Source organism: Mauremys reevesii, linkage group 21 (genome assembly GCF_016161935.1).
Source record: "Mauremys reevesii isolate NIE-2019 linkage group 21, ASM1616193v1, whole genome shotgun sequence".
NCBI lineage: Eukaryota > Metazoa > Chordata > Testudines > Geoemydidae > Mauremys > Mauremys reevesii.
Window position 1 is genome coordinate 926,829 of NC_052643.1, and position 71,610 is coordinate 998,438.

Sequence of the window (71,610 nt, forward strand, 5' to 3'; positions counted from 1 at the left end):
AAAGCGTTTGAACAGGAACATCAGTTTGCAATGCAGAAGAAAACGGTCATTGCATTCTTTTACTTATTTCAAAATACTAAATCTATAATAAAGTGGTGACCCACAAGATTCTGGCTGATGCAGTGGCACACTAGGCCATTCCTTTCTGCTTTCAGAAAGGGTGGCCTTCATTCTAAATTATACAAAATACAAACATAAAATCCTCCTACTACATAGGTACTAACATGGGGCAGAGATTTCTGAAAGAAGATGGCTCTTTAATCTATCAGAAAAAGGCAGGAAAGATCAAGCAACGGGAGGCTGAAGCTAGACAAATCCAGACTAGAAATAAGGAGTACATTTCTAGCAGGGAGGGGAATTAACCATTGGGACAACTTACCTAGGGATTAAACAACTTCATAGATTTTAAGGCCAGAAGGAAGCATTGAGATCATCTGGTCTGACCTGTGTACCCCTGGCCACGGGACTGCCCTGAATTAATTCTTGCTTCGAGTCCAATAGCTGTGATTGATTTAGAACATAGAACATCCAATGCCAATTTAAACATTCCCAGCGAGGGAGAATCCCCCACCGCCTTGGTAAACTTGTGGAACGTGTAGCTCCTGCTGTATTTGCGGTCATGCTAGTCCTGTGAGCACAAGGCCAGGAGGGGCTAGAATCGACAGGATCTCCACCAACTTTGGGGAGGGCTGAAGAGTGGGTCTTAGAGCAGCTACAAGCCCCATGATTTTTCCTAGCATGGCATAAACCACCCTTCCACAAGACCTAAGCATGGCTGGGTCCACATCCAACAGAGACCGAGCTATTGCAGCTGACTGAGATACAGTCCTTCCTGGGAACCAGACCACATTGGTGGTGCCCTGGGTGTTGGAAGCTCCACCCAGAGTGTCAGCAGATCTGCTAATGCTCAAAGAGTCACCAGAGAATTCTCCTCAACAGTTGTAGAGTCATGAGCATGACAAACCGTGTGTGTTCCCCACTAAAAGAAAGCCAAGGAAATTCCTTCAGAAAAATTGCAGCCAGCAGAGCTTGGAATCGGGATGGAATTGGTGTGATTCCAGCAGCAGATTTTTATACTAATGCAAAATCTTCAGCTCCCCTCTCTTCCCTGCCCGCTGGAAGATAGAGCATGGTTCGTGTGTAACATCATGTGTGTGGGGAGAGCTAAAACCCTCACCATCTTTATGTCTATATCTTCTCCTGTCAACTAAACAACATGGTGCAAACAGTGAATCCGAGAGTCTAAATAAATCATATCCTCTTCACGTTTACCATTCCTTGTGTGTGCCCCCACCCTCAGCTTCAAATCTGCATTGGACAATGTTAACCAAACAATAGCTATTGGCTACAGAAATGTAAAAATACTCTTTCATATGAAGGGGTCATTCAGAGGGCGAAGCAAAGACAAAAGTTGATGGGGTGCTACTCACCATGTACTTACTGTGTCCTTTCCCAGGGACTCCTCTTTTGCCCCCTTCCTCTGCCCAGAGTGGAAGCTGCCCCCCATTCCCATTCCTTGCTAGCTCCTCTGACCTCCTGCCCCCTGTCATGGTCGCTGCCCCCCCAATCCATTTTCACTCCCATGGTGGCTGACTTGAAGCCATGGGGATGCAGGGAGGAGTCATGGGATGGAATTAAGAAAGAGGACATTTAGATTTGGGAAAACATCAGGGAAAGCTCTACTGGTGAGGAGTTGGTAGAGATGGAGAGGGCTCCCAAGGGAAGGGATGAGTGCCCTATCACTGGAGTCATTTAAAACCAGACTGTGAGAGGTAACAGGCTAAACTCTAGGACCAGGCCTGCACTGGCCAAGGGTAAAGGACTAGATGACCTAGTAGGTCCTTCCCATCTCTAGGGAAACCAGGCACATGAGAGATGCACAAGCCAGTTGTTTCTGTTAAGCTGAGCAGCAGTGAGATAACCAGCTCTGGGTGGGGTTTTCAAAAGGGCCCAAGGACTCTAGAAGCCCAAGTCCTAGTGAAAGTCAGTGAAGTTTGTACACCTGGATCCTCCAAGGGCTTCTGACAATTCCGCACAACGCTGATGTTCCACGCCATGTCCTTATGCCCCAGAGTAAACCCAGCAGGAGGGTGAACGGGCACAGAGTCTGTGCCTGTTTTACTATGAGTTTGCATTGCTAGTGGAACCCTCTGGAGTTGGAATGGAGAGTAGGGAGCCAGTGTGGGGATCAGAGGTGCCAATAACATGATCCGAACAACAAACAGGAAAGATGGTTCCTGAACCATTGCTGAGTATGGACTAGAGGTGGGCAGCGAGTGGGGGGAGAGGCTACAGTAGCCAAAACAGGAGGCCTCAGTGAGAGATTTGTGTTGAGGGCTAGAGTGAAAATGGCAGCTCTGAGTAATGTTCTGGAGGGTGATACTGCATGAAGAGGGGAGAGACAACGGAGAGGAGGATGTCTGCCTAGGGCAGCAGTGACTCACTTGTGTTAACCCAACAGCTGGTGTGGGCACGGCCAGGGCCAGTGAGTTTGTGTGTGTGCAGAAGTGGCCTGCAGAATGAAGGAGCTGGACAATCACTGACACATCCAAGTGGCATTTTGTTTCATTTCATTTATGGAAAATCATGGACAATTTTTCATTCTAAATTCTGTGCCAGGAAAACATGGGTGTATCTCCCAGCTCTTCTATTGATGGACTGTCCAGAGTGATGGAGAACTGCAGAGCTCTGGGGATGCTGCTGGCCGTTGGGTTGCTGCTTTCTGTCCAGAATAAGTTGATTATGCACATAAATGTGAATCAGTGACATCCCCTCACTCACTTTGCGGGGCCTGGGTATGTACACAGCAGGGCAATGTCCAGACTAGAAACCAGCTGGGGTTAACCACGACCAGCTTGCCTTGTCTACATTGGGTGCAAAGTCCTGTTTAAAGTGTTCCCCAACACATTTCAAAGCACGGCCCATTTTCCTAGGCCAAACAAGGCCTAGGAGTGAAGGCACTTGAGAAACCAACTCTGCCAGTTCCTCTAACTCAACAGAGAGAAAAACAGCTGCAGCTTTCCTAGGAATTTTCCTGGGTACTTAGTGCCGAAGGGTGGCAAGAAAGGGTTAAAGTGTTTTCAGTTAGGCAGCGCACAACAAACAAAAGGGATGTGGTAATCCCGGCTGCCAGAGAGTGAAGAGTTCACTTGATATGCTACTTTGCACGGATTCTCACAGACTCTGGGATTAAACCGGACACACTCTGAGGTCCAGATTTTCTAGTGCGGGCTCCAACCCAGACTGCCACATTCACTTCATATTTGGGAGCATTTTCTCTGAAAATCCTACTGACAGATGAAGAGCAGGAAGAGAGCCAGTTTCCCATGGAACAATAACTCCATGCAGACTGCATCGCCCGGTGCCCAACCTGGGCTCGGGTGGGGGTTGGCCAGGATAGCGGCGGGAGTAACATCTCTGGGCCCAAGCCAAGGCCCAGGTGCTGTCAGCCAGGATGCTCCTCCTGGTCAGTGCAGCAGGGATTCACTTTAGACCCTGGCTCCAAGCCAGACTTCAGGGCTCAGCATTTCACTGCATTAACAAGTTATGTGCTAAGGAGTTTCATGGAGCTCAGGAAAGAGGTCTGCTGAGTTCACCAAACAAAATTGCAAAGAACATGGGAGGCAGCCCAGGCCTGGCCCAGAGTGTCGCAGACAAGCCGCCCTACCAGGCAGCGTTAAATCCCCAAATTACCCTGGCGCAAGGCTAAAGTTAACGGACTCATGTAGCCACCCAGATGCCACAAAATGGATGAGTTCAGCCGCTGAGATGTGCACCAAGACCTGAGTTCTGTCCCACAAAACACTCACATCACACTAGCATTGTGGGAGTGCTAGAGGCCAACCAGGCTGGGCAAGGGGCTCTGCAAACACAGAGGGAAGGATAGTCCCTGCCCCAATCAGCTCGCAATCTAGTTCTGATGACTAGCTGGAATGTTAAGTGTAGCCTCATTAAGCACTATTGTGACTTGATTATTAATGATTAATTAACTCACGCACACTTCTAGCACACTGTTGTACTCTGGTGCTCTGGAGGTTGAGGGTTAGTTCCCCCACTCCCTGCTCCTTCGTCCCTTCCATGCAGGGATGAGGTATCAGAATGGCAAGTTACCAGGAGGGCCGTGTCTGAGAAGTGTCTGTTTCAGGAAATTCCTTCTTGAACAGGTGCATCTCGCAATGTGACAAGATTTAAGCTCAGCCTGCTACCTGTGGAAGGGAGTCAAGTTATCGTGGTCACTCCACAGGGAACATCCTATCCCCGGCCTACCCCCCTTCCAGCCTTGGCTCCATCAGCAGACATTGTACAGCAAATAGCAAAGGGAAGGGGAAGCAGCTGAAAGAGCTGGACCAAAGGGAAGCTGGGCATGGGGAGACATGCTGGGGTTTTCAGTGGAGCTTAAAGTGCTCCCACTGATGTTCAAAAGGAGCTGGGCTCCCACTTCCCTGGGCTCTTTGGAAAGACCCAGCCAAAGCTGAGGGACATGCAGTGACATGCAGTTTGAGTGGCAGCCCCTTGCAGGATGTTGCACATGTGATGTGCTCCTGTCTGTGTGCCCTGCACCATCTGCCTCAGTGTACTCTGGGGTCAGGCTCAGACAAGGCCAGCTGCAGTCGCCTGCTGGAGGGGACAAGTCATGAACCGCACTTACCGGGTCCACAGCAGGGACAAGTAGCCACAGTTGCCTGTTGATGATAAAAGGAGGAATTTCTGCCCACCAGAGCATCCAGAAGCAGTGATGACACTAGGCACCACCTTAACCATTGGAGAAGAGTTTTAGATTCATAGATTCCAAGGCCAGAAGGACCTTTGTGATCATCTAGTTTGATGTCCTGCAGAGCCCCTCCCCCAGTAATCCCTGCATCCAGCCCAGAACTGCTGGGTGAGTCCTTCATGCTTTTAAAGGCTCCAAGTGAGGGAAATCCCCCAGGCCTCTAGTCAAGTTGTTCCAGTGGTTAATCACCTTCCCTGTTAAAAATGTGCATCTTGTTTAAAGGATTAGAAAACATGCCTTATAGTGATAAGCTAAAGGAGCTCCATCCATTCAGCTTAAAGAGAAGGTGAATGGGTGACTTGATCATAGTCTGTCAGTACCTACATGGGGAACAAATATTTAATATCGGGCTCTTCAGTCTGGCAGAGAAGGTTTAACACTGCCAACTGCTGGAAGCTGAAGCTGGACAATTCCGACTGGAAATAAGCCATACATTGGACAGAGGGTAATTAGCCATTGGAACAATTTACCCAGGGTCATGGTGGATTCTCCCTCACTGACAATTTTTAAGTCAAGATTGGCTGTTTTTCTAAAAAGATCTACTCTAGGAATAATTTTGGGCAGAACTTTGGCTTGTGTTATACAGGAGGTCACAATGGTCCCTTCTGGCTCTGGAATCTATGACTCTGTATCTATGAGTTGTAACTGCAGTTTCCTCTTGCCCCAGATATTAAAACAGGGTGATGGATTTTCAGAGGATTTTCCTGTGTGTTTGAAGAACGTTAAAACCCCCTCCTCGCTAGCTGCACTACCTGCTAAGCAGGGCAGAAAGCATGTACTACCATTTTCCAATCACTTCTAAACTTATTGTTAAATTCCTCCCTCCCCTCAAATCTTAAGTTAGCAAGCAGTTCTCATTGAGGAATTATTTCCATGCAGATGAGCAGGTTTCTCACTGAAGTTGTTTAGGTGGCAGCCAGGACAAAGTGAGCATGGGGAAAAATGTTTCAGAAATGGAAAATGTGTTTTACACCCTTACAAAGGGCCGAAGTGATTTTACTCAAACTTGCAAAATCAAACCCAGCATCTTTCAGACTGAGCTACCCTTTTGTCCCCAAATCAGGTTTGCAAACCGCTCTGAATATGAGAAACTAGGCAGTTCTAATGGAACCAGTTTTGCAACCGTAGCTGTAGCCTTCAATACCAAGTGAACACCACAATCATAGCAATGACACTGCCATCATCACTGACCATTTTGATCTCCAGAGTGGTGCTTGCTGATTCACAGCAGGAATGGGAAGGTCTGGGTTTTACTGGATCTCTTTTTCTCTAGATTTTTGGAGCATGGGACATAGTCTGGAATTGTGTTGCTCTGTGGTGCCTCCAGACATTGTATATCCCCACAGTGGTCATAGCCAGAAAAAGAGACAGAAGGAGGTGACAAGAACCGCCTTTATATAGAAGAAAAGCTCCCTGGTTTTCTTGGGCTGCCTTCACTCACCCGGCACAAAGGAGATCCTGAAGAAGTACCAAGAAATGCTCGTTTGTGTTCCCCACACGCAGAACCCTGCAAAAACCATAACACATCAAGGCCTTTCTTCCAAAGCAAATCCGCTCTGCACAGAACACGCCTGGCACCAGGGATTAATACAGGGGAACCCTATGGCCTGTGCTGCGCAGGTCAGACTCGACAGTGGCTCCTTCTGGCCCTAAAAATCTATAAAGCTAGACACTGGCTTCCTCATCGAGCATGGAAAGGCCTGAAACTGATACATGAGAAATACAACCTCCACTCCCAAATAAAATTGCTCCCAGGTCCTCGCAGCACCAGCAAGCTGGCCCATGAGACACACAGCCCTCTTGAAACACAAATAGCCCTCCACGCAGCAGAGGAAAGAGGGACTCGGGGTTAAAGTACTATGGCTCATGACAGCTAGATTCAGTTCCCTGCTGTTCCCTGCAGAAAGTCACATAGGAACAGAGGATTAAATGGCCCTTTTGAAAATCCCACCCTATCTGATTCCTTCAGCCTCTGGCCCCCAGTCTCTCGGGGCAGATCTCAACAGGTATTTATGTGCCTGCTATTTCCTCCTGAAGTCAATGGATGTTAGGCACATAAATACCTTGTAAAATCTGGACCTTAATGCCTTAGTTCCCCATCTGTAAACAGGGTAATGGTGCTTCCGTCGCTTCGCCAGGGGAGCTGAGGGTACAGACTAGGGCCAGACCGAAGAAGATAGTTTAGTGCCCGCTATTGGGGGAAACCAAGCAAATTCCCAGCTAGCTTGGTTCAGTTTCCTGAGGAGACAGTTTGGTATCAGAGGGGCTGCTTCAGGCAGATGCCCAAGGGCCTGGCCTCAGCACAGAGCAGGTCAGCCATGAGCTCCATGGCTCAGGCCCATGTCGCCCGTGAACAGAACCACAATGCCCGATGACCGATGGAACCTTCTGCAAATCCCGCTCTGCAATGAATGTGAAAAGGGCGATGCAGAGCGTGGCTGCTGCTGAGGTCGATGGAATGCAGGAGCGGGGCCCTTCCACCCAGCCGCCGCCCCCCGTCCCCTGCAGTGAGCTCTCCCCTCCCAGCAGCCTCCCTCACCATTTGCTGCTCCTCTCTTCATACCAGTCAAACGTGTCTCTGGTTACTGGGTTACCGAAGCAGTGAATTGTAAAATGCAACACACCCCCTGCCCTGCCCCCCTCCCTCCGCCTTGAGCCAGGCCTTCCCCTCTCACGTTTCACTAGTATCACCATTTCTTCCTCCTGTCCTCTGGCAACTTCCCTCTCTTCCCTGAGGCTCCCTTCCTTACCATGTCTTCCCATCCCCCTCTACTCCCCAAGTCTGCTGCTCAGTCTCTCCTCCTGTCCCCTATGGCTGTCTCTCCCCTCCTGCCCTACTGCAGAGCTGGGACTTGGACGGATGAATGGGCAGCAGGGAGGGAAGGAGCAATGGGAGGGCGTCTCTGGTGACTCCTAGCAAAGCACGAGCCCTTTCAATAGGGCCAGCCCCGGGTGCAGCCAGGGAGCACTCCAGGGAGGACTGGAAAAAAGCAGGATTTGAAAGGAAGCCACAAGGACACCAGGGTTTCCCCAGCTCAGAAAGGGCCTAAGGGATTGGATCAGCTCCTAGCAGCAGGGCCACAGACAGGTAGGGATCAGCAATGCCCCCACACAGCGTGTGCCCACGCACATGGCAGGACTCTAGTCATCACATCAGATGCACTGCATGAGCCCAGAGTTGCAGACAGCGCTTCTCGGTGTCCACTGAGGCAGCTGTGGGGCTGTAGGTGGGGATTCACTCCCAGCTGGAGCAGATGTTTTTATATTTTGGATGGACCTCAGCAGCAGCTCCGCTGGCAGAGACTGTCTGGGAGATGCACTTGGTGGGGAGTGCCAGTCAGCTCCAGACCCCTGCAGAGCCACTTGAGCTGCTGCGTGCCGTCCCTGCCAGCCAACCAGGCACCCTGAGCAGGCACGACACCAGCCAGGCTCCACAGCATTGATGCCACAGCCGCAGGCAGGTGAGTGAGCTTGTAACCCCCCCACCCCCATGCCCGCCCGGCATCTCATGTCTGTTTGTGCTCATAGCACAGGCCCTTTGCCCAGCTGTCGCACTGGGGCGAGTGGCGGACACAGGGTAAAGGGCAGGGGGAATTGGTCCCGGCAGAGGGGAGATGCCCTGCCCACCCAGTTAGAGCATTGCCCACATCATCACCAATGACTCTGCTGTGCAGGCACAAGAAAACTTTCTATACCCAGGGCAAAACTCGTCTGTGCAGGGGACAGAGCCCTCTAAGTGGTTGGCCTGATGCTGTGGCACCATCTCAAACGTCCCCACTGTCCACTCTGGCTGCCTGGCACTGCTCTGCCTTTGCTGATACGCGCACAGCGGTGTGGACATGTAAAGAAAACCCTACTAAAACAAACCACTCCACTGCACAGACAAGTCTTCCCCTGGGGAGAGGAGAGAGAATGAACCACCCAGGACAGATACTCATCACAACACGCCTGGGCTATGGAGATGTTGGTGGGTAAGAACCCGAGCAGAACAGATGAGAGCACTGCTGGGTCCCAGCACCAGGGAACAGAGAGCGCAGCACCACCCAGCTTCTGACACCTCTGCTCGGTTTCGGAGGGAGCTGGGAACAGCTGCGGGACAATGGCCTAACAGCTGTGCACGTTTCACGCTGTGTAATGCACCAGAACTAGAGCAGCCCTACTGACTCCAAGGGGCTGTTGTCGTGTTTGCTACCATGGTAACAGTTCAAAGAGAGAGAGACCCACGCAGAGGGAGAGATAAGACCTGGTGCTGGCCGATGGGAGAAGGGGTGCAAGGTGCAGAGGGACTGGGCACGTCTGCCGCCCTCATGCACCCAATGTGCATGGAATGCTGTAGGCCACTGCTGTTCTCTGCAGTAGCCACCATGACCCTAGAGCAGGTGGGCCAGAGCCAATGGCCAGTGGAACTGAGCCAACGGGGCAGAGAGCCTGCAGACGGAGGATGTTCTTCCTGCAGCCGCCTGTGCTCTCTGGAGGGATTCCTGCCGAACTAACTCATTTGTGCTGCACGGCCTCTCCACAACGACCACAACGACCTACTTGGCTGCAGCTCCATGCGTAGCATCTAGGCAAATTATTCAATGAGTTATTTTGCATATTTGTAAATAATTTGCATAGAGCCATAAATGCCCTTTAGGGCTTTGTGGCAGGTGAAAGGAGTTGGCCCGACTGCTCCAGGGAATGAAGTTCTCTAGTTAGCCACAGGGCATCAGCAGCACATCATGGGTGACATCCTCCACTGGGTCCCACGCATGGTCCCTGTGGGCAACAGGAGCACAACTCCCCTTCTCCCAGAGTCGCCATTATGCCCTTGCCACCCTCCATTCCCACATCCTGAGTCAGTCAGTGTCCACCTGCCACAAGGTATTTGACCAGCCTGGCTGGTTTTACCAGTTGCCAGAAAAATAATTTAATCTGCCGGGATTTTTTTACGTAGGTCTAAAGATTTGCATTATCACTGTCATGTGCTGGGATAGCTCATGGTAAAGATTTCTGTGTCCAGCTAAAGACGCTGCAACATTTCTACTTCCACAGTTTAAGCGATAACAGAGCAAAACTGTTGAAAATACAGCAGCTGTCTGGTCACCAACACGCAAGTGCACCGTGCGCATGTGGAAGGGGGTTTGAGGCAAGCAAGGGTGAGGAGACGTGTGAGGCAAATTAAATAATGGATGATGAGGGCGATGGGGCGAGTGATCCTACTACACCCCTGAAAAAAAGGGTCACACCAGAAATGGCACATTCAGTGACAACTGGCTAAATGAAACAGACTACAAAGACTGGCTGGCAAAATGTGCTGACAAAACAAATGCCCGTGTGTTATCAATCTTATCTGTCTGTGTTTTCTCTCTAGATACTATAAGTGGCTGTTGAAGTGGGTGGCAGGGGCGGAGATTGTGGTGGGCTCGCCTTATGGGGTGGGAGGTGCTGGTTTTTTTTGCATTTTGAAAGTAGTAACCAGGGCCGGCTCCGGGCACCAGCGAATGAAGCAGGTGCTTGGGGCGGCCAATGAAAAGGGGCGGCATGTCTGGCTCTTCGGCAGCAATTCGGCGGCGGGTCCCTCAGTCCCTCTCGGATGGAAGGACCTGCTGCCAAATTGCCGCTGAAGAATGAAGCGGCGGTGGTAGTGCTGCTGCCGAAGTGCCGCCGATCATGGCTCCCCCTCCTCACCGCCGCTTGGGGCAGCAAAAACCCTGGAGCCGGCCCTGGTGGTAACCCCACCTTCCACCTCTGCCCCTGCTGCTCCCACGGAGTTCTTGGCTGGGAAGTGAGGGACGGCGTGGAAGTGGGCAGGAGCAGTGCGGGCAGCAGGAGGAGTCCTGGAGACCCCTTGAGAGCCGTGGCGGTAGCCATGCGAGGAACGGGACCCCTAAAGCCGAGAAAAAGTGAAGGGCTTATTCCTCCATTCCTGGGGGAGTGGGGATCATTCCCCCCAATCCGTGGGGCGAGGTGAGGGGCAGTGGGGTTCATTCCCCCCATCCCTGGGGGAGTGGGAGAGGTGGGGGCGGTAGAGCTCACTGCCCCATGTCTGGGGAGGAGAGGAGAGGTGAGGTGGAGCTGAAGACCCTAAGGAAGAGTATCCAGAGTTTCAAGGAGTCCACCTTTGGGCTTCCCATGTGGGCAATCCTGCACTGCTGGGGGTGGGAGCTGGCTGTGCTGGAGGGGAAAGGGCAGGGATCCTTTTCTGAAAGGGGACTCACCCCCTCGGCATGCAAGGGCAGCCCCCAGTGCCCGGTGACAATCTGAATGCAAGACGGAGCACATTCCTCCCCAATTTGTGGACTGAGGTTTGGCATCAGGTGTAGCAGAAGGAGGAGATGGGGATTAAGTCTCATGTTCCCACCTTGCTCCCTCCGCTCAGCCTGGAAGAGAGCTCTCTGTTCCCTGCACTCTGGGGAAAGCAGCAGGCTTTGGCCACCCGTTACAGCAAGAGTCACCCCGCGGCGCCAGAGAAGTTCTTTTCCCAGCCGGTGCGTGCTGGCCAGCCTGTGAAGACGTGCTGCGGGGCTGTCAGCGTGTGATTGTTTCTTTTGGGAGGGCCGTGGCAAGCAGTGGGAGAGTGTGTCGACCCCCACTTGAGAAGAGGTGAGGTGTGTTTCTTTCCCCCACTGCCCTCAGGTTTGATTACATCTCAAATCGCCATCCTATACCCCTAGATGAAGGGGCACCTTTCCCCCCTCTAGCATTTACAGTTCCCCCAGCGGTTGCTTCATATCCAACTGGGGGTTTTACGCTCTTCACCAGGTCGCAGGAATTTGTCAGCACTTTTACTAGCTAGGGCCTCCCCTGACAGCGCACCATGGGGCTGTGCCTAGCTGGGTTCTGGCCCTCAGCATTTCCTCACCGCTCCCAGCAGATTCTGGGTCTCAGCTCCTTTTAGCTTTACCACAGACACATTCGGCACTGACTCAGGTTCCCCAGCCTGGGCAGACAGTGAGCTTGTCCCGTCAGACATCGATCTGATCCTGGGGGGTTTGTTCCTGAGCCCTCGGGGCTTTAACACAGTTACAACAGTACAGAAAACACCACACCATAAAAAACAACCTCCTGTAACCAGAATCCCCAAATGATCTTCGGTGTCCACATTGACTCAGGCTACCAGCAGTGTGAGGGGCCCAACCTACCCACACCTGTTTGCCTGCCAGCGCCTGGTCCGGCACACCTTTACGTCCTTCCTCTTGGGTCCCATGGGTGTGACTTAACCTTCTTCTGCCTGTGTGTGTCCTGGTTAGCCAGCTTCTGTAGCTCCAGCTCTGCCTCCCCACTCTGACACCGGCCTCCAGCTCCATCCCTCTCTCCTCTGCTAGCAGGCTTTGCCACTCCAGCCTCCACCGCTTGGCACCTCTCACCACTGGTACTGGATCATCTGGGGACCCGTCTTCTTGGTTTCCTGCATTCCCAGTAGTGGAAAAGGACCCCTCCCCTGGCCCTTGGTGTGGAGCAGGAGCCCCATCCTGCCTCACGGCACGAGAGCAGCATGGCCACCAGCTCCAATTGCTTCTGCTAAGCAGCCGACAGACCTCGCTGTGCCCACAGCTCTGCTAACTGCTTCTGGGTAAGTTCAGACATTTCTCTGCTCAACCTGCCCTTTCTGCTGCTCAATTCATCTTCTATGTCCCTTAATTCTATTTCCCTTACCCCCAATACACAAACAAAACAACAAGCTGGCCTTCTCTTGGTCTGTTCTCACCCTCCTCCCTTGGGAGTCTCTCAGGATTTCGTGTGTCAATGCTTGAAGGGTGATCCTGAGCTCAACAGCAAACTGGGTGTAACCCAACCACACTGCACCATTGGGAGGGGCCTCCAGGTACTCCAGGCAAGAGAAGACTTGCTGGTGCTTAACTGGCTGCCAGCTCTGACACCACCAGCCCGTTAGCCACTGAAGCACTTGCCTCTGGGCTGTGCCAGCCCTCACTCTGCCAGGCAGGTTACCATAGGTTCATCCCAGTCCCCAAGCCCCTTTGAAGCATCCCCTGTAGTGTCCAGCCCCTTATTCACTGAAATACCAGGGCTGCTGTCCCCAAGGGACCAGTGAACACACCAGCTTGTCTGATTCAACTCAGGATCAGCTTCTTATACAACACCACAGCGCTGAGTGAAACCAATTCCACCACGATTTCAACAGCTTCCACCCCACCATCAACCTCAGCCTGGACCAATCTGCATGGGAGGTCCACTTCCTAGACACCATGGTGCAAATAAGTGATGGTCACATTAACACCACCCTATATCGAAAACCTACTGACTGCTATGCCTACCTTCATGCCTCCAGCTTCCATCCCGGGCACACCACACGATCCATTGTCTACAGCCAAGCACTGAGGTACAACTGCATCTGCTCCAACCCCGCAGATAGAGACCAACACCTAGAAAATCTCCACCAAGCATTCTCAAGACTACAGTACCCACACGAGGAAATAAGGAAACAGATCAACGGAGCCAGACGTGTACCCAGAAGCCTCCTATTGCAAGACAAACCCAAGAAAGAAACCAACAGGACTCCACTGGCCATCACATACAGTCCCCAGCTAAAACCCCTCCAACACATCATCAGGGATCTACAACCCATCCTGGACAATGATCCCACACTTTCACAGGCCTTGGGTGGCAGGCCAGTCCTCGCCCACAGACAACCTGCCAACCTGAAGCATATTCTCACCAGTAACTGCACACCGCACAATAGTAACTCTAACTCAGGAACCAATCCATGCCACAAACCTCGATGCCAACTCTGCCCACATATCTACACCAGTGACACCATCACAGGACCTAACCAGATCAGCCACACCATCACCGGTTCATTCACCTGCACGTCCACCAATGCAATATACACCATCATATGTCAGCAATGCCCCTCTGCTATGTACATCGGCCAAACTGGACAGTCTCTACGGAAAAGGATAAATGGACACAAATCAGATATTAGGAATGGCAATATACAAAAACCTGTAGGAGAACACTTCAACCTCCCTGGCCACACAATAGTAGATCTTAAGGTAGCCATCCTGCAGCAAAAAAACGTCAGGACCAGACTTCAAAGAGAAACTGCTGAGCTTCAGTTCATCTGCAAATTTGACACCATCAGCTCAGGATTAAACAAAGACTGTGACTGGCTAGCCAACTACAAAAGCAGTTTCTCCTCCCTTGGTTTTCACACCTCAACTGCTAGAAGAGGGCCTCATCCTCCCTGATTGAACTAACCGCGTTATGGTTCTTGCTTGCATTTATATACCTGCCCCTGGAAATTTCCACTACATGCATCCGACGAAGTGGGTATTCACCCACGAAAGCTCATGCTCCAAAACGTCTGTTAGTCTATAAGGTGCCACAGGACTCTTTGCTGCTTTTACAATCATAACCATACGTTTATCAGACACCAAGATGTAAGAGATGGTGATTAAGGACAATGGAAATAGAAGGGTTACATCTAAAACAAAATCAGAATACAATTTCTAGAGACTAAACTTAAACTGCTTTACACAGAAGGTTAGTCCCTCTCACCCTAAACATCCTTTGCAGCCTTTCTACCAAGCCTGGTTGAGATCCCATCTTCAGGAATGTAATCACACTGCCTGGTTACTTCCTAGGTGTAGGATAAAGGGATGTCTTCTTGCCTTCTCTCAGGATCCTGGGGTGGGGCGTGAGCCGCTCAAGGTCAGATTTCCAGGCTGAGGTCAGTACCAGAGGACAGTGCCTGTGTCAGAGGTCCAGAGCCAGGTTCAGAATCCACGTCAGAACCAAAGTCAATGCCTGGAGTTCAGGAGCTGTCAGTCCTAGCAGCTCACGAGGAAACCACACTCTTGCCTGGACAATTTCTGGTATTCCCTGTGGGCTTATATGGGTTCCTGGGGCCAACTAGGAGCCTCCAAGTCGGCTGCCAATTGGGTATCTCGGGCAGGGCTTCCCATAGCGTGTGAAGGTGTTTGTTACCTGCTGACATGGGTTCAAGTACTACCAAGCCTTCTGCTTACATCCCCAAAGTTCATCATCTAGCCTCAGAGGCAGCACAACCTCGCTTGCTTGTTTTTCCTGTTGATTTCACATCCTCCTGTTGACTCCTAATGACTTCCATTGCATTGGTTTACAATGCTGAATTTACAGTTTGACAGAGAGATACGTATCTTTGCTCCTGTCTGGAAGAAAATCTGTTTTCCTCCTTGGTTGGTAACAGACTACAAACCATATTCAGTACATATACACACCTCCTTAAATATCATCCGTACGTACATCTCATAATGAGTGTGTACATTAGCATGACATAAGCTTTGATTAGAGACCTCACATGACCTTCTTTGGTGAACTAGAACATACATGCCAAACTCAGGAGATAACTGTAATCTCTGTGCACCCCCATTGTGCCCCTTTGCCTCTTAGCATTAAGAGGTTCTTGGGTCACAGTTCTCTACCTGAACCTCTCCAGCTAGTGTCATTTCTTGGGACCGAGTAGCTCCCTGGGAACCGGGCATTGGTGTCTGACAGAGGTTTGCCTGGGTGCTGTTCATGACACCTCTGTGGCAGGACTGGCGTCTCTAGTGTAAGCAATAAATGAGATACTCTAAGCAAATACCCAGACTTCACAGCATTGATTTATCCTTCAGTGGGAAAACATACCTGCAGGGCCCCAACATCTGCTCCAGCTTAGCAGAGAGTCCCAACTCTGTCCCTCTTGAAATGAGATGAGGGTTGGACGACCTCAGTCCAGGTCCTTCTCACAGCACTGAGGCTTCTGAGCCAGTTTACTCTGCTGCAGCTTTCCTCTATTGAGATGTGATTGGTGCTAGTGGTCCTGTTACTGGTGCCTCAGCAGAAGAGGAACATGGCTGAAGCCTCTGCCTTGCTGCCGGTTGCATCCCACATCTGCCTCTCTAGAAGTAAAGAAACATTCCCTCTTGGTGTCCTGCAATGGGCTCGGGCCACTGGCCAGTAATTCATCTCCCTCTCTCACTTACTCTATGCCCAGGCAGGAAATGTTGCTGGGCAGAGTTAAGGTTATAAACATGACACTTACCAGCTCCTTTGGAGCCCATAGGAGATGCTGTCATGGTAGGGACTCCAAAATAAGGCCATTCGAAGTTCAGGTTGCCCAGACATCCTGCGCTCTGCCCCCTTCCTCTGGCCATTGCCCAGCTATTGGGGAGACGGATATAGGGAGGGTATCAAAATATGACAGAGTCAGAAATGTCTCATCACTGACCACATGGACCAGTGGATGGGCATGTTGGCTGCCATGCCTCCCGGGAGATGCACTCTGGCATTGGCTGCTGCGGTGTGTAGCGGGATGATGTGGTTTGTCTCTGTAGAATGGGACCTCAGAGCCATGGAGAGGGAATGGAGTGAGAGAGAGACAGTTGGGTTTGTAGCTGGCTGGGGTAGGCTGGGTCTTGGGCTCCTAGTGATGTGGTGGATGGGGAGGGGCTGTCTTTGGAGCCCCTGAAGGTGCGGTACAGCAGTAGGCTGGGCCATGGGTCTCCAGGGTACAGAGGGTGAGATATAATATATTGTCACCATATTCCTAGTATACGGCAGCAGGGACGGTGCCCTGTAGGCTTGGCATTAGGGGGACGGGCCTGCAGCATGGCACCTTTAGAGACTGGGAGGCCATGGTGCCCTGGCAGAGAGCAGGATTGAGGGTATGGTGCCCACATGGCGGGGGCCCTCCATGGCACCTTGCAGCAGGATTGGACATGGCCCCTCACTCAGGAGGGGACAGTTTCCGTTGGGTATTTCTGAGCTCCCTAGGTCATGGCGAGCATGTCCAGTGAGGCGTGTGGTGCAGGAAGCCGGGCAGTGGCACATGCCAGCGCGAGGGCCCAGCATTGCTCACTGGTGTCACCGCAGGGCTGTGGTATGGAGATGAGGAGCTGTGTCCCCGCCAAGTGACCCTACTGCGCTGGCCAGGGGTGGGAGGGTGGCAGCACCCAGGCCGCAGGGAACTGCCCTGTGCTGGCAGGTGCTTTGCCATGTGGGACACTTGAGTTTCGCACCAGCACTGGGGGCTCTGCAGGAACCTGGGAGCCCAAAATATCCCCAAGAGGACGAAAATAGCCAAGAAAGGGTCTGTCCTGGGGACAGAGACCAGCCCTGGAAACAGCAGGGAATGAATGGAAGGATCTGGGGTGTCCGTGTGAAGGTAGAGGGTGTGGGGGGGTTATACAGAGAGAGGGGAGTTGGGATGTGTGCGTGCGTGGAGACAACTGCCTCAGGGTGGGAGGGAGTATCTGTGGGGAGGGAGTGGTATCTCTAGCCGCAGGGCTTGTTTGTGGGTGGCGTCGGTCTCAGGGCGGGGCTGTCTGACTGGGAATGTATAAACCTGGTGCCTTTACTGTCCCTCATTCTTGGGCTCTCAAGTTAAGCAGTGCCTCCCCTGTGCCCCCCCACCCCCCAGCCGCCCCAGTGACATTAGTGAGCAAGGTGTGGCACCCAAAGCTGCGCCTTGCAGGTGGAATGCAGGGCTGAGTCGCCTGCCTCCCCCTGCTGAAGCCTGGGCAATTCAATCTGCAGTGCAGCACAAGACCCTGGGGGAAGCTGGCCCCATGGAGCAAGCCTGCCAGGGGAGTGGGAAGGCAGCGCCTGCACTGTGTGCTCTTGCATAGCCAGCTCCCCTGCCTTCTGCATCCTGCCCAGAACAGCTGCTGCAGGAGCAGTGGCATTGCGGGAAGCTTCAAGCAGATCCAGGGAGGAAGTGGGATTTTAACTTGCTCTCTGCCAAAGGAGCTCACTGCAGAGGGTCAGCGGGCAGGACCTGACCGAGCCAAGATCAGCATCGACACAGGATCTCTGAGCCAGCTGGCAGATTCTGGCTGCTGGGAGCTGATTGAGGGGAACCACCCAAGTCACCTCACAGGAAAGATGCCTTCCTTGGAGTGAGAATGGAGATGGCTCTAGGAGATTCCTTCCCCTAGCAATTCCTTTCTGAGATCTCCCCATTCCCAGAGGCCCTAGGTCTCTCTCCCGTCGTACAGTGGTGAGTTGGGAGGCTGCCTACTGAGGGAAGCAAGACCAGTGAAGGTTGGCTCTAGTTTGCAGGTGATGCTGGTGCTGGGCTGCTCCGTAGGGCTTCATCCCCAGTGTGAGTACTGGGCAGGGAGGCAGCTCTTTCCCAAGGGAGACCCAGAGACACTGGTGATTACTGAACGACACACATCGCCCTGTGAATGCATATGGCATTTTAAACAGATCCCACCTGGAAGAGCTTCAAGTGTAAGATCTGCAAGGCAAGAGAAAACAGAGGCCAACACGTGGGGAATTCTCCAGCACTGGCTGGTTTTAAATCAAGATTGGATGTTCTTCTACAAGATGTTCTGTAGTTCCAACAGGAATTGATCCAGGGAAATCTCTGGCCTGACTTATATAGGAGTTCAGATGCGATGATCACAATTGTCCCTTCCAGCCTTAGAATCCATGAACCTCCCCAGCCAGCCTGCCCTGTCCTAACAACAGCATCAATCGGTCACACCTGGGAACCTCTGCCCGGCTAGCAGGATGCAGGAGAATGGCTGGGGGCAGACACTGACCAAGCTCTACAGGTCAGAGGCTGCAGGGCACAAGAGCCAGGTGCCAGGTAGAGGTGACAAAGCAAGGGGACTGAGAACTGCATCTTGGAGCACAAAGGGGACCAAGAGACCCGCGGGACACAGAGCAGGAAGCCGAGCTGTGAGAGCTGATATGAACAGAGAGATCCACAGCAAAGCCTGGGACAAAGGAGTTTCTTCTCTTCTCTTTTGTCCTGGTGTCTGTTACACATCTGGGGGATGCTGCACCACCTTAGAAGGAGCATTCAGATGACCCCAGCCCAGAATGGGCCACCACTCTGCTATTTTGATCCAACCAAGGTCATTTGGCAGAAGGAAAGACCAGCCACACAAGAGTGGTTGAAAAAGCCAGGAAAAAATCAGATCCAGGCTGGCCTGAATAGAAAGGCCTGGATCTGAGTCGAACAGCCATTCAATAGGGGTTGCTGGGGATGAACCTCAGTGAAAACATTCCCTGAACTAGGAAGGCCTCACTCTGGTGTCAGCCTATAAAAGCCATGGGAGAGAACAAGGACAAATGAGCATTCCCAGTTGCCCTGCAGGGCTGTAGGAGGAGAGACTTTAGGGCCTGGCATGTTAGGTACTTTACATAGTACCCAGTCAGACTTGGTGCATGGCCACTACATGCCATGCAGCAGATGGTCTTCAACTGCTGGAGTGTCAAGATTGGCTGCAGTGCAACTCCCCATGGGCGTGAACGGCCGTGAGCTAGGCTGGAGATGGCAACGGGAGGTCCTAGCAAGGCATCTATGTGCTGCAAACTTCATAGCACAGGGAAGCTCATCCATGACTCCCACATTTTACACAAAGGTAGGAATGTCTCAAAGGAGAAGGTGAGAAATATGAAATAACTGATCCTTCCCCGATCCCTCCGCCAAGGCCCCTAGGCTGTAGCTGCAGCTATGTGAAGGCTGGTCTGCGCAGGGACTGGCACTGAAATAACGCATCCATAGTGAATTCACACCGTTAGCTGTCTCGGAGCCAGTCTGTATGTGGATGCTCTTGCATTGGAATTAAATCCTCCTATTTTACTGATATTTACTGGGGGGGAAAACAAACTGGGGGAGGAGTTTAAATTGGTTTGGTGATTTCAGTGCAAGTCTCTGTGCAGATACCACTCAAGGCTTCTGCTCTGGCAGCGTAAAAGGCAAAACAGCCCCCTGTGTGCACTCCTGCCCTAGCTAGCAGAGAGCTGGCGTGAGGTCTCTGCTGGGGCTGCTGCCAGCCTCTGGCATAGCAGGCATGACAGGGTGTGGAGCGGGAGGGAGGGGACCATATCAGATCTAGCCATCAAATGCACTAGCAAGGGTGCACAGCTAGTCCCACCTCCAGCTGCACGGCCAGCTTGTCTTGTGCATTAAACTAATCCCACCTGCACATACCACCGGACACGCTGGCTCTTATACACAGAGCCCAGCTCTTTCTGTAGCACCCGGAAAATGCTGGCACTCAACCCAAAGACAGAGCAACCCAGGGGCCAGGTCCAGCCAGGGAGGGCAGTGCCAGAGTCTGTGCTACCACGAAGGCTCCAGCAGCAGGCGCTCACTGCATGGCCCCGTTGGCCCACAACTGCACAGCACAGGGCAGGCGGGGGCAGAGGGCGGACAGGAGCGAGGGATGAAGGGGTCCACGCCATGTCACCAAATGGCCATGCGGAGGGGATAGCTAGTATAACCCTGGGGTTTCCTGAGACGACCGCTGTCTCAAGTGGTGTGTGCCTTCTCCCCCTCCCCCATGCTGCACCCCCTCCCCCAGCCCCTTCAACTGAGGCGGGGCATGCAGCATCCCCCAGTCGGGGCTGGAACCCAGCTCAAAGCACAGCACTGCCGAGACCCTCTGCCCCTAGGGATTGTGGGGCAGCCAGTGTGGTGAGGGGCTGCCAGAAAGACAAGCCCCCGCCATCCCCAGGCTGCTCTGCAGAGAAGAGGCAGAGCGCCCACCCGTACCTGCTGGCTGGGCCTGCCCAGGCTCTGAGAGGCGAGGTGGATGTGCTGGCTGAGCGGCTCAGCTCGCTGACTCTCCCTGGCTCCCCTAGTAACTCCCCTTCCAACAGAGCGGCTGCGTGGAGCAGGCCCAGTGCATCTTCAGGCCAGGTCACAAGCCAGCCAGCACCTGCTCAAAGCAGAGACCTCCCCTCACACTGACCCTGGGGAGGGCGATGTGCTGCCTGTGGGGCATGTCTCTCACCCCTTGCTCCTGGCACAGGAGGGCCCATCTGCAGCCAAGGAAAACGTCCCAAACAAGCTCCATTAACCAAATCCCAGGCCCTGCCTGGGGCAATGACTCCAGGCAGCTACGCACAGAGGGGCAGATTGAATCAGGCCTGTTAGAGATGGAGAGGCCCCCCTACATCCCATCTGATGCCTCAACCAGGACATGCTTGCTCCATATGCTCCCCAGGGCTCTCTGTATAGCCCCTCGTCCAGCCTAGGAGTCACAGCGAAGTGGTGGGATGCCCAGCCCTGCCCTTGGAGACTCTTTGTCTGGGGACAGTCAGGCCTTGTCTACACTCAAATCGTGACAGTCCAGTTAAACTGGTTTCATTAGACTAGTGCAAACCCCTATGGAGCATTTTGATTTTTTTTTTAATCTGGTCCGGTCTCCTTTGAGTTAGAGAGACCTCAAACAACTGGAAACAAAAACTGTGGCGTTCACACTCTCACCTTGCGCCAGGCTAACTACATGGGTTTATACCATCCCTTGGCTAACTGGTGCCGCTCATGCTTGGACTCCCCCTACAGCCCTTCCCTCACCCCCACATGCTCCCTCGTCACAGGGCGCATCACTCACTGCCAGACTAGCGCCTCCTCCTGGTCACTCTGGGGATTAGCTTGAGGCCAACCTCCCCCCCCCAGCAGCTGTCTGCATGCACTCCCTCTTGCAGCATCCTCATGGCTCAGCCCTCTGGCCGTGTCACTATCCGTGTTCCTCCTCAATAGTCCTAGGCAGCCTTCCGGCTCACTGCCTCGGTGCCACTTGCCCAGCAGCTGGTGGGGAACCTGGGTGCACCCACTTCTCCCGGTGCCTGCCCAGGTACCCCCAGGTCAGCTCAGCAGTCCGGGCCTTCTCTCTGGGGCCTCACAGCTCTGTCCCTGGGCTGCTTCCTGCTACTGGTCCCCTTTTCTTCCGGGGCCTGCCAGGTCCCAAAGCCGCCTCTCTCTTCTCAGGAGTGACACAGTCTCCACTCACGCCTCCCTTTCACCTGGGAGCATTTGCTTTTTCCCAGCAGCCCCTTCACCTTTCAGCTCTTGCCCAGCTGAGCCTCCTTAATTAGCACCCTGATCGGTAAATAGGCCCATCTCAGCTGGATTGAACTCTACATGGTGAGTGTGGGGGAAACATCCCATCACCCACCCCCCACAGGCTGTACCACCCCTGCAACCCCCGGATGAGTCCCCCCCGAGGCAGTATGGAGTTACCAGCTTTGAAATGCAAAAAAACGGCACCCAACCCCTCCACAAGGTGAGCCCACCTCAACCCCAAGGCAACTCCGTAACCCCCCCTTCAACAGCCACTTATAGCATCTAGAGAGAGCGCACCTATAGATAAGCTAGCATCGCACATCTCCTCAGGCTCGCGTGACTCAAACCCTCTCTTGCACACTTGTGCAGTGCACTCGTGGGTTGGTGGGCAGACAGCTGCTGTATTTTCAACAGTTTAGATCTGTTATTGCTTAAACTTCAGAAGTGGGGATGGCACAGCATCTTTAGCGGGATACAGAACCTATTAACACTAGATATCCTAGTGTATTGCAATAATAATACACTAGATATCCTAGTGTATTGCAATAATAATGCAAATCTTTAGACCCAGCGGATTAAATTATTTTTCTGGCAACTGGCAAATCCATAAAAAACCAGCCAGGCTGGTCAAACACCAACCAGGTGGTAACCCTAAGGCAGTATCACCCCTGCCCCTCCAGGACGAGTCCCCGTCCCAAGCAGGCCCACACCTGCCTCCTGGGCTGAGTGCCTTGGGATCTATCACACCAGGACTCAGATTACCAGTCAGCCTCGCTCTACAGTGCATGCAGGAATGGGCTGGGGGAAAGTGGCCTTTGCACTCTCCAAGTTCCAGGGCTGTGGCCCCAACCACAGCACCAGAGCAGCCTCAGGGCTGCTGAAATTTATGGGCAGCTTCCTACGGCCCTCTCTGGGCTCTGGGAATGAGAGAATGGCCACAACGCCATGCCCTCCTCCCTTCCACTCCCCACCCAATAAGTCCCCTGTGCCAAGGGCTGGGAGTGTGGTCAGTGCTGGGCTGCTCCAGCAGCTCTATGCTGGGGTAACCCCTAGGCAGGGGATATTGGGGGCAGGGAATGGCATAAGAGGGCTTCAGTGGAATGGAGAATCAGCACCATGGAGTCACCTGCTGCTCACAACACAGCGCTGTTGAATGGCTCTAGGCACAGGCGTCCTGAGAGGCGGCCAATTCCTGTCTGCCAGGGAGATCTTGTTAATAAAGCTAGACAAAGAGCTGAGAGGGTGAGAGGCAGGGGAGAGGGAGTGAGAGCGCGGGTGGGGCGGGGGAAGGAGCCTTTCGATCAAGATTCAGCAGGTTTTGGAAAGTGCTGTGTTTGCAGAATTCAAATGGCGAGTGAAACAAGCAGTGAAAGGAGGGGAGGCAGCAGCTGCCAGGGGAGTGAATGTCCCACTCCCTTCCCCTTAGTCTGCCTTTGTCACCTGCCCACAATTAGCCACAATTTATCACCCCAGGATCCTGCAATAAGTCACTCAGCAGCCTGAGACTGGCCAGCCCCTACATTTCCAGTGCCTGGAAGCCAAGCAGGCAGACAGGGAGTCTCTTCTTTCCCAGGGAAAGGCAATTACCCAAACTCAGACACACTGGTGTGTTTGCTGGGTGGAGAAACTGCTCCCTCCCAATGGGCTGGGCCTCCCATGCCAGCAAAGAGCTACCGTTGTCGTCACCCTCATTGCAGAACAGCGAGCACGCTCCAGGAGGGATGGACAAGAACTAGCCCCAAAGGCCACTTGAGGGCAAGGAGTGGCCCAAATAGCCACTCAAGGGCAAGAACCAGTCCAAGCCGCTAGCTGGGGGCAAGAACTGGCCCAAGTGGCCGTCGGAGGCCCGAGCAGATCCCTCATCCTTGTTTGAAGTTTGACAATGCTCATTCAAGTTGTTGCCACACTCCTCCATGGTTCTGGCCCTGCAGGGTCTCCCGGGGCTAGACGTGCTGAAGCAGCGTGAGGGCAGCTCCCATGAGTTCTCCAGCCAACTCCATTTGCCTTCACCCCCCTCCCAGGTTTCTGAACATCCCAAGGTGTTTTGTGACCACAGGAACTGCCAGACCCCATGAGACCCAGGGCCCATCCTGCTCAGTATCCTGTCTCTGACATTGGCCAGGACCAGCTGCTCCCAGAGAAGGGCAAGAGAGCCTTGAGTGGCTATTTGGGCCACTCCTTGCCCTCAAGTGGCCTTTGGGGCTAGTTCTTGTCCATCCCTCCTGGAGCGCGCTCTCTGTTCTGCAATGAGGGTGACGACAACGGTAGCTCTTTGCTGGCAGGGGAGGCCCGGCCCATTCCATGCCCGAGCCTACTCTTCCCCTCCCCCTCTACCCCCCGCTGCCCAGGGGCTTCACAGAGTCACTGACTGTGGATTTGGAAGGTTGTATCTGACTGTAATGTGTGCAATTCATGCTCTGTCCATTGGGTCCATAAGGGAACAGAAACAACCTTCATGTGCCGTATGTAAACACCCACCCTGGGGAGGATTGGTGAGGCACAGACTTCACCCATTTCCACCAAACCCTCCCTGAGCTTCTCCAGCAGGCAAACACCTTCGCAAGTGGAACATTTCAAATTACAGACCAATCCAGGAATTTTGCCCTATGCTCACAAACATCTGATGGGCAGGGTTGAACTCCAGTGGATACAAGGTTCCTTTAAATCATTTCTAGGTCTCAGTGAGGAAGCAGAGAGGCCTGGAGGATATACCTTCCTTCCTGTCTTATTCAATGAGTCTTCTGAACATGGTCATTTCTATAGGCAGGTAATAGCAGAAAGAGAACCTGGGGACAAGGAAGAGTTATTGGTTGGACTGGGTGAAGAAGTTGCAACAAATCATCATTTTAGAGAAAGTATCCTCTGTGTTGGCCCACGGATTCTCTGTGTAGATGGGCATTCTCTCTGCATTTCTCGTTCTATAGATTGAAAGTAATTATTCTAGAATCAGGCTGTGTTCCTTAGCTGTCGCTGGCCAAAGCCACATGGCATCTTTTCTGATTCCTAATTGGATGGGTTCTCAGACACAGCTGGCATGCATGCTTGCATATGCAAATGTAGAATTTGGTTCCTGCTAGTACTCAAGCAGGGGACTTCAAAATTTGCTTTCTATGAATGTTTATGCCAGTAAAACTGGATTGCTCCTGAGTTCCTGAAAACTGAGCTCATATGGGGCACAGCCGGGCCAAAGCAAACACTTTTAAAAGTAGGAGCCAATAGTCACAGAAAATGTGCATTGTTTGCCTGGCTCTGCGGCCCCAATCCAGCTTCCATGGAGCCAACTGGAGCAGAATCAGACCCCGCACTGTCAGGATGCATTATCTACCCGTCTCCCTGTTGGTGCAGAATTGCTCCCGGGGGTATGCAGTGGCAGGTATGCCTGCTTGGAAATGGTTCAGGCAATGGGGATTGCGTCACTTCCCTTGGAAGGGGCAGGAAATGATCCCTGATATTCACCTTTGTTCTGTCTCTGCTCAGCTTTGTCCCATTACCATTAATAATGGCCCCTTGAATTCCCTAACGAAGTCCACTCCTACCTTGCTATTATTACACCCTTCAAATGCTTCTCATGCTTCCCCTCTTCATTGTTGAACCAAGATCCATGCTTAGGGCCAAATGTTGTTCTCAGTTACACCAGTATAAATGTAAAGTAACTCCACTGACTTCCCTGGGGTTCCTCTAGATTTGCACTCACATCACCATGGGATGAGTTTGGCTCTTGACTCTTCATACCGATCCCTCCAGGCCTGGCTCTTCTCTCCGTATTTCCCTGGTTGGTTGGTGTCTCTCTCTGGCCTCTTTACCATGTCATCAGAGCACCTGAGTTCATGTCGTTCCTGAGCTGATGTGCCAGAGCTGAACGCAGGGCTTCAGGGCAGGGCTTCCCTCACCAGAGCTACAGAGAGGGACTCTTGTCTCCTTGTTCTGCACATACAGCCTTTCCCCCCTCATAATCTCTCATCCACTCTCACGCCATAGCCCCTCTCCTCTCTGAGCTTCCCTGGTTCCCCCTCAGCTGAGGAGCTGGGCTTTAGATGATCTTCAGGTGCATTAGCTGCATCTTCCCTGGCTTTTATTCATTTGCCACCTGATCCAGCATCCACTGACATTAGCAGCAAGATTCCTGTTGACTTCGCTGGGCCATGGAGCTGGTAATTTCCTGTATAGATTTCTCCTACAAATGACAAAGCAGGGATGGCTGATCTCACAGGATCTGACATCCTCAGGCTGGGCTCAGCATGACCTCCCTCTTTGCACACCTGTCATTCTGCTCCTACCAAATAGGAGCACCCGCCTGCCAACAACCTGGTCTGTGCTGCAGCTGGAAAGTTCCCAGGCACAAGGACTCCAATTGGTGGACACTGGCCTTGGGAAAACATTCTCCTTGATGTCCCCACAGAACGGAAAGCACTTCGGCTTCTGAGATTGTGCCTGAAACTCCCCCACGCAGTTTGTGGCACTGGGGACTGTGCCTTCAGGGGCTGAGTTTCCCAGACAGGGAGTCTGGGAGGGGTGCTGTGAAACTCTTGTTGTTATGTACAGCTAGTCAGAACCAGACACCAAATAAAACAAAGGTCTGGCAAGCACGTAACCACTGTGTGATCACTGAGCAGAACGCGGGACCAGGAGTAAAATGAACTCAGAAATACCCTCAATAGAAGAATGGGGCAGTTAAAAGCTCTACCAGAGTTGAAACTCTCTGGAAATGCGGAAGGTTTAAACAGCTCTTGACTCTGTATCAGCAAGCAAGCAATGTGTCTCAGGAAAAAGGAAGTCAGTCAGAAGACAGCTTTATTCCTGACAATAGCTGATTTCAAAGCACCTGATGTGTTTAACAATTCTCAGTTCACTCAGTCAGAGAAGGCTAAATATGATACAGAAATGTGAGGAGTACTGCATGCCATGTACAAATGAAACACGACAGATAGATTTTTAAATAGCAAGTACAAGAAGAAGGTGAAACGATGCATGAGTTTGTTACTGATCTGAGGCTGAAGAACCAATCTTGCAATGTTGGGGGGCTAGCTGAGGCTTGGGCTACAGTTAAAATTGAAAGCTACCTAGCTACATCACTCAGGAGCGTGAAAAACTCACTCATAGGAGCACCATTGTTAAGCCAGTTTAGATGTGGCTTGGTCAACCTAGCTACCGCCACTGGTAGAGGTGGATTAGCTACATACAATAGGGTTGGAAGGACGCTAGCTCTGCACAATTTCATTGTAGTGTGTAGATGTATCTTCTCGCTCCTCCAGATTTTTGACAAAATAGAAAATGATCCACCGGCTTTACTGAATCTTGCCTTCACTTCTTTAGTGAGCTGGCCATTAGAAGATATTGCACTTCCAAGATAAAGGAAGTCATCCACTCTTTCGTAATCTTCTCCATCAATCAGACCTCCACGACTGTTGACAACATTCTCCCCTCTCTCCCCGGTCTTGCTTTTCTGACCAAACAATACCACTGTCCTTGGCAGCAGCCATCACTCGTCTCATCACAAAGTCTAGAACAATACAGAAGAAAAGTGGGGATAATACGCTACCTTGCCTTATGCCAGTAGCAATCTTAAATAATCTCTGCTGTCTGCCCTGACACAGCATGCAGACTCTTCGTACAAAACTTTTATCAAATTAACAAACCTTGCTGGAATTTCATATTGTCTCGGGAGCTTTCAGCGGGTTTATCTGCGGACACTATGAAACACTTTGATAAAATCGTGGAAGTTAACAAACATCTGCTGGTATTCTAAGCCTTGCTCAATAAGTCTTCTCAAGGTGAAAAACTGGTCTGAAGACAATCAGCTGGCCAAAATCCAGCCTGTTCTTTCTTGTGAACTTTATCGACAGCAGTTTTCATCCCATTCAAAATGATAATGTATTAAGATGAATCTGGTATTTTGGTCTATTTTTTGTATTTGGAAAAATTATTAAAAATATAAATATGAAAAAGTGATCATGCAAAACACATTTCCAGCTATAGACAGGAGTGTCACCCCTGTCCAGATATCACAGATAAGGTGATCTCTCATTTTAGAGATTTTATAGATGACACCTCTTCTCCAATCTTCAGGACAGATCTCTTTTCCCCAAACCATTCTGCACCACCTGCACAGGTAATTCACCATCACTTCCTCTCCAGCTTTTAACATTTTGGCACCTATCTTATCATAGCCTGGTCCTTTGCAACACTTCATTTGGTTTATGGCCTCAGTTTCTTCCTCAAAGGTGATTAGTTCTAGTGATATAGCTAAGTCCACTATTTCTTCACATCTCTCAATGCACATTAGTGGCTATAGCTGGCTGAAGACAGCCTGGTAATATTCCATCCAATAGGCTATTTATCCTTTCTCCATGGTTAAAATTGTACCATCTCAAGCCTTCACAATGCCACGGTTCAAAAATCGTGATGTCAGTAGTTTAAATACTAGAAAAATCTTTTTAGACTTCCCTCTCTTGTATGCCTCCTCAGCTTTGCTTGCTTTGTTTTCCAGCCATTCTCTCTTCTGGCTGACCTTTTAACTTCCTTGTCTTTGTCCACATATTCTTGTTGCAGAACAGTTGTTTTACTGCTGTCTCTCTTCTTTAATTCTTTCCTCTCTTCAACAAGACTCCATGTATTTGATTGGACCCATTCTTCTTTCTTAGGTCTTCTCACCCCCACTGCAGTCGTGGCTACATCCACATGTGCTTCTTTGAAAAACTGCCATTGTTCTTCTACGTCATCCATCAGGGTCTTTAACTCTTCAGATCTATTGCAAAGCTGTTTTGGGAAATGCACCTTCATTGCTGGATCTACTACCTTAACCCTCTGCCTTGCATGGTGCTATCTTCTTTAGTTTTATTTTGATTATCCTAATAGCTAACAAGAATAACTAATAACACTTCTAACATCAGCATTTGCATACACCCTGGCATCCAAGAGTGATCTTATCCAGCACCAACTACTGGCAACATGATCAAGCTGTTTTTGTGTGAAGTCATCATGTGATCTCCATGTCACTTTATCCCACTTCTTCATCCTTCTACAGAACCAGACTAACACGGCTACCCCTCTGATACATGTCACTTTATGTCTTTCACAGTGTGGAAATAGTGTATCCTTGCGGCAGAGACTGCACAGGCCACAGAGTTCAACAAAACATTCTTCATGGTCAGTCTCAGAAGTGTGGCAGATGGTGGAATTGCACATAGATTCATAGATTCCAAGGCCAGAAGGGACCAATGTATCATAGAAACATTGACTATCAGGGTTGGGAGAGACCTCAGGAGGTATCTAGTTCAACCCCCTGCTCAAAGCAGGACCAAACCCAACTAAATCATCCCAGTCAGGGATTTGTCTATAATGTAATAATCCAGTCTGACCTCCTGTGTAACACAGGCCAGAGAACTGCCCCAAAATAATTCCTAGAGCAGAGCTTTTAGAAGAACACCCACTGTTGACAGGACGCTGACTGCATCCCACCCCTGTTGTTGAAGAAGACTCTTGGGAATTCTTTGGAGAGATTGTGTAAGGATCAGGCCTTTTCCTGTAGCCATATTGTAAAGCCCAAGGCCTTTGTCTGCCACCATATTAGGAGAGCAGCCGCCATGAGCTAAGAAGCGGGAAGTCACAGCCTCACATTAAAACGATGTCATATCGGGCTGAGAAGAAGCAGGGCCGGCTTTAGGCCAGTTCGCCCGATTCCCCAGAATCGGGCCCTGCGCCTAAGACGGCCCCGCGCCTTAGGTGCCTTTTAAATTTTTTTTACTCACCCCGGCGGCGGTCCGCTCCGGGGTCTTCGGCGGCCCCGCTCCCTGGCCAAAGCGCCGGCCAGAGTGTGGCAAGCCCCATGGCCCTGCTCTCTCGGCTGGAGCTCCGGCCGGAGCGCGGCAGCCCCGCGGCCCCGCGACCCCGGCCATCGTGCGGCAAGCCCCGTGGCCCTGCGACCCCGGCTGGAGCTCCGGCTGGAGTGCGGCGGCCCCGTGACCTCGGCTGGAGCACGGCAAGCCCCTCGGCCCCCCTCCCCCGGCCGGCAATCGGAAGTGCTGCCGAAGACTGGGAGTGCCGCCCGGTGAGTACAAGCCCTGCCCCCAGGAATCGGGCCCCGCACTTGCTAAAGCCGGAGACCCTGTCCTAATAGCACCCACCATCACCAGATAAAGAAACAGATCTTAAGATGGTTAAAGAAAACTTAGTTTGACAGCATCTGTCTGGCAAGAAACCACTTCTCAATAGCTGTGGTTGTGAAATCCTCATTTCTTATTAGTTTATCTTTATGGTCTCCACTTCTCTATTGTTTGGCTGTATGGTCGCTGTCTGGTTCTTTGATGTTTCTGTCTGTTACATAATTAATTTTGCAGGTGTAAATTAATTAAGGTGGTGGGGTAGGATTGGTTAGAGAATTTTGTTACAATATGTTAGGATCGGTTAGTAAAATTTGAGTAAAATGATTGGTTAAGGTAGAGCTAGGCAGGACTCAAGTTTCACTATCTAAACTGGGGTCCAAAAGGAAGTTATTTGGGAATCAACTCCAGGGCACAGTCCCAAGAGCAGAGCTGCCAGACCTCAATACTATGCCAATGACACCGTGCAGAAACTGGAGTCTCCCAGATAACCTGATCCTCACTGGCCATCAAGAAAAGTTCATCTGTCTTACTGGGAGTGGTGAGCACTGTATGCGTAGTGTGTGCATTCTGTTTTGGTGATTGTTAATGAATAGAGGTTAAGTAGGATATTACTGTGTATAAGACCCTGTAAACCCGCAAAAGATGAAGTCCGGAGTCCACAGGGAATGAGTGTTTACCTGGAGCCCGGAGGAGTAGAGCTCAGAGTCCAAAGTAGAGCCTGGAGCCTATGGAGGGGTAAAGTTAGGTGCCTTTTGCCTGGAGCCCTAGGAACTGGGAAAAGATGGGAGTGCCTAAATTAACCGCATTACACCTTGAGCCCTGGGAACTAGGTAGAGGTTGGTGCCCTAGAGTGTGCAAGTGACAGAGAATTTTGAGCAGGTAACAATTGTGTAACCAACGTGGAAGTGCTGTCCTGCATGGGTCAGCAGATTGTAGACTCAGTAATTAAATAGAGACATTTGTGGTAGTTTGGCCATATCACCAGGCTCTCCAGTGACAGAAACACAAGTATCAGAGGGGTAGCCGTGTTAGTCTGGATCTGTAAAAGCAGCAAAGAATCCTGTGGCACCTTATAGACTAACAGACGTTTTGCAGCATGAGCTTTTGTGAGTGAATACCTACTTCGTCGGATGCATGTCACAAGGTATATCTTAGATTGAACTGGAACAGAAGTCATGGAGGACAAAGCAAGACAATGGAAGAGGGTGCTGCCGTCATGGAGACAATGTATGATGGAGTCTTGCTCTGCACAGCAAGCTTGTGGGGGGAACAGGCAGCCTCATTGCCACCAGCCACAGGAGATGCTAAGTCTGAGCCTAAATTACCTACAGTGATGGAAATACTGTTGGGAGCATCACCACTGGAGCATCCAAGGGGTAAACATGACCTGAGTCTCCAATAAGGGACCAGATTAGGATTGGGGTCTGGAACAAACAACTCAGACAGCAATGACTGAAAGACCCAGAATTCACCCTTGACCAAACAAACAGAATCTGCCAAGCAAAGGAAGTCACCCAGTCCAGAGTAAAACTTAAGGAGGGTGGACAGTGCTAGAGAATCCAGAATATCATCAGAAAAGACTTGAGGCAGAAAGGCATGCTGAGCTCAGTGTTGGAATTCAGCAAAAACATCGCACACACTGTGACAACCAGCACAGGCCAACACACTGCCCAGCATGTGGGAAAAGATGCAAGAAATGCAGTGGATGACATCACTTTGCAAGAATCTAGAAGCCGAGGCACAGCGTGCACAGTCTGGACAAAGAGGCCGCCAGAGCACCCCTGGTGAAATGAAGTCTCTGTCAGAGCAACGGACAGCGTTGCAGCAGAAGATGAGTGGGTTGTCACCTTGAAAGCAAATGGGACATTTATTAATTTTAAGTTGGTCGCTGGTGCACAAGCCAATGTGTTGCCAAAAACACTGTTAGTAACCCTAAAGGAAAAGCCACAGGTAGTAAAAGGTAAACAGGTGAAACTCAGGGCTTAGAGTGCTGAGTTTATCCCCATTATGTATGGCTAATTAACAGCTTGGAAAAGATACAATTTGTAATATACCAGGGAAAAGAGCACCCATGATTGGGTTAGAAGTGTGTCAAGCCCTTGGTGTCCTCAAGAGAGTGCACACATTAGAGAGGCAGGAGACCAAAGCTATTGAGGAAGAGTTTGAGGACATCTTCTAGGAGATAAGGAAAGCTCTCAACAGAGTAGAAGATAGAGCTGAATGAGTCCAACCACCCCACAATTTATGTCCCTAGGAAAGTCCCCCTGTCCCTAAGGCAGAGGCTAAAGAGGAGCTGTATAGGATCATTGCTCTGGGAATCATAGGGCCAGTAGAAGAACCAACAGATGGATACACTTTTTGGTCATTGTCAGAAAAAAGACAGACCCCTCACTTGTGCATAGACTCAAATGAAATAAATATGTTAAAGGGGAACATTCACCATTCCTACAAGGGGGGAGGTTTGGGGGGCATTTGGCTGATGCCATGCACAGAGATACACAGAGATACACATATACATCGACACACACACGGGGGTGCACACACATGCACAGAATAGTGGAGCGGCAGCTCTGTTACACTTAAGGTGGAGTGTTGCTTTCTGCTTAAAGTAGGACTAGTCTAAGTTCTCTATAATCCACAGGCTGATGTGGATTGTCTTGAAATTTGCTGGGCCGCATGGGAGTGGTGGGTGCTGTTCGCATCTACATTTACAAAATCTGCAATTTACAAAATCATCTCATGCGTCTAATATTTTTGATGTGCACCTGGCTCGGATCCTGCCCAGACTGCACTCAGTCGTTCAGGATTCATTTCAGCTAGTGCACGGCACCCAAGGCATTAGTCAGACTGATACTAGAATGCTGCATCCAGTCCTGGGATCCACGGTTCTTAAAGGATGTGGAAAAACTGGAGAGGGTGCAGAAAAGAGCCACAACCATTATTCAAGTGCTGGAGAAAATGCCTTACAGTGAGTGACTTTACTAGCTCAATCTGTTTAGCCAAACGAAAAGAAGGTTAAGAGATGACTTGATTACAAAATATAAGAACCTTCCTGGGGAGAAATTACCAGCTTGATCTGCTACATGACCGGAGGGTCTGAAAGATCTGTATTTTTGGCCACATGCCTTAACAACTGCCTCAGTGCTGCTGTTCAGTTGAGGCCAGTATAAAACATCTCTTGCCCTTCCCTTAGATTTTTCAGTCTCTAAATTAGCATCTTCTATGCTTGTTAAAGAGTTATTCTGTAGCACCATATGGATCACCTTCCTGGTTCCTTTAAACAAAATCCTGACTAGTACTGAGCACTCCCCCCTTAACTTGATAATAGGGGCTGGGCACATGGTGTCCCAGCTGCACTGTGATAACAGCATTAATTACGTTCTGCAGGGTCTCTTCCCGAGCAGTATCCCCAGCAATCACAGTCCACATTTGGTCTGAGACTAGGCAGCTTTTTTAAATCAAATTGACGTGCAAAATCTAGCTGTGGACTTTACTCCACTGCACTTTTGTCAAATGCTCTGGAGAGTGTGTCTGCAACCACCACATCTCTCCCAGGTTTTATGCAATTTGCAAATCATACATTTGTAACTGAACAAATTCTGTGTTCTCAGCGGTCCGGGTGGGGGGCAGGGTGTTTGCCAGGTCCCTTTTGGCAAAGGCAGTGTGCGTTTTATGGTCAGTTTCAGCTAATGCTGGCATCCCATAAATAAAGACATGAAACTTTTTACACCCATGGACTAAGGCCAAAGCCGTCTTCTCTGTCTGAGCGCATTGGCACTGAGGAGGCGGGAGGCCAGACCCCACTCAGTCCTTCCTGCCCTCCTCAGAACCACTCCCTGTCCTCCCTGTCAGTGCCCTCCCTGAGCCCATCTCTCTGCTCCCCCCTCCCTTGGTTACGAAGCCCAGAGAGATGTGCATGAGTTCAATCTCCACACTGGAGCTGAACTGCTCTCAAGTCTGGGGGCATGATCCAGGCCTCCTTTCAGAGGCCTCCCCTTTCATTGCATCAAAGGCTCCTCCTTCCCTGCCCTGTAATGGGCTTTGTCATCCCCAGGAGCTGAGGAGAGAGGTTGGTTGAGGACCTGTTTCTCCTTCTCATTTCCAAGCCTGCTCTATCAGAGGAAAGTTGCCCTGGGTTAGCTAGATGGATTTTAAATTGATCTAGTGACAGCAGCACAAACCCCTTAGAGAGGGGCTCTTAAGCTTGTTTAACCCTTTCCTGGCATCACTTTTGTTATGTTCACAGCATACACACAGGAAAATTAGCTAAAAACATTGCATGGAAGCCTGCCACATAACATGACTATATCTTAGAATTCAGAACGATAACACACAAGAACCCCAAAACAGAGAGATAGAAACCAGGCTGCTCCCTAAGGCCCCAAAACACCACTCACTTCACCTTGCCAGAAGCTGGGTCTTTCCAGACTGACTCTGTTCACACACTTTGCTCCAGAGCCTCCTAGCCTGTAAGCAGGACCAGGGAAGGAAACATCCCCCCTTCTTATCGTGATAGCTTGCGATTCCAACACAGCCAACACCGTGGTGCTGTCTCTGGATTCTCAGAGCCCCTGGGGCATTTGGCTCTGCTTAAAAGGGTTGGTGGTCCTGACTGTCTGACTGTGGAGCTGGAGCTAAACCATCACAAGCAGAAGTGAGATGATTGCTTTCCGGTCATATCTGAGCATCAGATGATATTGGCATCAGCAGCTGGTGCTGCTACTGGCACCTGTTTGGGCTCTCTGAAGCCCCTCCTTGCGCCTAGGCTGCAGAACCTGAGCCACAATGTCTCCACAGCTAGTTTGAGTGCTGCAATGTGGGCCCCACAAGTCTGAATCTGCTAACCCGGGTTCAGCTGTGTGGAGGAGCCCTTTGTGACTTGTCTACGTCACACAGGAAGTCTGGGATGAAGTGGAGAATTGTCAGCACAGAGATCTGAATCTTCCCTTCCCCATGGGATGGGGCTCGGCACATGGCTGCCCAGTGCCACATATTATTCAGCAGATGTGACAATGTCCAACCCCCTCGCTTACTGGTTAGGCCTCTGCGAGGGGAACCCTAGTGAGAACGGGGCTATGGAGAGATCTCAGCACAGACAGTAGGGATCCCAGACATTCCTGGAGGCATGGGAGCTTCCCCTTCCTTCCCCTTTCTGCCCTGCCCTCCTGGGGAAGTCAGGCCTGGCTGTGCCTTCCCGGTGGGTGCAGAACTAGGGGTTGCCTTGGGAAGCAGGCGAGCAAGGCCAGGCCAGACCAGGCAAGAAGGGTGTTGGCAGCTCATTCTCTCAGCCCTTGCTCCACCTGCCTCATTCACATGCCCTGATTGTGTGAGAGGCCTGTGGGGTGGGCTGGCTCCGTTCAGCCCTTTCTCTCAGGGAGCGCGAGGGGCATTGTCTGCCGTGCGGAAGCTGGACAGCTTTGGCTGGTCCCTTGCAGGGGGTTGGGCTGTCCTCCCTGAGATTAGACACCAGAGAACCGGGAGGCCAGCTTCCCTCTCCAGCTCCTGCACAGGGAGCTGATTATCACGACCTGCCAGGGTGGTTTCCCAACACCTGCCTCTGACAGCCGGCACCAAAGAGAGCAGTCGGCCTATTGTTCGCGCTGCCATTCGAGCTAAGAGCCAGCGCAGATACAAAGGCTGCCAGCACCGCAGCCCATCCTCCCCGGCAGCGACTCCGGTTACTGGCATTGCCCGCTTTGAAATGATACAAGCCTCCTCGGGCCTGGGCGCTGGCGGGTGGAGGCCAGGGGTGGGTCTGGCGGTCACAGCTCCCAGAGTCCTGGGTTAAGGGTCAGGCTGGTACTCAGGTGTGCTCCAGCAACTTGGCTAGTGGGGTCCCTGCTTCCCCCCAGGGGGTCCAAGGAACATGTCTCCCAAGGAGGGGGGCTGTCACTCCTGCTGGGGAGCCCTGGGCCTCAGCATAAGCTCCTGCGGGTTAGAATGTCTCCCTTGCTCTTACCCTGCCTTGCTCTCTATGGCCAGTCACTGAGCCCCCGGTTCCCAGCACCCCACAACGCCTGCTGCCTCCAGTTGCCAGCCTGAGACTGCTGCCATGGGGAGAGGTTCCCATAGAGAGGTGCAGGTGCCTGGCATGCTTCCTGCCCTCTCCTTCAGGCAGCGCAGGGGGCTGCCTACACACAGATCCTTGTTGGCACTTGCTTTTGGGAGGAGCATCTGGCACCCTGCATCCTGGATTCCTGCCAAGCTGTCTCCCTTCACGGACGGGATGAGTAACCAGTTCTGTGCTGCTGGAGACTGCTAGGAGGCCCCTGTCCCCGCCTTGCATCGTGAGAGGGGATCCCTCCCTTGACCCTGAGCTGAGGGGGATTGTGTGGGCATGCTGCCACCCTGTCCATTACCATATGAGAGTGACAGGGGGCAGGGAGTTGGGGGATCCTGGAAAGCGCTGTCTCACCAGTTGTGAGGTAGGCAGGGCATGTCTTCTCTGCACCGGCTCTGCACAGCTGCCCCGGGCTATTGCTGCTGTCAAAGCGACTGGGCGGGTCAGAGATTAAGAAGCAGCCTGTGTGTGTGAAACCTCAGGTGAGATCTGAGAGCCAGGCCCTGTCAGATCAGCCCTGCAGGAAGCAGACATCAATGTCTGGCTGCACAGACAGCTGTGAGGGGCACACTCGGGGGACGGTGGGTGGGCTGGGGTGCTCTGCCCTGGCAGTAGAATGTCTCTGGGAAGGTCCCGGATGGTTGAGATGCATGAGGGATTTTTTCTCCAGAATGAGGCCTTCCTGCCCTGAGCCCTCCTGTCCTTCTGCTCTCCTGCCCTGGGTCTGCTCCACCTGATGTTCTGGGTTTTCACCTACCTGTCATCTTCTGCCTGATGCCTGTCTCCTCCCCTCCTGCAAAGTAGTGAACTTTGAATTACTCCATATTGACAAGAAAGTCTAGAGAGTTTTAAAACTTCCCTTTGGCGCTGGTGACAGGACCAGGTCTGAGCAGCAAACATTGGCATGGCAGGACTGTGACATCAGAGATAACCTGGGTAGGAGAGTAGGGCCTAGTGGTTAGAGTCAGGGCTCCTGGGCTCTGTTATGGGTTCTGTTAGGGGATTGGTTGTGGGTTATGGAGCCTTTCATTGTAGGTTGGACTAGATGATGCCTTTTTTGACCTTAAAATATATGAATCTATGAATAATTCTGCTAATAACCAGACAGTTGACTCTAGGGTATTTGCATATTATAATCCTACTGGAGGAGAAGCTATACAAGCTGTATTTGAAAAACACCATTTCCTGCCAGTGGCATCCCATGTATGAGATCTCAGCCTCCCATGTCATAGCAGCAAGTGGTTTTCCCCCTGCTCTAACTAACAAGTCACACAAGGCACAATGACACCAATGCAACATTAAGGACACAGCATGAAAATTCGTGTTAGGTGGTGCAAGACTGAAGGTTGCAACAGTAACATTCATCTGGCTGCATTGCACCTCCTTGGTATCTTATGGTGTACATGTAACAGCATGAACACTAACGCCCCAGCCCTACTTTGCACTGGTAGAACCTTACACCTGGGCAGAGTGTCTCTGAAAGGAACAAAAAAGACATTGGACAGGAAAACATGAAAGAGAAAATACCGTCCACTGTGTGGGCAAATTCCTGTACACTGCATGTGCAAAATACCATGCATAGAGAGAGCAACATGGGCAAGGCCATGTTTCTATAGGAGTCTTAACTTTTGCATTTCCTGACTTTCCCCCTCACTATCTCCAAATTAGAAGCAATTTCAGGAGAATCTGTTCTTCAGGCTGGACTAATTAGGCCAATGAGATGATGTTATAAAGGAAGAGAAGAAAAGGGGAGTGGCCTCTTTCACCTTGGAGATTCTTCCAAATGAAAACAAACAAAGTGTCTGATAAAAGGCTGTGTTGCAGCTAATCGAATATAACAACTCAACACTTCCCCTAGCAGTGCCATAGTGCGAAGGCTGAGAAATCAAATGCTCAACAGCTAGGAGCTGGCACAAGCAAAGGGTCTGAGGAACGTCTGTTCTTATTTTCGATCATCGTTTTAATGTATTCCCTTTACCTTGGTTAATCTGTGCACAAAATATACAGGATGTGCCAACAACCTGAATTACTCTTGCAGCAGATACCTTGGCTTGGGGAATTTCCTGGGGTCCTTCTTGTACATTTCTGGAACTTAATGAGGCCTATATTTTAATCTTTATGTTAAGTCTCTCTCCCTATATATCTATATATCTATATCTATATATCTATATAAACAGGGTTAAAAGCAAGGGTCATGAAAGCAATTGAGTATCTTTCATTCATACCTACAAAGACCAGAAAACCCCTTCCTATTCATGTCAAGCAATCTTCCTGAGAAATCCATCCTGCATTGTTTCTTGCTGACATCTGTACAGCCCCAGGTATGATTAATTCCTCTGCTCACAATAAAATGCTTCTCCTTGACTTTGGAGCAGCCTGTAATTTCACAATGAGCTGGTAAAACACACTGCACATTCACCTTAAGAAGCAACGTGAACCTGACCGGCTTTGCTTTCGACAGCAAGGAGAGAGATTTGCCCGCAAGGGAAATTTCTTGGCACTTGAAGCTCTCTGATGAGGGATGTTCCTGACAGAGTTCATAGGTGTTGGAGAAAGTGGTTTAAGGTTCTCAAAAGGCTGGTTGTTTTCCCACTCCTTTGCACTGGGCTCAGTGCGGGGCTTGGTGCTGGGGAAGGGAAGGTGGCTGCATTCAGGAAATCACCGTGGGCTCAGGTTAGGACCAAAATAATCTCAGCTCAGGCATCTCTTTGCCACCTCCCCCGCCCTTCATTTTAAAACATGCCTTTCATTCTTCCAGCTTCACTCCCTTTCTGCCTGCAGCCGTCCCTCCCTGCAGGGCCCCAAGGTCACAGACACACCTGCGGGTAATGACTAGGCTGCGCTGGAGTCTCCAGCCCCTGGAGAAGCTAAAGGGCCTTGCTAGACCCCCCAGCTCTCTTGTCCCAACCATGCGACTCTTACAGATCCTTCCCCATCTCCTGGTTCTCCCAGGGAGTGGGTGCAGCACAGGGGTGAGTTGCGCTCACCCACAGTCTCAGCACTGACGAGGCAGGACCAGCTCTAGGACTCAGAGGCTCCATGGGCCAGTCGGTCCTTGGCCTCTGCTGAGTCTGCACACAAGGGGCCCAGGTAGAGTCAACGCTGATTCCTGCCCATTGGGCACCGGACCCATCGATTCCCTTCGCTCGCATGGCCACCAAACAGCCAGCTGCTGGGAATGGCTCGGGCGTGTCTCCACCTGAGCCTAGATCATGGTCACCAGAGTCCCGAGGCAGCGACCCCGCTTGCCCTGGGGGGCAGGGGTGGTCGTGTTGTACTGCCCAGCCCAGCTCCGTCCCTAGCAACAGCCTTCCCTCGCCTCAGCGAAATCCAGGCAAGGACCAAGGGCAGCATTGCCCATTGGGCAGCAGTGATATTCCCGCTAAATAAACCCAACAGGCCATGGAAAGGTCTCTGATCCATGGCTCCTTGCCAAGCAGGAGCATCCCCAGAATGCCAATTCCTGATGTTTCCTCCCAGCATCCCTGCTGATTCCCAGCTCCACAGGAAACTCCAAGACTGGGATTTCTGCATCCAGAATCTGCAACTTCTCGGGGAGACTGAGCCTGCCCCTACGGTTTGGCTTTGCTTTCTGCAGCGTTTAGGGCTGGAGGTAGCAAGGAAGCTCCTGAGATTATTGCCCATGTTCTCCTCTGGCTGTGAAGCTGGACTCAGTCGCATTGCAGCGTGTTTGTCCAGGGTTGGTTTGATTCCACTCCATCAGCCTCTTCTCCAGCATCCCCTGACATTCCCCACTCTGCTCCATTGCTCCGTACCTGTTCAGCAGGGGAGCTACCACGGAGTGTGACCAGAGGCCTTGGTGCTCTTTGGACTGGGCAGGAGATGCATTGGTGCAGCTCCAGATTTGTGCAAGAAAACAGGGCCCTGGGCTGAAGAGTTTATCTTACAACTGACCTGGTCCTAGGGCAGGTCAGTGCTGGGGCAGGTCAGTAGGGAAGAAAGCGTGAGAGGCCTGGTAGTTCCATGGCTTTTGTGTTCATTTGTTTGGCTCTGGCTCCAACTCTTGCTAAGGCCTTGCTTTGCTGATGCTCCCCTGTGCGTGAGGGGCGGGGTGTGTGCATGTGCACGTGCTAGGCCTTGTGAAGGAAGTGGCTTTGGAGGAGGGATTTGAAGGCCAGGCCATGCAGAGGGGACTGCGCTAAGAAGGCAGGAGTGGGGCAGGTGAGGAAGGGAGCAGGAAGCCATGCAATTGTGGGGAGTAAAGGGCAAGGAGCTTTCATCTGGTGCAGAGGGGATCTGGGCAGGGCTGGAGCCAGCAGCTAACGGGCAATTGCACTCTGAAGGGAAGGGCAGAAAGGGGGCAAGGGTCAGGGCATTTCGAGAGGAGGCCAGCGATGCTGTGGGCATTGGTGGCAGAGAGAGGGGAGGGGGATAGCAGGGAGATGCTGTAGGAAGACCCAGTGGGAACGTGCAGGAGCATCAATGTGCAGGGATGAGGGGAGGGAGGGACATGGCCTAAGGCCACTGCTCAAACCTGAGAGTCAGGGGTGGTGGGGGAGCCAGACCAGGGGGGAAGAGATGGCAGGAGCTCGGCTTTCACCCAGCTGCAGCGGGGGTGGGGAAGGCTGGAGCTCAGCAGGGAGTGATTCCCACTGGATTCCAGCCTGGCATCACCGATATTTTACTGTGAGCTCAGGATTGACAATTATTCAGCACATTTCCATCCAAACAAACCTCAGCCCAGAAGCTGCCGGTTTCATCCCACACTCCTTGTCACTGACTGGGAGCCTCACTCCCATGGGATCCGTTCCCCTCCTGGGCTGGATGCGTATGACTGTAGGAAAGTAGTGGAGAGGGGGATCCGCTCACTGGGCCCAGAGTGCTCGCCCTGGGGCTCGGGAGTGGGCTGCTGGAGAGCGAAGGCTTTCCCGCTGCCGTGGACGGACGCACACCTAATGGTGGGAAGTGTAACAAGGATTCCCAGGGGAGGAGATGGCTGGACTGCATGCCAGCCAGGTCTATCAGATCTCTGCCAGGGTATCCTGTGCGCTCTGTGTGGGGTTTGGGCCCTTCTCCCTGAGGGCCATGGCAGGTTTCTGCCCCTCCAGCTGTGCCCCCTGGGTGCGGGAAGGTCTGTGTCCCATGGGCTCTCTAGCTGGGAGGGAAGTTGCTTCTGTAAATCCTGCTGGAGTGAACTCTTGTTCCTCAGGAGGTTTTTCTTGGGTGGAGCTCCTGCTTGCTGATAAAAGGCTCTTGTGATTGGGGGCTGGGTGAATATTGCCCAGGTACTTCTGGGACTGGAGCATGTGTCCGGGGCAAATCCATCTGGCGGTCTCCCTGTGCAGCGCCGGGGGGCGGGTTGGAGGGGAGTTCGTTGGGTTAACGCTGGGAAGTTTCGCTGCAGGGCTGTGGTTTGGCCCGGCTTTGCAGCTTTGCTCTTGGTTGATAATTTATCACCTTTGCTGACTGCCGAGAGCAGGGCTGAGGAGGGAGCGAGAGCACAGAGCTGGCAGGGAAGCCCAGGCGCTCACTGACTGGGGCTCAGTGTAAAGCTCCCTTATGAAGCCCGACACTCGTGTAAAATGTTAGGACTCGCCCTTTCTCCTCCAGCCGCCGTGTCGGAGAACGCAGCCCGCTCCCAGGAGCAGTCTGAGCTGAGAGCCAGCAATCCCAGTCGTGCTGCACCAGCTGCAGCTGAGCTCCAGCGAGCTGGCGACCTGCTAGGGACCTGCTAGGGGCTGGCCACAGGCTATCCTGGGGAACGCTTGGCAGTGAGGTGGTGGGTGGCAGCAGTGCCTCTCCCAGCAACGCCACCAGTCACTGCTGGCTGCAGAATTGTGCTCCAGCATCTCAGCTGCCATCAAAGAATCTTAATAACGTTCCTGGCCACGCGGTTGTGGGGAAAACCTGCAGAAAACAAATGGCAGCGTTGCCTGCCAGACTCTGCGGGCAGCCCGACACAACTGCTCCGAGAGCTGTGAGCTGCCCCATTCAGCACCCCGTGGAGGCTGCGATACAACAGCTGTGCAAAGGGGCATTTTCCTGAGTTGCCATTTTGCTGCAGCCAGCTTTCCGCAGCAGGGGGAGACCCTGATTTATGGTGCCTACTCCTCGCATGGGGCCATGGAGCCAGAGCTGGAGTCCAGGGCACTGAGGAGTCAGACACTAGCTCCTCCCTCTTCTGTGCACTGGAGTTATTTTTAATGTCAGTCTCCGTCACACGTAGCCATGGGATCCCCCTGGCCGCAGGGGATCCCCTCCGATGAGGGGTGTGTGGCCCTCATGGTGTGACCTCACCCATGACCCCAGGGGAGTCCCTTGGTTGTTTTCCATCTAAAGACCTCAAAGTGCTTCCCTTACCAGGGAGATGAGCAATTTTCTCCTCCTTGTCTAGATGGGGAAACTGAGGCCCAAAGCTGGTGGGAGTAACATGTACCAGGCCCCAGTAACAGTCCTCGCCAGAGGGCCGCTCCGCCCAAGTCACAACAGGCTTCTGCTCCTTTGGGAAAGAAGAGCCGAAGGCGCAAGACACGGCTAATGTGACCTTGTGCGTGGCTCCGCTGAGGGCAAAACACAGCCTGTCCTGTACCTAGAAAGACCAGGCAACCCAAGAGCAATACTCAGGATGGTGGGGGGGGGGGGGAAGGGGACGGCAGCCAACACACTGGTTGAGCAAGTGCTGCCAAGGGATAGGGAGGCCTTTAACAATCAGAAACCCCCAGGAGAAGGAGGCCAAAGGAGAAGGGATGAGGGTGAAATGACTGACACAGACAATTCTATTTAACCAGAGGTGAGAACGCAGCGAGTAACGAAGACCTTGTAAAGGCACCTGTGGGTTTTAACAGTAAAGGGATCCTGGGGAAAGGTGGAGAGGTGCAAATCACATGGCACAGGCCCTATTTGTGCCCAAGCTGATGGAACAACTGACAATTCTTTGGGACAGTCCTGGCAGAGGGGAGGCCTGTCTGAACGTGGTGCTGACCTTCAAAAAGGGAAGAAGAGGGATCCTGGTGATCACTGTCCAATGCATCTAACCCCTGAGATTCCAGCAAGAGAATGGTGCAAATATCTACAGATAAAGCCGGTGATAGAGAGAGGGGAGCAACAGCAGCACGAGCTTATAAAGCACCAGTCGTGCCAGCGCAATGTGACAGAATGAGCATCCAAGGGGAATACAGTACAAGGAACCTCCCGGGAGTTAATAGTGATAACAATGGGTGCAGTGTCTCACGAAATCTTACTCAAAAACTAATTCCAATTCCCTGACTCTCAGCACTGTTGTATGGACTGACTATTACCTTACCGGAGACTAATGATGCTCGCCAAACTCTGGAGCTGGGAGAGTGGCAAGGGGGGTCAGTAGGGGCTGGTTTTAGGTCTGCTCTTATTCGTAAACTTCCTAATGATCTGGAAGCGGGAGTGAACCACTCAGCTCCAGCTGTTGAGGATGCTGATTGGGAGGGTTTTGCAAACCCCAGTGAGAGCAGAGAGGACAGAAGGACCGATGGGGGTTAGAAATGCAGCGAGTTGAAGTCCAGCCTGAAGACGAGGGAGGCTCAGGTAGTCAGTGGGGAAAGCCGAGTGAAAGATCTGCATGGACGCGGAGGGCTGTAGCTCTAGATGCGCAATGTGATATGGCAACAACAATGCGTTTGGGGCTGCAGACGCAGAAGCAAACACCCTGGAACAGGGAAATCATAGACCCTCACTGTGCAACCCTGGCATGGCCATGCCTGAAATTCGGGCTTCCTTTCTGGGCACCTCATTGCAGAAAGAGATTGTCCAGCTGGAGACAAGTCAGAGGAAAGAAGGCAAGAATGAAGGATGCCCAAAGTTGGGACCCCCAAATTAGACACTTAAATAAAAAAATTGTTAAAGGCAACCTGCAAAAGGAAAAAAAAGTTGGGGCTTTTGCCCTCTTTTGGTTCTTTATGGTGGATACAGATGGTCTGAAAGCTGCTGTTTTCTTGGCATTCTGCTCTGATGGCTTTTTTCCCCTGCTTGGTTTTTGCATTAGGAACACAAGACACAGGCCTGGAAGGGACCTCCTGGCTTTGTATAGTGGGGGTGCTGAGAGTGGAAACCATGTATTTGGTTGCTATTACTACTTCAAGCAAAGGGGTGCTGCTGCACCCCCAGCACCCCTAGTTCCAGCACCCCTGCCTAGTCCAATCTTCTGCTATCGCAGAAACCCCATCATGCTTCAGGGTTTCAGCCAGCCACTGGCAGGGGTCAGGAAGGGATGCCCCCCCTCCCAATGTATTCAGGGGAGGTTTTATTATCTCCCTCTGAATAATGAGGGACGTCCATGGCTGGAGATGGGACATTGGACGGGGTGGGCCAGGGCTCTGAGGTGACCCCCAGCATGCTCTCTCTAGCTCTCTCTGGTGCTTGGTTGGTTGGCTCTTGCTCACATGCTTAGGCTCTAACTGATCCCAATATGTGGGGCCAGGAGGAAATTTCCTCCCAGGGCAGATTGGCAGTGACTTTGGGGACTTTTCACCTCCCTTGGCAGCATATGGCCACTTGCCAGCTGGGGCTTGGTCTACACTAGAAAATTAACCATAACTACGTCATTCAGAGATTTGAAAAATGCACATCCCAGAGCGGGGTAGGTAAGCTGACGTAAGGCCTGGTGTTGACAGTGCTAGGTCAATGGAAGAATTCTTCTGTCAACCCAGCTGCTGCCTCTCACGGGGGTGGATTACCTACCCTGACAGGAGAACCTCTGCCAGGCATAGTAGTGTCTACACTGAAGCAGTACAGTGGTGCAGCTCCCTGGGTATATCTCAATCAGTTCCCTGCCCCTGCAGAGGCCTTAGGCACTGGTGCCCCTCAGTCCCTCCTAGTCTCTGCCTGTGGCACATGACAGTTGAATCTCCTGTGGCCTTCTTCCCTGGTTAAGGAAAAGTTGCTAACTTATTCCCCATGTGATGACATCAACAGTGGAGAACTGCTCCAATTCTAGCACTGTTGGGTTTCTCACTCAGGCCTGCCAGGGCATAGCCCTTTCCCTTAATTCAGAGTGAATTTTAATTTCCCTGAGTTTCTTGCATTGTCAGGAAATAAAGAAAAGGGGACAATATGGGAAAAAACTTTTTGCCAAAGGGCACTCACTGCCCTGGGTCCAATCCGGGTGAAGAATCTACCATTACTGCTCCCAAGCAGCATTTATCTGAGCAGCTTGGTAGCTCCTCACTGACTGTGCGTCATGGAAGGGAGGTAGGCCCCAGTTCCTTACTGATGTAAGCAGAGTCAGGATGAGCTCTACCCTAACACCTGGTGGTGAATTATGGCGAGTGTGGAAAAGAATTTCAGGGGCTGATCTTGTTTGCATAGGCACACCCACCCCGCCTAGCATAGCCGACGGCAGCCTAAAATGGTCACTTTGACAGTTGTGGGATCCTCAATATCTCTGTTATTGGGGGAGGAGGAATAAAGTGTTGTTACCCTGATTATGTGAATCAAAGCCAGTGGAACTGTTTTATGACAGAGGACTTCACCATCAACTAGATAGCACTCACTAGACAAGGGACATGGGTTCCAATTCCCAGTGAATGGAGAGATGTTGGTGGTGGGTGTGTGTACCTGATGGTATGGGCCCCTTTTGAGGGCCTGGAGCACCAATTGTACTGCCTCTTCTCTCCACTGTTGAAGAGCAAAGCTAATTTATGATTCCATTATGAATCCATCTAGAGACTGCTGAGCTGAATTCAGTTTGGACCAATGGTGCACCAGCACTGGGGCGCCCCTACTGCAAGTTGAAATCACTAAGGCCTGGTCTACACTAGGGTGGGGGGTTGAACTAAGGTACGCGACTTCAGCTACGCGAATAGCATAGCTGAAGTTGAAGTACCTTAGTTCGGGCTACTCACCTGTCCAGACGCCGCGGGATCGAAGTCCACGGCTCCAAGGTTGACTCCGCCACTGCTGTTTGCGGTGGTGGAGTTCCGGAGTCGACCGGAGCGCGTGGGGAGTTCGAACTATCGCGTCTTGATTAGACGCGATAGTTCGAACTCCGAGAAGTCGAACTCTTCGTGTTGACCCGCGCGGTAAGTATAGACCTACCCTAAAAGAGCTAAACGTACTGAGCTGAGTGCTGTGTTAACTAGTCGGGGAGCCTGAAGTTCTATCGCCAAGCAGCTGGCAGGACATAGCAGTTTGCAGCATGGTTGGAGCAGCCCATGGAACAGTGAGCAGAGTGGAACGGTTTGCAGGGCTGGCTGGAGCTGCTCATGGGTCGGCTGGAGGAGCAGTGCAGCTGGTGGAGTGGAGCCGTTTGTGGTGAAGGCTGCAGCAGAACTCCACAGAGAGGCAGGGCAGTTGGCCCCGGCCCATGTAAGGTGCCCCCTTAACACCCTGTGTGCCCCCCACCCATTTCCACCCAGGCTGGGGGCGCGTAAAACTCTGCAGATAAACTTTTGAACTCTGGGGCGGCACTGACCAGGGACAGAGACTTTTGGGTTGTTGGACTTTGGGGTGATTGGACTTAAGACCCCAAGGGGAAAAGGACATTGCCAAAACTTACTTGGTGGGTCTTTTGCTCATAGTTTATATTATGAATCCTGTTTGTGGTGTTTCCCCAATATGATGCCACATTGTTTCCCTCCTTTATTAAAAGGATTTTGCTACACTCAGCCTCTGTGCTTGCGAGAGGGGAAGTATTGCCTCCTAGAGGTGCCCGGGGGGGCGGTATGTAATTGTCCCAGGTCACTGGGTGGAGGCTTGAGCCGGTTTTGCATTGCATTATTGAAATGGAACCCTGGGTACTGAACCCGGCCCTTGTTGCTGCCAACTCAGAGGGGCAGAAGGGTTACACTCCATTCCTTCTAAGCAAAGCCCATGCTCAATCCCATTGACTTCAATACAAGTCAAGTTCAGCTCACGTTTAAGTGTTTTGCTGAACACGGATGGACTTATGCGTGGGAGACAGCTGAGCAGTGCAGCGCAGAGGAGCACTGTTATGTCTGTCTAGCTCTGCTGAGCAGGTCTACGGGCTCTCCCTGCTGCATCCCCGGCCAGGTTCCCACTGCCCGCTGTCTCCCATGCTGGGAGTTTATCTAATGCTGCTTGCTCTAACTCTGCCCTCTCTGGATTCTGACACAGATTAGAAATGGCTTGAAACAGAATTCCCGGCTCCCTTTGACTGGCAGTCTGGGGTGGGTCATTGGTTCCTGACTTCCCAGCACCATTTAACCCTGTCATTGACTGAACCTTTCAGCTCCTCTGGCATTTCTCATTGGCTTGGAGCAGCAAGGCCACATCTTTAGGCATGGGGGGCACTCAGATTGAGGTGTGGGCTGCCGTTCTCTTGTGGATCCTTCTCCCAGGAGCACCAGGAGGGGTGATCTCATGTTCCTCTGTCCCCATCTGATGCTCATTCTCCCCTGGCCAGGTCATTTCCAGCACTCAGCATCAGATGGAGCAAAGCTGGTGACTGAATAGCTGGGAGCAGGGGAGGGGGACTGCAGGCAGAGATAGATTGGAGACACCAGTCTGGAGAGGCCTGTGCTGCTGCTTTCAAAGTCCATCCCCCTCCCCTCTAGTTCAGATGGGTTTGTGGCTGGCAGCTGCAAGCCAGGGCTGGTCAGGTCTTCCTGAGTGAGGATTCTGGCCTGGCACCTCTCCCTCCATTCTTGGGCTTCCCAGCTTTGTACTCTGGATCCGTTTCACTGTGGGCCTGGGCAGGGAAGGGAGCATTGCGCGGCTCCAAGGCAGCCCATACCGCTGGCTGCTCTCAGCACTAAGCAGCACGCACACGGGCTGTGCTAAGCAGTGTCCCTGGCCTGCCCCTTCCCCCCACTCCCAGTCGCTGGGCTTGCTGTGGGAGCTTCCTTAGCAATGGGTCTGGCCACTGGAGGCCTGATGGGGAGACCTCACAATAGAGCGATGCCCCGACCCGAGGAGATTTAGAGCAGCTTCCCACCCATCTCCTCCAGCCCAGCCCGACTCTCTCTGCTCCCCTCCCGCACCCCATAGTGACACTCATCAGCTGCTTCCTCTTTAGGAAGGTGGTGAGCATTGCCATGGGAGTCACAGAAGATTCAGCAGGGCTGTGGCTCGCCAGGAAGCCTGATACCAGGCCCCACTCCCCTTCCCAGACCCTCCCAGAGCCCAGTGCTGCCTCAGCCACTATTTATAGCTCCAGAGCAGGCCAGCTTGTTTGGTTTGGGATAAAGCGCAGTGAGGCGGGGCCCCTCCCTGGCACCATGGGGCACGTGGCTCTCTTATCTCCCGGGACAGACACTTTCCAAGAGCCCGGGGAGCCAGGCTGCTCTCTCCGGCCCCACAGGGTGTGGGTCTGGGATGGGAGTGGGAGCAAGATTGCACAGGGCTGGATTAATCATCCAGGATGTGCTGAGCGGCTTTGGGGCGGAGGTACAGCCACAGAGATAGACAGACATCTGGACTGGAGTGGGCTGGGGGGACATGGGGCGCGGGGCTCCCTGATCTCACAGGACGCAGAGGGAGTTAGGGAAGAGCCAGGACTGGGAGGTATGTTGGTATCGGTGCTGAGGGGGAGAAGTGAAGAGAGGAGAGGTCATGGGAGCTATTGTAGCCTCTGCAATGGCTGTGCCCAGAAGTGTGGTAGAGGAAAGCTAAGGAGGCTCAGTGCACGACTGAGAAGGCAGCACAGTCAGGACCAGTCCAGCTCCGCATGGGAAGGGCTGCAGGCAGGGGCGGCTCTACAAAGTAGGCTGCCCCAAGTAGCGCGGAGCGCTGCGCCGCCCTTCCCCAGTCCCGCGGCGGGTCCCCTCTTCCCGCGGCTCCGGCATCCTGGGGAGGGCGTCATTTGGCTCCGGTGGAGCTCCCGCTGGCATGCCTGCGGCAGATCCACCGGAGCCCGGGACGAGCGGACCTGCCGCAGTCATGCCTGCGGGAGCTCAACCGCGGGAAGACGGGACCCGCCGCAGGCATGACTGCGGCAGGTCCGCTCGTCCCGGGCTCCGGTGGACCTGCCGCAGGCATGCCGGCGGGAGCTCCACCGGAGCCAAATGACGCCCTCCCCAGGATGCCGCCCCAAGCGGGCGCTTGGCCCGCTGGTGCCTAGAGCCGCCCCTGGCTGCAGGAACGAGCCCCGCTTCAGCCATCCAGGAGCTGAGCTGCTGGCACCTAGACCGTCCGGGGTGTCAGTGCTAGGGGCTGGGAGTGTCCCTCGGGTTAGCACTGCACATGCTGGAGGGGCAGGAGAAGGGACCTGCCAATGCTGGGGGGGAGAGCGGCACCGGGCCAAGGGGTGGGGATTGCAGCTGAATGGCCTGAGGCTAGCCGGGATGCTGAGGTCGGCAGGAGCCACAGCACAAGTGCAGGAGTTTGACCTCTGCACTGGCCTGGCTGGGCTGCTTGAGGAAGCGGGAGGAGCTTACAGGCACATCCGAGATGAGGTGGGGGACAGAAATCGCTAGGATACGGGGATTCTTAGTGCTAGGTGACCAGGGTGACATGAGGTGGGATTGCATTCAGGCGGACATGAGGCACAGCTTTTTAACAGTGCAGGTGATTGTCCATCGGAACAACTCACCTAGGGATTCTCCTGCCCTTGGAGTCTTTCCAGCTTGACCAGCAGATCTGGTCTGGATGCAGGGGTCACTGGAGGAGGATCTCTGGCCTGGGCTAGACTGGACGGTCAGAATGGTGCCTTCTAGCTTTGAAATCTATGAATTATTTCTAAGGGAGCTGCTGGGGCAGGGTCTGTCTCTTAGTATGCATATGTACAGCACCTTGCACCATGGGGCCTCTTGGTGAGAATGTGATAGAAATACAAATTACACATACAAAAATTATCTTCAGAGAATGTTACTAAGGTTTCAAATTCAAGTCCTCAAAAGTTAGGAAATGTCAGAATTAAGGCTGCCCATGCAACCTTTATTTGACTCCCTGGTGCGGCTGTATTATGATTAGGTCCCAATCAAATTCACAGCCATGAAAAACGCATCACGGACCATGAAATCTGGTCCCCGCCCCCCATGAAATCTGGTCTTCTGTGTGCTTTTCCCCTATACTGTACAAATTTCACGGGGGAGACCAGCGTTTCTCAAATTGGGGGTCCTGACCCAAAAGGGAGTTTCAGGGGAGTTAAAAGGTTATTTTAAGGGGGTCGCAGTATTGCCACTCTTACTTCTCCTCTGCCTTCAAAGCTGGGCGACCGGAAAGCGGCAGCTGTTAACCGGGCTCCCAGCTCTGAAGGCAGCACCCTGCCAGCAGCAGCGCAGAAGTAAGGGTAGCATTATCACAGCCCCCCTACAATAACCTGGCAACCCCCACCACTCCTTTTTGGGTCAGGACCCCTACAATTACAACACCATGACATTTATGAAACATTCCTTTCTCTTCCTGCAATCCCCTGCCTCATTCACTACACACCTTCCAATTTCTGCAGCAAATGAGGCAGGGACCCTCCAGTCAGCAGCCTCTCTCACTACACAGACCTGCCCCACAGCCGGAGCAATGCCTTCCTGAGCAGTGAATGAGGCAGGGGACCAGTGTAAGCAGGCTACCCCAAGTGACCCTGCATAGTGAATCCCATTCCCCGTTGGTGCAACAAATTCAGACTCTGATCCTGAGAGGTGCTAAGGGTCTGGATTCTCACTGGACAGTGGAAGCAGCAGGCCTGCACCATCCGGAGGTTCCCTCCTGGGGAGTCCACAGGCTATGCCACATGCAGCTGCACTGCAAGGAGGGAACAGCCCAAAGCAACCACAGTGGGCCCAAGAGCTGGTCCTGCTAGTATAAGGTGATGGGTGCATGTTCCTGCTCTGCCTGTGCCTGGCCTGCACTCGCTCCAGTGTCAGAGCGGGGGCCTGGCAAGGGGTGCTGGTGGGGGAGTGTAGTGATCAGCCCTGGAACAGGGAGCGTGTGAGTGCTGCACAGCCTGACAGTGAAGGTCGGGGTGGGGGGTGCCTGGTGGTGGAGAGCCCTGCCAACATGCTGAGTGCTGCAGGCTGTGTCTGCACAGAGGGGAGCAGCGTAGCAGGCAGTGGGGAGGGTTATCTCCAGGATAAACCTGCACCTGTGCTTCCCCTGGGAACAGAGTGGGAAGGGCCAGTCTCACGGCTGCACGCAGTTCCATTGGGCGTTTGCTGATAGCAGCCGAGAGGGAGCCAGCCAGGTGCCCTGACAGTTCTACTGAGTCAGCACCTCCAGCTTGGCCTCTCAGCAGGAAAAGCCTCACAACTCGCCAGCTGTGTCCCTGAGCTCAGGGAGCCTTCCAGGCCCTCCCAGGGTGAGGGGCAGCTGGCGAGGCATAGTGGCCAGCATAGGGGCCTTCAGCCTAGAGGAGCGGGCAGCAGAGCTAGTGAGGGGAGCCTCTGGATTCTGCTCGACTCGTCTCTGCACCAGGCAGTCGGCCTCAGCGGGGAGGAGAGCCAGCGGCTAGGCAGCTTGCCCCCTGGCCTCCCGCCCCCTGGATCAGCACCGCAGCGAGTGGTGAAGTGTCATGAACTATTCCCTGGCCAAAGCTCGCTAAGCCAGGGAAGGAAGGAGAGCAGAGGTGCCACCAGCCCTCCAGGGAGCTCCCCAGGCAGAGCTCCCTTCCCCTGCAGGGATCCGTGCACTCTGGGGCCCTGTGGTAAGAGAGCAGAGAGGCTGCCTTCCACAGTGACATCAGCAAAGTCCCGGGAGCATTTTGGGGGCCACAGGGCCTGTTTGTGCCCGGGGTGGGGGTCAGAGAGCGGTGGCTGGGGGAGGAGAAGGATGGCACCGGCGAGAGAGGAGGAGCTGACAGGGACACTGAAGGAAGGCGGGAGAAGCGAGGTCAGGGGCAGGCAGGAGACGCCAAGCGGCCTGGCCCAAGGTTCCACCATTCGGAGTGACCAGGCTGTGAGGCCGTAACAGGCTTTGATAACTGGGCCTCTTAGCGCTGCCGAGGAGGGCTCTGCTAGAGCTACAGCCGCCCCCCACCCCCGGGTGGATGCCGGTGCCTGCTCCCGTGCCTGGCTAGGTCAGTTGCACAGCTCGTGAGTGTGCAGGGATGGAGTCTTGTTGGCAGATTTGGCCTGGCTCTGTGGGGTTTGCATCCCCTGCCTAGCAGGTGTTGTTTGCTTCACAGTGTTATTCGACGCCTGGGCCAAGCTGCTCCACTGTCTCCTTTGGAGCAGGCGGCTGCTTCTAGGTGTTCCCCTGGGTGCGTGGCTGGGGAATGGGGCATTAAAGGTATGTGGGGGGAAGGGGTGAGACAGGAGGGTGGCTCCCACACATGCTGCCTCCATGAGTGGGGCTGATGGGGGAGCTCATCCCCATCTCCCTCCCCTGCCAATAAATGCCCCTCTCCCATCCCTGGGGGATGGACGAGACCCCGTGGCGGGCAAGTGAAAGGCTTATTGCCAACGCCCAGGATGCTGTGAGCAGTCCTGGTTAGGCCAGACAGCCTGCCGCCCCCTCCAGCCCTGAGCGGCTGCGTTCACAGTCCCCTAGGCTGGGTTTCCAGCTGGCGATGTGGCCTTGTTCTTCCCTCCTTTCCCAGGCTGGCAGAGCTGTGGCTGCTGCCGCCTTCCCCATTATCAGCACAGGGCGATAACACCAGCTTCCTGTTTTAGAAGAACTTTTATCATCTCCCACATGAGGCTGTGGACAATATTCAGGACTAAACAACGGTTAACCCCCAGCTCCCTGGCTCCCCCTCCAGCCTGCTAGTGTCTCCATCCCCTGCAGTTCCCACCCGGCACTCCCCACTAGCTGCCCTCCCGCGAAGTTTGGGCTCATGTGGTGTTCTGGGTGCACTTGGAGGGGCTGGGCCAGCGCCCACTGGGCTTGCTCGCTGAATGATAAACACAATGACTCTAGGAATCAGGATCCCAGGGCCAGCGGGACTCTGTGTGGGCAATGATAAGTGACCGCTGGTATTTCACTCAGCCCCAGTGTGAGAGGTGGACTAGCCTTTTCTGATGCACTGTCTATTATTCACAGGTTATTACACTGTGACTGAGCCAGCTAATTGTGCTCACTGCTGCTCAGTCATCTGCAAACGCCTTACAGTCACGTGCCGCCCATCAGAGGGGATCCCTGTCTCTTTGTCCATCAGGCCATGAGACTGTACTGTCTCAAACAGCCCCAATAGGCTAAAACCCAGTTAAACCCAACTTTCTCATGAGGAGCCTTCTAGACTAGCGGTCACTCTAGTACATAGAATCATAGACTCACAGGGTTGGAAGGGACCTCAGGAGGTCATCTAGTCCAACCCCCTGCTCAAAGCAGGACCAAACCCAACTAAATCATCCCAGCCAGGGCTTTGTCAAGCCTGACCTTAAAAACCTCTAAGGAAGGAGATCCCACCACCTCCTGAGGTAACCCACTCCAGTTCTTCACCACCCTCCTAGTGAAAAAGTTTTTCCCTTGTCCAACCTAAACCTCCCCCTCTGCAACTTGAGACCATTACTCCTTGTTCTGTCATCTTCTACCACTGAGAACAGTCTAGATCCATCCTCTTTGGAACCCCCTTTCAGGTAGTTGAAAGCAGCTATCAAATCCCCCCTCATTCTTCTCTTCTTCAGGCTAAACAATCCCAGTTCCCTCAGCCGCTCCTCATAAGTCATGTGCTCCATCCCCATAATCATTTTTGTTGCCCTCCGCTGGACTCTCTCCAATTTATCCACATCCTTCTTGTAGTGTGGGGTCCAAAACTGGACACAGTACTCCAAATGAGGCCTCACCAGTGCTGAATAGAGGGGAATGATCACATCCCTCGATCTGCTGGAAATGGCCCTACTTATACAGCCCAAAATGCCATTAGGCTTCTTGGCAACAAGGGCACACTGTTGACTCATATCCAACTTTTCGTCCACTGTAACCCCTAGGTCCCTTTCTGCAGAACTGCTGCCCAGCCATTCAGTCCCTAGTCTATAGCAGTACATGGGATTCTTCCGTCCTAAATGCAGGACTCTGCACTTGTCCTTGTTGAACCTCATCATATTTCTTTTGGCCCAATCCTCTAATTTGTCTAGGTCCCTCTGTATCCTATCCCTACCCTCCAGCGTATCAACCACTCCTCCCAGTTTAGTGTCATCTGCAAACTTGCTAAGGGTGCAGTCCATGTCATCCTCCAGATCGTTAATGAAGATATTGAATAAAACCGGCCCCAGCACCGACCCTTGGGGCACTCCACTTGATACCGGCTGCCAACTAGATATGTAACCATTGATCACTACCCGTTGAGCCTGACCATCTAGCCAGTTTTCTATCCACCTTACTGTCCATTCATCCAGCCCAGACTTGTTTAACTTGCTGGCAAGAATACTGTGGGAGACTGTATCAAAAGCTTTGCTAAAGTCCAGAAATAGCACATCCACTGCTTTCCCCTCATCCACAGAGCCGGTTATCTCATCATAGAAGGCAATTAGGTTAGTCAGGCATGACTTGCCCTTGGTGAATCCATGCTGACTGTTCCTGATCACTTTCCCCTCCTTTAAGTGGTTCAGGATTGATTCCTTGAGGACCTGTTCCATGATTTTTCCAGGGACTGAGGTGAGACTGACTGGCCTGTAGTTCCCTGGATCTTCCTTCTTCCCTTTTTTAAAGATGGGCACTACATTAGCTTTTTTCCAGTCGTCCGGGACCTCCCCCGATCGCCATGATTTTTCAAAGATAATGGCCAATGGCTCTGCAATCTCATCGGCCAACTCCTTTAGCTCCCTCGGATGCAGCGCATCCGTCCCCATGGACTTGTGCTCGTCCAGCTTTTCTAAATAGTCCTGAACTACTTCTTTCTCCACAGAGAGCTGGCCACCTCCTCCCCATACCGTGCTGCAGAGTGCAGCTGTCTGGGAGCTGACCTTGTCTGTGAAGACAGAGGCAAAAAAAGCATTGAGTACACTAGCTTTCTCCACATCCTCCGTCACTAGGTTCCCTCCCTCATTCAGCAAGGGGCCCACACTTTCCTTGACTTTCTTCCTGTTGCTAACATACCTGAAGAAACCCTTCTTGTTACTCCTAACATCTCCGGCTAGCTGCAACTCCAAGTGTGATTTGGCCTTCCTAATTTCACTCCTGAATGCCTGAGCAATACTTTTATACTCCTCCCTGGTTATTTGTCCAATCTTCCATTTCTTGTAAGCTGTTTTTTTGTGTTTAAGACGAGCAAGGATTTCACTGTTAAGCCAAGCTGGTCGCCTGCCATATTTACTTTTCTTCCTACACATCGGGATGGTTTGTTCCTGCAACCTCAATAAGGATTCTTTAAAATACAGCCAGCTTTCCTCGACTCCTTTCCCCATCATGTTATTCTCCCAGGGGACCTTGCCCATCAGTTCCCTGAGGGAGTCGAAGTCTGCTTTTCTGAAGTCCAGGGTATCTGTTCTACTGCTCTCCTTTCTTCCTTGTATCAGGATCCTGAACTCGACCATCTCATGGTCACTGCCTCCCAGATTCCCATCCACTATTGCTTCCTCTACTATTTCTTCCTTGTTTGTGAGCAGCAGGTCAAGAAGAGCTTTTCCCCTAGTTGGTTCCTGCAGCACTTGCACCAGGAAATTGTCCCCTACACTTTCCAGAAAATCCCTGGATTGTCTGTGCACTGCTGTATTGCTCTCCCAGCAGATATCAGGGTGATTAAAGTCATGCAGGGCTTCTGAACTGAAATGGCATTCTGGTGGGTTCCTTTGCAAACTGGATCCCAGCAGGTTTTTCTGACATACATCACGTCTATGGGCTTGGACTGGGCTGGTGGGCTGAGCTCTTGGGCTTATTTTGCAATCCTAGAAATGTAATTGCTGGGATTTCCCAGGCCCACAGATTTTCAGAGCACTCAGCATGTTTCATGCACATTGGGTGCTGAGCTGCCTTGAGAATTTGGCCACAAATGTCACCAGAGGAGCTGCTGGACAATCTGTGGTTGCTGAGCCCTTGAAACTCTGGCGCTGAGTTGTCGAGGGATCTGGCCCCACATGTTTGCAAGAAATAAACTTCATCCTGTGTTTGTGCTTTGGATTCTGTACAGGGCACGGGGATGAGCAACGTGCTGGGCTGAACCAGGCCTCTCTTCAGGCTGCTGAGCAGAGCTTCCATGAGGCCTTGGTAGTATCCCCAGAACGTGCGATCCAATTCACAGCACCTGTCCTTTTAATGCTAGTGTCACATCCCCTGCAGTTCCTGTGACGGAGCTCTCCTGTGGATACCCCTTCAAGTTCTGGCCCTAACACCAGCTCATCCCGAACTATGGGCTCTCGCAGAACGAGTCGTGAAGATGTTTGCCTATGGTTTGCACCCAATTCTTTCACTGACATTAGCAAATCAGTTGCAAAGCATTTCCTTGCAGCTTCAGGATGCACTGGACAAGCCTAGCAGGTCAGTGCCCGCTCGTGTCACTTCATAGCAATTGCCAGCTGTTAGAGATGAAGCAGGAGAGACCAGCAAGAGGCGTAAGAGCCCCAGACATGGGAATGGAGAAGTCGAGGCGGCTGTGGCAGGAAGGCAGGTCTGAGGAACGTAAGGTGAAGCAGGGCTGGGAGGTCCTGCTGTAGCTGGTCTCACAGACACACAGTGACCTGAAAACCTTGAGTGGATGTTATCAGAGCTAGATTGGAGTTGGTTTATGGAACAAACAATACAGGCAAGACTAAAAACACATCCAAGCAGACAAGGGGTTGGGACAAATGTGATTATCAGTGACTCAGGCAGGACAGCGTGAGGCAAACAGAATATTAAACACCACAACTAACACCTGTCCTGATGGACAGATGGGATCAGCTATTCATGGGCATAACAGAAAAACTAGGGTCAATGCATTCCCCTCTGACCTTCCCCGATAATGCCCAAACTAATTCTCTCTGAGCTTTACTGGACAGAATAAATGCCCAGTGTGCCCTGAACAGAAAACCCTGGGAGGGTGAGAGATGCTGTTAACCACAGTTAGCAATGAGGAGTGGGTGCACTGAGGACAGCAGTGCTGAAAAGGCAGCCGGGTGTCGCTTAGAGTAAAACCAGCTCAGAATGGCTCACTGGGGGGCAGTTAGGGATAAAAATGGAACTAACAAGCCATGTTCCACCCATTCCCCTGATGTCTTCTGTTCTGTCTCCTCTCCCTCGTCTGTTGTGTGTTGCTTGTCTGGGTAGGGTGTAAGCTGTTCAGGGCAGGGACCATCTCTCCAGGTGTTTGTGCAGTGTCCAGCCTGTCCATAAATATGACAAAATTATAAAAACACCATGGTCACCCCCTCCCCTACTGCATCAGTCACCGATGCAGTCATCTTCTTGCCTTTACTGTCCCAGCTTCACTCACCCTGCTCACCCCAGATGTTATCACAAGATTGACTCCTGCCCTTGTGCCACCATCCACTTCTCTCACAATCTCCTTCGCACTCTCTCCCAGGCTGCCCCTTACCCACAGGGAAAGCTTCCAGGCAAAACCCATGAAGTCCCCATCTTGTCCTCTTTCAAGCCCCTCCTCCAAACTTGTCCAGTCTATAAAGCAGACAGGAAACTGCAACCTGAGAGTGGTTCAGGCAGCAGAGCTGGTCAGAATGTTTTGACTGAAAAATGGTCTTGCTAAAAACTGATCGTGGTGGGTGGGAGGCACTGGGGCGGGGAGCCACTAAGCACCACGCCCCCCACAGCATGGCTTGAGGCAGAAACCTGAATTTGGCTCTATGCCTTTCGTTTCTAGCCATATGGGGAGGAAAGATCCTGCCCTGAGCCCAAGCACTGTTCTGCACTCAGTTCCTGCCCCACACCTCCTGCACACCACTGAACAGCTGATCACAGTGGGTGGGAGGCCTTAGGGGGGAGGGGGAGGAGCTGATCCGCAGGGCTGCTGGTGGGTGCTCAGCACCCACTATTTTTTTTCCATGGATGCTCCAGCCCCAGAGCACCCATGGAGTCAGTGCCTATGGGTTATCTAGTCCATCCCCCAGCACTGAAGCAGGATTAAGTAAACCTTCACTGACAGGTGTTTGTCCAACCTGTTCTTAAAACCTTCCAGTGATGGAGAGTCCACAACCTCCCTAGGGAACCTGCCCCAGTGCTCACCTAGAGCTTAGAGTTCGAAAGTTTTCTGTAAAATCTAACCTAAATTTCCCTTGCTGCAAACTACGCTGCTTACTTCTTGTCCTACCCTTGATGGGCTTGAAGAACAACTGATTGTGCTTCTCTCTTGATATGAGCCCCTAACATATTTGAAGGCAGCTATCAGTCCCTCCTCAGCCTAACTTCTCTTTTCTAGACAAAACATACCTAACTCTTTCAACCTTCCCTTAAAGATCATGTTTTTTAAACCTCTTATAATTTTTGTTGCTCTCTTCTGGACTCTGTCTAATCTGTCCATGTCTTTCTGATAGTGTGGTGCCCAGAACTGGACACAGGACTCCAGCTGAGGCCTCACCAGTGCTGACTAGAGTGGAACAATTACCTCCCATGTCTTACATATGACACTGCTGTTAATACATCCAAGAATGGCATGTGCCCTTTTTTGCAGCAGCATCATCCTGTTGACTCATATTCAGTTTCTGGTCCACTATAACCTCCAGATTCGTTTCTGCAGTACATCTGCCTAGTCAGTTAGTCCCCATTTTTTATTTGTGCATTTGGTTTTTCCTCCTTAAATTGTAATACTTTGCATTTGTCTCTATTAAATTTCATCTTATTGATTTCAGACCAATTCTCCAATTTATTGAGATCATTTTGAATTCTGATCCTGCCCTCTGAAGTGCTTAAACCCCTCCCAGCTTGGTGTCATCATTCACAAATTTGATAAGCGTATTCTGTACTCCATAATCTGAGTTATTAATGAAAATATTGAATAGTACCAGACCCAAGACAGGCTCCTGCAGAGCCCCACTAGATGCATCCTTCCAGTTTGACAACAAATCATTAAGTGCCAGCTGGGCACCCACTTTATAGTAATTTCATCTAGACCATATTTCCTTAGCTTGCTTATGAGAATGTCATGTGGGAGCATGTCAAAGCCTTACTAAAATCAAGATATATTATGTCTTCTACTTCTCCCCTATCCACTACACCAGTAACTGTGTCAAAGAAGGAAATTAGATTGGGATGGCATGATTTGTTCTTGACAAATCCATGCTGGCTATTAACTATCACCCTATTTTCCTCTAGATGCCTATAAACTGATTAATAATTTGTTCTAGTATCTTTCTGGGTATCAAAGTTAGGCTGATTGGTCTATAATGTTTAAAGATGGTTACTATGTTTGCCCTTCTGAAGACCTCCGGGACCTCACCATTCTCCATAAATTCTTGTAGATAATTTCTAAAGGTTCAGAGATTGCTTCAGCTTAAGTACTCTAGGATGAATTGCATCAGGCCTTGCCGACTTGAATACATCAAACTTATCTAAGTATTCTTGAGGAACCACAGAGCAAGCAAAAGTGGAAACTTCCTAAACGTTTCTTTTGAAGTTTATTGAACCTCACCCCCTAGTAAAGACAATGGAGGAACACGTTGTTTTATGGCAGTAACCCATCCCTGTGCCAATATAATAATTGCATCTATGGCAGTAACTCATCTCCATGGCGGCATGATAACTGTATCTATGGCAGTAACTTGTCTCCATGGCAGTGTGGCAATTGTATGTATAGCTGTAAATAGTGCATATCCCTTCTGATTTCCCCCAGGCTGGGATAAAGGGAGCCAGGAATCTTGGTGTGAGAGGATAATTTCCATGCATCAATGCTTTCAGCAGCCCTGACCCTACATTTCGAAAGGTCACTCATTCTACGAAATGGGCTATCTGTGACCCTGGCCTGGAGTCTGCTAGATACTGATCCACACAGAGGCTAGAGGGAAAGTCACCTGGAGGCACAAGGACATAGGGACTCAGCTCACACTGTTCCACCTCATAGAGATCTCGGCTGGCCAGCAGGAATGGCTAACAGTTATAAGAGAGGGAGCCTGATTTCCAACCAGAGTAGCGATAGTGCTCCAGCAATGGAGAGGTGGGGAATGGTTTAAAGATGTTGGAATGTGTAGCAGGGTGACTACCCGCTGCAGCCCAGAAGGGGTTGGAAAAGCCCTGCAGAGGGCTGGGGCTGGGCAAGGTAAAACCCTGGCTGATTGGGGGAATTGGCTGCACCTAGGGCCACGCCCCAAACTGAGCAACAGGGCCTTTTAAGAAGGCCAGGGAAGCCAGGAGCAGCAGTCTCCCTCAGCCTGTAGATGAAGAAAGGCCTGGCTGTAGGGAGCAAGAGACGGTACCTGAGTGAAGCAGGGCTGGGGAAAGGCAGAGGAGCTGGGGAGCTCCAGCCTGGAAAGCCCCAGGCTGCGGCCTAGCATAAAGCCAACAGGTACTGGGGGTTGCAGAGGGCAGCCCAGGGGTAGGCAAAGGCAGCAGGTCCAAACCCAACCTTGCCAGTGATGAGTGGCTAATATTGCAGTCTGCCCCAGGGCGTGGGGGCTAGACAATGGCTGGCAGTAGCCTGATACTGAGGCAAGGTGGGAATAGTCGGTGGGGGGTTCCCCTGGAAGGGGGAGATCCTGAGAGAAAGGGGTTACTGCCAGGGGGCAGCGCCCCAGATAAAGGGGCACCGGGTCCAGAGGACAGGCGCGTCACTGGCCTGCAGAGGGTTCTCTGGAGCTGGAATGAGCTAATTCCCAGAAGTCACCAGCAGGAGGCACCGCAGGGGTGAGTCCACATGCCTACAGCATGCAAGAGGATTTACCAGTTAGGATGCTGTAGGGAAATGACCCCAAACACCTGCAAGCAGCTATTTGTCTTCTGCAGTTGGGCTTACGAAGGAGTCACAGACACAGATCCTGAGGCTTCTCTGCCATCTGGTAGTGAAATGGTTAATGCTGAAATTCTGTGCTTCCCTGCATGGAGGCTGTTGCTGGAATACAATGAATTAAGGACCTGGGAAGCCTTCTCTAGCCTTCACTGCAGAAGGTGGGAGGAGACCAGTGGCAGCTGGCATACTTAACAGAACAATAGAAGCAGGGCTTGGGTTGGGCAGGGCTGGAGCAGTATCCGGATGGGAGATCTTCAGGGTAGGTGCCTAGGTGGTTCAGCAGGAGACACTCTTCCCTCCAAGTCAGAATGAAATCAGTGCCCCGGTATGGTGCTGGGGGAGGTGCTGTCTTACAGATCAGACATGAACCCACAGTCCTGAAAATGTGTGCCCATTCAATACCAGGGTAGTTTTCATCAAAGGAGTGTTAGTCCAGCGTTTTGGCCAAATTCCAACTTGGATAATTAAATTCTCCCTGTAGCTTCAGCTGGACACAGTATTCTTCACTAACTGCCTTGCAGCATTGATGTGTGTTTTAAAGTACCTGCTACATTCCACCCCAAAGGTAGCTGCATTTCTGGAATGTGGTGATTTCTGTCTGTCTCCGATGACTATTCAAAAATCAATTGCTTGATGGTGATAGCCTTTCAACACAGGTGAAGTTGAGCATCTTTCACCAGCACTACATCCACTTACACAAACTTTACAAAGGGTTTTGGGTTTTTTTTAGTGAGAACCTGTCTGAATCTTTTCAAGCTGGAACCAAAGTGAGCCCTAAACCTGAGCAGATGTTCAGGTTGAAAAAGGGGAGATTAAGTTGTACTTCTAAAGCCCTTCATTATTGTAAGCCTCTGGATTCAGGCAGGATCAGACACGAGACCCCAAATGCTCTTCCTGTGACATGTCTGACCTGGCCGAAATCAAGATCTATAAATGTGAAGAGAGATTAATTTAATTTGATAGAAATCTCAGCAGAGAGCCTACACTTGGGACATTTCCAGACCAAGGTTTGTGGACAACCTTCTCAACTATGGGCACCTAAAATAAGCACCAACATCTATATTCAGGTGCTTGAACTCAGAGTCCTGACTTTCAGAAGTGCTGAGCACCTGCCAAAGTCAATGGGAGTGGTGGTGCTTAGCACCTTGGAGAATCAGGCCCTTTAATAAGTAACCAAATAAGGACTCAGGAGCCTTAACCTAGCGACCCTCATTTGAAGCACTTGACCAAAGGATTTCCCACAGGACAGCTTTGCTTGTTGTTGCTGATTTATTTGTCTGAATCTTTTTGCTTCGCGTGGGCTTCCTTAACTGGCGCATTGTGCAGAAACCCTTGGGCACAGAGTTGCCCCCTATCCCCTGCAGGCAGGTATCCTAGGAGTGTCACATGCCATTGCATGGTGCAACTGCTGCAGGAATCTCCAGTCCATAGGTTCTCACCTGCTTGTCCTCATACACCTGAAGTGACATTGCCTGATCTAATGACTGCTTCTTGGAGAAACTCGTTCTGGACGCCATGAGGGGAGAGGCAATTCTTGATTTAGTCCTCAGAGGCACACAGGATATGGTCCAAGAGGTGACTATAGCTGAACTGCCCAGTAATAGCAACTATAATGTAATTACATATTACATCCTTGTAGGGAGGAAAATACCAAATAAACCCACCTCATTAGCATTTAACTTCCAAAAGGGGAACTCCAAAAAAACAAGGAGGGTAGTTCAATGGAAATTGAAAGGAACAGGCACATGAGTGAAACGCCTGCAAGCTGCATGGAAACTATTTAAAAACACCATAATAGATGCTCAAACTAAAGGTAAAGCCACAATAATAATAATAATTAATAATTAATAAATAATAAATAATAACAGTAAAAGGAAAAAAAAGCCACCAGGACTAAACAGTAAAAGAGGTGGTTAGAGATAAAAACTCATCCTTCCCAAATTGGAAGTCAAATCTTACTGAGGAAAATAGAAAGCAGCATAAACTGGCAAGTCAAGTGTAATAGCATAATTAGGCAGGCCGAAAAAAGAAGTTGAAGAGCAACTAGCAAAAGCCCCAAAATTAACAGAAAATATTTAACTACATCAGAAGCTGAAAGCCTCCAAACAGTCAGTGAGGCCACTGGCTGATCAAGGTGTGAAAGGGGCACTCAGGAAAGACAAGGCTGTTGCAGACAAGCTAAATGAATTCTTTTCATAAGTCTTCATTGAAGAGGCTGTGAGGGAGATTTCTGCACCTGAGCCATTCTTTTTAGGTGACAGGCCTGAGGAACTGTCCCAGATCAAGGTGTCGCTTATGAAGGTTTTTGAACAAATTAATAAATTAAACAGTAATAAATCACCCAGAACCAGATGATATTCACCCAAGAGCGCTGAAGGAACTCCAATATGAATTTTCAGAACTACTAACTGTGGTATGTAACCTATTGTTTAGATCAGCCTCTGTACCAGATGACTGGAGGATAGCTAATGTAATGCTGATTTTTAGAAAAGGGTTTCAGAGCTGATCATGGCAACTACAGGCTGTTAAGCCTAACCTCAGTATCAGGCAAATTGGCTGAAACAATTATAAAGACCAGAATTATCAGACACATAGATGAACATGATATGTTGGGGAAGAGTCAACATGGCTTTTGTAAAGGAAAATCATGCCTCTCCAATCTATTCAGATGCTTTGACAGTTGCATTAGGGTTGTCAGCTTTCTAGTTGCAGAAAACCCAAACAATCTTGGTCCACCCTAGCCTACCCCTTCCTGGAGGGTCTTGCTCCTTCTCCAAGGCCCCACCCCCACTCACTCCATCCCCCCTTCCTCTGTCACTCGCCCCCACCCTCACTCGCTCAGTCATTTTCACCAGGCTGGGGCAGAGGTTGGGGTACAGGAGGGGGTGAGGGCTCTGGGGTGGGGCTGGGGATAAGGGGTTTGGGGTGCAGGAGCGGGCTCCAGACTGGGGCCAAGGGGTTTGGAGTGTGGGAGGGGGCTCAGGGCTGGGGCAGGGGGTTGGAGTGCGGGGGGGGGGGTTCGGGGTGCAGGCTCTGGGCAGAGCTGACCTCAGGTGGCTCTCGGGAAGCTGTGACATGATGCTCCAGCTCCTAGGCGGAGGGGTGGCCAGGTGGAAGTGCTGACCAGAGCCATCAGTGTTGAAAACCGGACATCTGGCAACCCTAGTTTGCATGTAGACAAGGGTGATCCAGTGAATATAGTATACTTGGACTTTCAGAAAGCCTTTGACGTGGGCCAGCACCAAAGGCTCTTAATTTGCTTAAGCAGTCATGGGAGAGGAGGGCAGGTCCTCTCATGGATAGTAACTGGTTAAAAGACAGGAAACAAAGGATAGGAATAAACAGCCAGTTTTCACAATGGAAGGAGGTAAATAGCAGGGTCCCCCAAAGAGCAGTACTGGGACCAGTGCTGTTCAACATATTCATAAATGGTCTGGGAAAAGGAGTAAACTGTGAAATGGCGAAGTTTACAGACAATACTAAATTACTCCAGATAGTTAAGTCCAAAGCTCACTGCAAAGAGTTACAAAGGGATTGTGACATATTCTTCATAGAAATATGGTTATGATATGAATATGGCAAACTAAGATATGTTTAATGCAAGATGGGTCATGTGAGATATCATTGGAAAGGTTATGAGTTACTGAATATGATTATCCAATTTGTATGCCTGTATCATTTCTGTATCTGATGTTAGAAATATTAACTATGTAATAATTACAACTGTGTTTTCGTCTGGGGAACGCCCACCAGACGGTATGCAAACAGCCTGGATGGGCAGGAAGGACAATAGGACTTTGAAGATACTAATCTCCCTCCTTCCTGAGAAGTTTCCTGGGATGCTGCTTTAACACTGCAGGGTCAGGTGACCATGTCACCTGGTACTGGACATCAGTTTGGACTTCTGGTATTTTTCCACTGGAAGGGGGTTAGGGTCAAACTAGGAAACAAAGGATTCCCGCCATATGTAAATCCTATTTTTAAGGCTGGAGAGTCAGTTAAGCTAGGCTCTTCTCCACTGCCTCCCCGCCCAAGAAGGAAGACTGCTGAAAACACCTGAAGAAACAAAGGAACTAAGCTGGGGGCAGGGGCTGAGTCCAGGTGGGAAAGGGCAGCCTGTGAAGGGTATACCTGGAGATTTAAATGGCAAGAAGTATAGTTTACCTTCAAGAAACTCTGCAACCTGCATAAAACAACATTTATGGTGAGAAATTACTACACCTCTACCCCGATATAACGCTGTCCTTGGGAGCCAAAAAATCTTACCGCGTTATAGGTGAAACCGCATTATATTGAACTTGCTTTGATCCTCCAGAGTGCGCAGCCCCGCCCCCTTGAGTGCTGCTTTACTGCATTATATCCAAATTCATGTTATATCGAGTCATGTTATATCAGGGTAGAGGTGTATTTGTAGCCATTTTCTTTAATGTATTAAGCTAGTTTGTGTGTTTTATTTGCTCAGTAATCTGCTTCGTTCTGTTTGCTGTCCCTTATAATCACTTAAAATCTACCTTTTGTAGTTAATAAACTTAGTTTTTGTTTATCTTAAAACCCAGTTTGTGCGATTCATAATGGGGGGAGGGAGGGGATCTGTGCACGTCTATCTCCACATTGAGGGAGGCAATTTTCATGAGTTTATGCTGTATAGATCTCTATACAGCGCAAGGCAATATAATTTTGGGTTTACATTCCAGAGGGTCTGTGCACCAGAGTCCTGGGCAATTCCCCGAGCTGAGTCTTCCCACACAGAGCTGATTGCAGACTGTGTGTGATTCTACAGTTGGCTGTGTCCCTACCTGTGTGTGTGTGTGTGTGCGCAGCAGGACAGCGTGAGGGAGCCCAGGCTGGTGGAACAGGCAGGCTCAGTGAGACCCCAATACATTAAGTGGCACCCCGGAAGTGTCACAGGGATCTCACAAAACTGATTGGGCAACAAAATGGAAGATGAAATTCAGTGTTCATAAGTGCAAAGTAATGCACATTGGAAAAAAATAATCCCAACTATCGATACAAAATGATGGGATCTAAATTAGCTGTTACCACTTGGGAAAGAGATCTTGTGGTCATGTGGGATAGGTCTCTGAAAGCATCTGCTCAATGTGCAGTGGCAGTCAAAAAAGCTAACAGAATATTATGAGCCATTAGGAAAGTGATAGAAAATATCATAATGCTACTAATATAAATCCATGGTATGCACACACCTGGAATACTGCATGCGGTTCTGGTCACCCCATCTCTAAAAAGATATATTAAAATTGGAAAAGGTACAGAGAAAGGCTATGAAAATGATTAGGGTGTGGAACAGCTTCCATATGAGGAGAGATTAAAAAGACCAGGACTGCTCAGTTTAGAAAAGAAACCACTGAGTGGAGGTCTATAAAATCATGACTGGTGTGGAGAAAGTGAACAGAGAAGTGTTATTTTCCCTTCACATAACACAAGGACTAGGGGTCACTCTATAAAATTAATAGGCAGAAGGTTTAAAACAAGCATAAGGATGTACTACTTCATGCAATGCACAGTCAACCTGTGGAACTCGTCACCAGGGAATGTGGTGAAGGTCAAAAGTATACCTGGGCTCAAAAAAGAATGGGAAGTTCACAGAGGCTAGGTCCATCAATGGCGATTAGTCAAGATGGTCAGGGATACAACCCCATGCTATGTGTGTCCCTAAACCTCTGACTGCCAGAAGCTGGAACTGGACAACAGGAGATGGATCACTCAATAATTGGCCTGTTCTGTTCATTCCCTCTGAAGCATCTGGTATTGGCCACTGTTGGAAGACATGATACTGGACTAGATGGATCATTGGTCTGACCCAGCATGGCCACTCTTATGTTCTTATAGACAGTGAGGAAATGATGGTGTATTTTCCAGAGCATGGAGACTCCATAGGATAACATGGCTTCCCAAGACATGGCACTGGAATCTGGTGTTTTCTGAATTACTTGGACATTCCGGGGGGATTATTGCAAGGGATGAAGGTGGTAAATGTCCCCTGAAGTACAGAGCAGAGGTTCTCAAATTGAGCATGGCAGATCACTGGAGAGTTGCAGAGGATATGCCAGAGGTTCCAGGGGAGGAGGCTGATCACAATACAATATAGGAATATAGGATTGCGTCATTGAGTCAAGTCCCCTGTGCCACAAGCAACCCTGTCATAGAAACCTGTTCACAAACTTATCAAGCTCCATCTTAGACTTATGCAGTATCTACATTCTTAGTGCCCTGATGCTACTGTCCCCTTTCAGTAGGTGCCACAGGGATAGTGTGTGATGGAGAATGGCAAGGGAAGTTAACATGTGGTCCACACAAGTAAAACCTTTGAGGAATCCTAGTGTAGAGTGTGTGTGTGTGTACGTGTGTGTGTGGCTAGGGTTAGGGGCTTGTGTAGGCAGGGACAGCCTCTGGACATTGCTACTCCTATTTCTTTCTCAGATTTCTGCATCTAGATTCTGCAGCATTTGCTCACTGGGACATTAATTCAAACACAAACATTACTGTTTTCCCTCGTTTTCTGCAGCATGGCCAGTGCCTTCCATCACTCCGGCACCATGTGTTCATTTCATCAGCTTTCACCCCATTCTTCATCACACAGTTGATGGGGATCTGGACACCACGCCTGCTAGAGGCTTTATGAACTTCCTACTTCATAAACTCTCTCTGAGTCATTCCCTTTCTTACCAACACTTCCAAAGTGTTACCTTATTTCAAAGCTGAGTGAGTGTGGCAGTGCCTCCACATGCATGAGCAGGGGTTCTGCTCCTGGCCAGCAGACGCAGCTTACTGCCGCTTTTGTTTTTGTTAGCGAGCCTTTTTCTGCTTTTCAGTATTTATTTTGAAACTGCTCACAGCTATTCCCGTATTCAGTACAGTTGGATTTCTGCACTTAAACTACCTGCAGGGATTCTCAGCAGCTGCACAGGGTAGAAGAGAGCCAGTCTAGCAGGCGTTTAACTCCGCGAGGGAGTATTTGTCGTTTCTAGCTCTGTGCTGGAATGTTTCACGCTGTCTGGGTAAGGCCAAGGCCAGGGCATGGGAACATGGGGGTTTACCAGACTTTACCCGTTGGTGCCTCCTCTCAGCTCCACTCCCTCATCCCTCTGCCGAGCCGAGCAAGAGAAGAGCTGCACAGAAAGCCAGGTCAAGAACCGGCCTCAATAAGTCAATGTATGACTGAGCGTTAAAGGGGAGTCTGAGCTGGAGCAGGCTAAGAAGGGAGCAAGTTTTAGGGAAATCCACAGCAAGCGAGGGACATCCAGTCACCTGCCGGGTCAGACAAGCCCAAACAGCCATGTTATATACCTGCTACTAGCACGCACTGGGACCTGATTAGCTCTCACAGGCTAAGCAGCCACAGACAAGCAGAGGTGTAAGTGGATGGGGGAGCACCCAGGATGGGGGAGCACCCTGGGTACTGTAGGAAGTGATGCTAGTGGGCCAGGAGGTGGCCCTCCTCCTCCTGAAGCTGCAGCCTCTCAAAGACCTGCCCTTTGGTGGCCATTCAAGAGGTCAGAGCCCTGTTTTTAACTGGAGGGGTGTTCAACCTGGCTGCGCACCAATGAGTGTGATTGCACACACCCCGCTTGAGCTGCTTGCAGCTGTCATGCACAGCCCGTGGGCCCACAGGCCACAAGCAGCCCAGGGAGGTATTTTTGAGTCCCCAAGGGAATCCTCAAAAAAAAAAAAAACAGGAGTACTTGTGGCACCTTAAAGACTAACAAATTTATTTAAGCATGAGCTTTCGTGAGCTACAGCTCACTTCTTCCCAGCCGGGGTGGAAGGTGCTGCAGCACCTAACCAAGGTAACGAATGTGGCGATCACAGTGGGTCTGTGCTCACAGTGGATGCAGCTCCTTTGTCAGCTGAGCTTGTAGAAGGTGAAGGCTAAGTTCAGCTAGAATTGAGTGAGGAGCAAGCAATGATCTAATCCCCCTGGGCTCCAGTGCCATGAAGGAAACACGGAGTTACAACAACTGTGCCCTGAGGGGCAGGTGTTCAGAGGGACGTGCTGTAAGACGGTGGCTATCCGTGCAAGGTCCAGGACGTACTTTGATGGAGGAGCAGATCTTTTCTATTCTGAATGTGAGGAAATCCAAACAGTGCCACCCTCCAGCAGGCTCTGACCAGCTAGGCGCAATATATGTGGCCATCTGAAAGATAAATCTGGGCATCTTGAGCTGCTTTCTCCTCATGGAAACTCCTTCCCTGCAGCCTTGGGGTCAAATGTCTCTTGGTGTGAGGCGGGTGGCTGTATGTGCCAACAATGCTGGATAAAACAGTACATGAAGCAACTCTCTGATTAAAATTCAGTCTACATTGACATGGTAATTCGGTGTGGCCCTCTGGCTTGTGGCATGTTGCCAACATGGCACCTTCAGTTGTGCAAAGGTGATGCATCACTCACCTGCGATCCCAGCCACACGGGGTGCTCTTCTCTTCCTGCCCACACTGCTGAGGTGTTTGCCGTGCCCTGGTACACAGCTGCTGACTTCTGCCCCAGCAATGGCTGCAGGAAGGGATCCCCAGGTACTTTACCCAGTCTGCAAAGGGCTTTGTGAGCTGTTGGGATGAAGGCATAGAAATATAACCAGGATCATGCCCATCTTACCATGCAACTTGCCATAGGTCAGATTTCATTGGTGTCATTTCTGACCCATCAGTACTCACTGCAAGGTTGTAAACTCCAACTCTTACAGATGCCAGTGGGCAGGGACATCTCGCCAGGAGGTGACCAGAGAGCAATGGGGAAATACTGGACAGCAAAAAGGTCTGTAACTAGACAAAGGCACCCACACAGGCTGAGGGACAAATGCAACAACAGAGAACTCGCTGCACATGCGCGTGACTAATTATTCTTCACAGTGAGGTGAAAAAAAAATTCCCTCCACTGCATGAGTCCTGGGGGCAGGTTCTCCAGCCTGGGCCATGCAGGCCATCAGACTGGATAGGCATAATGGTCCTTTCCGGCCTTGAATCTAGTAAGTGTCCGGTTCCTGTGCCAGCCCGCAGATGAGCAGCCGGAGTTTCAGGAGCTCAGTACGTCGGGCATGAAGCTTGTGTGAAAATTTGTCCATAAGGATCATGATGGGAGCTGCTGGGTGCTGAGCTCAGTGGTGGGTGCTGAGCCCTGAGCAATCCTGCCAATCTCTCCTGCAAGGACAAAAGGGAACAGAAGGGACGGGAAGGGAGAGGGCGGCAGGAGGCATCAGAAGAGGCCTGGGCTGGAAGGCAGGAGAGAAGTGGGTCCATTTCAGGAGGGATTTAAAATCATCTGAGTTCCCAGCCTCAGCCAGAGACCTGGAAGCACGGCTGTGAAGAAGGGGGTGCTGCCACACGGAGGGGGGTGGTTCACTCTTTCCGGGGTGCCTGTGGGGGCCACACTCTTTCCTGGGGGGGGAGGTGTATGCTGCTGCTGGGGAGTGGGGGAAGGGCAGCGCAGAGGGGACAAGGACAGGCCAAGGGGAGGGCAGCGGGGGACGCTGCACCTGCAATAACAAGCTCTGGGCGCAGGGCCTGACAGCAGGACTTGGGCCGAGTTGGAGTTACAGCCCCCAGGGGAGGCCCTGGTGGCTCAGTGCCCGGGAAACACCTCCGGGCCCAGCCTCCCTCTGTCCCTGCCTCCAAGGAACGGAGCGGGGTCAGACTAGCCCAGCACTTCCCCTGCCAGGGAGTTGCTGAGGCCTCCATTGACTCCTGCCACAGACCTACAGAGACTTCAGAACCACCCACAGCCCCATTACACCCCCACAGAGACCCCAGAACCACCCACAGCCCTCCAGCCCTATACACCCCCACAGTGACCCCAGAACCACCCACAGCCCTCCAGCCCTATACACCCCCACAGCGACCCCAGAACCACCCACAGCCCTCCAGCCCCATTACACCCCCACAGAGACACCAGAACCACCCACAGCCCGCCAGCCCTATACACCCCCACAGAGACCCCAGAACTACCCACAGCCCTCCAGCCCTATACACCCCCCACAGCGACCCCAGAACCACCCACAGCCCTCCAGCCCCATTACACCCCCACAGAGACCCCAGAACCACCCACAGCCCGCCAGCCCTATACACCCCCACAGAGACCCCAGAACCACCCACAGCCCTCCAGCTCTATACACCCCCACAGCGACCCCAGAACCACCCACAGCCCTCCAGCCCCATTACACCCCCACAGAGACCCCAGAACCACCCACAGCCCGCCAGCCCTATACACCCCCACAGAGACCCCAGAACCACCCACAGCCATCCAGCCCTATACACCCCCACAGCGACCCCAGAACCACCCACAGCCCTCCAGCCCCATTACACCCCCACAGAGACCCCAGAACCACCCACAGCCATCCAGCCCTATACACCCCCACAGAGACCCCAGAACCACCCACAGTCCGCCAGCCCCATTACACTCCCACAGAGAACCAAGAACCACCCTCACCCCCATTACACCCCCACAGAGACCCCAGAACCACCCACAGCCCTCCAGCCCCATTACACCCCCACAGAGACCCCAGAACCACCCACAGTCCGCCAGCCCCATTACACCCCCACAGAGACCCCAGAACCACCCACAGCCCCATTACACTCCCACAGAGACCCCACAACCACCCACAGCCCCATTACACCCCACAGAGACCCCAGAAACACCCACAGCCCCATTACACCCCCAGAGAGACCCCAGAACCACCCACAGTCCACCAGCCCCATTACACCCCCACAGAGACCCCAGAACCACCCACAGTCCGCCAGCCCCATTACACCCCCACAGAGACCCCAGAACCACCCACAGCCCGCTAGCTCTATACACCCCCACAGAGACCCCAGAACCACCCACAGTCCACCAGCCCCATTACACCCCCACAGAGACCCCAGAACCACCCACAGCCCCATTACACCCCCACAGAGACCACAGAACCACCCACAGCCCCATTGCACCCTCACAGAGACCCCAGAACCACCCACAGCCCTCCAGCCCCATTACACCCCCACAGAGACCCCAGAACCACCCACAGTCCACCAGCCCCATTACACCCCCACAGAGACCCCAGAACCACCCACAGTCCGCCAGCCCCATTACACCCCCACAGAGACCCCAGAACCACCTACAGCCCTCCAGCCCTATACACCCCAACAGAGACACCAGAACCACCCACAGCCCTCCAGCCCCATTACACCCCCACAGAGACACCAGAACCACCCACAGTCCGCCAGCCCCATTACACCCCCACAGAGACCCCAGAACCACCCACAGCCCCATTACACTCCCACAGA

At 51.7% G+C, this 71,610-nt stretch overlaps 1 long non-coding RNA gene across 1 annotated transcript; it reads right to left on the bottom strand.

Annotated features, from left to right (window-relative positions):
- Positions 1–6,179: 6,179 nt before the first annotated feature.
- On the bottom strand, positions 6,180–36,589 carry LOC120387638. The gene is made up of 4 exons (XR_005590266.1): positions 36,466–36,589; positions 15,780–15,898; positions 15,383–15,636; positions 6,180–6,278 (listed from the first exon to the last, which is right to left on the bottom strand). It is a non-coding gene; the product is annotated as an uncharacterized LOC120387638 (long non-coding RNA).
- Positions 36,590–71,610: the final 35,021 nt, after the last annotated feature.